We start from the raw sequence: 72,089 nt of genomic DNA on the forward strand, positions 1-72,089 counted from the left end.
ACTATGCCCTTTAGGACAATATTCCTTTGTATGCTGCCTAGGGTTCCATCATTTCTACACATGCTGTATGACACCCCCTAGCAAGCTTTTAATTATCTTGCACGTCACTATGCACCTTGTATAGAGCACCCACTTTCCCCGCACACCCACATGCACCATCCGGCAGTCCTTAAAAGATCTCCGATAAAGTGACCCTTCGGGGGACCCGTTGGGAATTGCAGCGCCGGCCCAACGAGGAGCACCTGCCCGATGATGAAGCATGACATCCTCCGGGGTGTGTGAGGGCAACAAGTAAAAGGACATGTTCTTCCCACTTCACTAGTGGGTTCACGCACAATACCTGGGGTCTTATCTTTTTCTGTATCTTTCTCTCATTTGATAGGTTTGGGTGACTATTTGCACCCGACCACAGGAACAGTGTTCTTTTGTTGTTATTACTAGTGGGGAACCTTCACGCAGGAGGTGGCTTGTGCGCATTCCAGGACATGAGGGACAGCTACGATTTAGTAGTTCAGCAGTTTGTAAAGAATAACACAATGCAACATGCCACACTCAAGACGGGGTAGAGGATTAGGATCACTCAGAACCAGCTAAATCCACACCCCTACAGGGTTTCCTTTCTCTTGGCACTGTTGTTGTCCTTTATAATCTACTTAATGCACAAGATTACTCCGTTAACACTGACAACAGAGGTAAATGGGAAACTGATCTGGTAACTGAGGAACGAACAATGAAAGGAAATCACAGCAGAGGTTAAAAAAGTTAACACAGAAATCGAAATTCCAATTCACACAATTTAATTGTTTACACGAGAAATGCCTCATCCAAGAAGCATCCTCTTAATGCCCCAGATGTCAACAGGCTGGTGAGGGGGGTTTCATCAAATGGTGTGGGAGTGCACTGTGTTGCTCTGTATGTGGAAGACAGTGTTGGAAGCGATCTTGAAGCTAGAGAAGCGACACTTACCCTTTACACCAAGATGTGTCTTTTGGGCATTATGCGGAGACCTAAAAAGGACAAACTACCATGCAGATTTATAGACTTGGCTCTCATCCTCTTCAAGCAGCACGCATTGCGATGACATGCAAAGCCTGTGCAGCACTAGATGTCAGACTTTGAGTGCAAAACTTGCAACAATGGACCAAAGCGGAAATGGATTTGATCACACTGACCCAACAAAGTTGGGAAGGGGACCAATTGGTCTAATCTGGGATGTGTATGTAAAAAAAATAGACGCAACAAATGACACCTGACCATCCTAGCCAAACACGTGCTAAGTAATTGGCGAGGAGGCCTTGAGTAAACTTCACACATGGAAACTGGAAAGAACTTGAATGATCCTTCCCCGCCCACAGAGTCAGATCGGACATGTAAGGATATACGCAGAATTTACTGTGGGCTGCTACTGCAACATGTCACCCGGTGAATTAAATTACACTGGAGGTCAACTATAGAAGGAGACTGCTAATTCAGGAGGTCTTCCACACATTTGCTTTTAATAATGATCAGTAGCTAACCAGTGTTAAGTCAATAAGTTGGTCCCTCTGCTCCATTTCGCCACCTGAGAACGCCGATGAGATCCCTACCAGAATATTCACGCTTTCCTTTGCTTGTATCAGTATTGACCGATTGTCAATAACAGTAATGTAATATTTTTATTGCAAAATGCACATTCAGCGTTGACATGCACACAAAGTTGCTTTAGTGTTATAAACTAATAGGCATTTAAAAAAAAAAAAGTATTTTTAAAGATTGCCATAATTACAGCAAAATTTAAAAAATCACGTACAACATTAGTCATGTTTAGGTTAGAAATTATGCAAGATCTCCAATCACTATATAAATTCATGCAACTAAAATTCAAAATACAATCAATTATACAGCACATTGGTTCAAATTAAGCTCTTATGCTGCAGAAGGGTAGATGTTAGAGTCCTACACTATCGCACACTTCAGTAGAAAAAAAGAAAGGTAGAAATCTTAAAGCGGGTCTACATCTTTCAACGCCCATTTTCCTTAAAATCGGAATTAAAAACATGCAAGAAAAGACCCCATAGAATTTACAAAAGTGTAGAAGGGAACTAAAGTCTGAGGTGAATGTGCATCACAAGGGCAATTAAGTATCACCGTCAGGTCATGTTGGCTTAAGGGAAAACAAAGTTGCCATCTTATAGAACCAAATCTGAACCTACTAAGGAGCAATCGCTCCCAAGAGAGTATTACTAGGTCTGGATATGTTTCGAAGTCTAGAGAAGTTTGAATCATTTAAATATTCTTTATTGGAAGGCCTTTTAAGTTCCACCTCGTTTCTCCCATAACACCGTGCTTCCAAAAAGAACATTTTCAGCCAAGTTTTATCTATTGGCATTATTTCGGGTGAGTTTAAAAATACCAAAGGTCATCGCAGGTTCTTAATGACAGAATTTATATAGGAAAGGAATTGGATTCTTAAGCCATAATCACATGCTAAGCAATCCTACAATATGGCTTTAAGGAGACATTTATAACACCAAATGGAACACCATGATGACAAAGGTGCTAATTTAATTCTATCCTCTACGTAAAAAGGCTACGCTCTTTAGATATTGCATAGTGTGTACTGCTAGGAGGTAGTCCCAAAGGGAGTCAACATTCAGTTTTCTTCAACCTGTAAACTGCTCACATCCCAGTAACCTCAAATTCATGCGCATAAGTGAGAACAGGAACACAATTCCTATTATAAATTTCCTTTTGAGGTTCGATTGGTTTGTTACCAATATTTGCTGCCAAGCTAAATACAAAAAAAACACTGATTGTGAGAAGTGTTTCACAAAACACAACCATCGGGCCCACCAGCTTACCGAGTCAAAGGTCACTCCCCCAAGGAAGAACATGCAGCCGCCTCTCAATTAGTTCCCTTAATATAAAAACCACAGTCCTCATAGTTTTGGAACCACAAGCCATGGGATAGATTTGATAGGTTACTTCCAAGATTGAATTGTTCCACAAAATGAATCATGGCGTCATCAACAGATAATAAATCAGGTATGGGTTTATTCTTGACAACTGGCATGTCCTGCCCTTTCTCTTTAAGCCTGGCATCAAGATCATTAATTTAAAGCAAAAATAAAATCAGTGTCAAGACACACCCCTGCTGCACACCACCCGCTAACTCAAAAAAACTGGTGCATTCTCCCCACATCTAACCAAAGTAGATACGCCATGATACTGGGCACCTGGAAAATCCATCGAACTACCTGTGCAGGGCATTGGCATATAAAAGTCTGAGGTTAAATAGGAACTCAGTTCATGCTTGTGAAGTTCTTACATCAGGTGCTTCAATGCGTGATGAGTTAGCCTCTCTCAAGCACTTCAGGAACGGATCAGGCAGCCTACTCATCTTCCCACAAGTGGAGGTTCACACCATACCAGGGGCGACTAAGGAGGACAATTATGGCCTCGATTGCCAAGAACATAGATTCCAGGCCTAGTTTGATGGTGAGCAGCGAGTCCTGCTTGGGTGCAGGTCAGGCTGCAGTGACTTTTTAGCCACAGTATGCGTATTAGGGCAGATTAAGCTATTTGGCAGAAGCAAATATAGGCCCCGGCTGGGCTGACGGTCCCCATAGGAGTTGTATTTCCAATAGTTGCATATGCAACTACCGCTGAGCCAATGCAAGCAATAGCAGCTCCAGTCAGGCCTACATATTCACCATTGCAAATGCAGCCCAAGGGAGACGAGGCAGCCAGTTGCAGCCCCGATTAGGGTGATATAGTAATCATGACAGATGCAGCCCAGACTGGGCTGATGCAAGCAGTTACAGTCGTCCGGTCAACGCAGTGACGAATGCTTGAAGCAGCTCCTGCCAGGAACTTTTTCTGAGAGGCAAGGTCACCCTCTGCAGCTCGGATCACTCCTGGGCGTTCTCTTCTCCAGTAGTGTCAGCCAGACTTATTCCCGCACTCAGCAGGCTTCTAGGCACAAGGCAAGCCCTCATCTCCTTCAGCAGCCAAGGCCACTCACCTCTGGCAGGCTGGCTTTTAGGCAGATACCAACACTGTTCATACAGCCTTCCTTCGAACACTGTGTGGAGCACTCCCTTCCTTGGTCATAATGATCGTGAAACTGAAACAAAGTTGGGTAATTTGGTCCCAATTTTTAAACACATTTTCTATACAGGGCATGTGGATCGAACTATTAAACAAAAACAACAATTCCAATTGGGGTGGTATTCTTTTCAAATGTACTTCGCAGCCTGCTCCCCAGACACAGTGTTTGTGTATAGGCACGTTCTCACAGAAGGTTCCGTGGCAGTGTCCAGACTGGAACACCCACAACACAAGCAAAATGAGGTTTCTGCACCTGACTGTCATCAGCCTCGCTGATACTGTAAAAGGGTTGACAAAAGGGCAAGCCTGACCTAGAAACTTCCGCACCTTGTACAAGAGAAACTGTAGCCCCACTCCTCACCTCCACCATCAATCAAATGGTAATGCTCAGAAGAACTAATCAGCAGGCCCTCGCCAACAAAATCCTCAAGGAATTACTAAAGATAGCCCTGTCTCCATCTTCCTCACTTCAGGATCTAGCTCTCCATCCTGCAGCCATAGGAACAGAGGCATTGCATTTCCACAGTCTGTGGGAAACTACCACCATCCTCCAGGCTTGTATTTGTATTTTTGTAGTTGTAACTGCATTTACATAGCGCTTACTACCCCTCACAAGGCACTGAAGTGCTTTCCTCCAAGTAGCACAATCCTCCGGAACAAAAGCTCAATGGTAAATTCAGAGGTTTTAGGGATTAGTCTAGTGCTTAAGGATCCCATTCCAGACATTAACCCCAGTGTCTGTGTGAGGGATTAAATTGAGAGGGCTAAGGAGTGATCAAAAGTAGGGGCAGGGGTGGCTGATTTCATGCATGTGGAAGGGGAGATTAGGAGATGAGCTAGTGGAGATAAGGTACTGCTAGATTGGAGGGTAGGACTTTCAAAGGACAGACTGATCTTTGAGAGAAGGTGTGGGCAGTTTGCAGAAAAACAAAACATATATTAAGTCTTAGAACAAGCTGTACACGGGGCGAGCAGGCACATTGCGCTATTCCCATGCACAGATATCCAATATGGATCCCATTGGCTCCAGTGCTCAGACTCACTCAGTCCTACTACTGCATTTTGTTTTTGCAAGAATAAAATGGGTTTAATGTTACTATGTGTTTTAGAAGTATTAAATTCTCTTTTTGGAATGAGCAAAGGACAACTTTCCCTGGACAAGCACTGTTTTCCTGGTCAGTAGAGACGTCCTCTTATGAGGAGCTGGGAATGCCCATATGGATCCCCAATTCCCTACCTACTTATTCAAAATAATGTTTTACCTCCCTCTCTTTAATGACTTCTGAATCAAACAAACAGCATTCATCATCTGTGTTAAACTCGTACAAGACCACCAATCAGTACAAAGTCTGGTTGAGGGCCAGACGAACACACCCATTTCGGAACCGTTTAAAAATCTAATCTCCACAAAAGATGCATGCTTCCATGTTGAAAAATTATCCACTGTGCCCAACAATCTTATGGAAATACAATTAACAACATCAGTTTACGCCTTACACTTGAGCCTGTGCTGCAATTAAAAACATAACGTCTCTCACTGCCATGGGCGGTGCCTTTATTGATCCAGGAAGTCACTGCTGGGATGATCCATTAGCCAATGTTTTGTTGGTGCAGACATGCCTTCACTTGGCACCGGTTGACAGCATTGCTCCAATCCAGTCTATCACCAAGAGGAAACTTCAAAGAGGAGGAATCTTCAGGAATAAGGTCTACTTAGAAACTGGGGTGCCCACTGAATCCTAAAAGGTGAAATCCACGTGTGGCAGTCTTTATTCTCACCGCCATGGTGGTGGAGGGCATTACATCGGCCACCCTGACACAAAGAAGGCAGCCACATTTGGAGTTCATTGTCAGCCCAGCAGGTGATCGGTTTTCTGACAGGAGCCGCTGATGTCAATGAAAGTTTGTTGCGTGGCAGCTGTCTTAGGCGGTTGCACCAAACATTAATTTTCTGAAGAAAACTACCAACGTGAGTTTGTTTCTGAAAAACAAACAACTAATGGCCCAGAGATTTCTCCCACAGCGTGACGGAATTTTTTTTTCTCCTGATCGTGACCGTCAAGTTTTACCTAGAGGTGTCCGACAGAAAACAAAAGGGCAGTGAACCGACTTCTTTAAATAAGGTCTGTCTCTGATGACCTTACTCCGGCAGCTCCTACGTCTTTTATTTTTTTTATTTTTTTTTTTTTTTAATGGTAGAGACCACCGCCATCGGAAAACGGACAACCCGCCACCTAAATCAAAATGGGAAGAGGATGATGGTTTGGCAGGCAGGGTACTCTCCACACCCTGTCTGCCAAACTCTAAATCAGACACTCCGTCCGGTTTTAAGGTTATCTATGTAATGGTATAGGACATAATACAGCATAACTGCCTTCGAAAAGTAACAAGGCTGTCAGAATGCAAACCTGCGACACATCCAGGTTGTGGCAAACAGCACTCTGAGCTACCCAGCATGAGAGTTCCCACTTTTATATTCTAACAAAACTGACAGCTCTACTAACTTCAGTCCTAAATGTGGCTTCTAGAAGGGAGAGTACCTGCTCACCTGGAATGAACATCCTGTGATTCTCTAAAGTTTCTTGCCAGGGACATCTTACAGATATCTTCAGCGCAACCAAAATTCAATTGCAATTATTCCCAATAGTGTCTTGTTAAGGGTAGAGATGCCATATAATTCTGTGCCTTAGAACTTCATCATAATATCTTGCTTGTGACTGCTAAAGTACAAATACAAAGAAAGAATTTTCCTACAGTTTGGAAGGAGAAAACGGAGTACTATGTGAAACACAAAAAAATGAGGATTAAAAAGAACCAAGTTCAAGCTCCTCCACAGAGTTTATTATACAGGTGTTGCTAGAATGGGAGTTTTAGGCTCCCCTCAGTGTCCTCAGGGATGTGGGCAAGTGGGCACATACTTACACCAGTGATGGGAATGTACAAGTATACGGCAGTATTGGAGGAAAGTGAACGCACAAATGTGGGAAGTTTGCGGGAAAAGTATGGAGGTCACCCCACCCCGACTTTGCCTTTTGAACGTATGGGAAGCGACTAACCTGACGGCTAAGGAAAGGATCTGGGTTTCCCTTGGGAATGTTGTTGCGAAACGTAATATAGCCAGAACTTGGAAGGGCGACACGATACCCAAACTACATGATTGGGAAGCAGATATGGACTGGTGTATGCAGACGGAGCGGGTGGTCTATGACGGGAGGGGCTGCCCCCAGAAGTGGACCAAAATCTGGGGTGACTGGAACAAAGCGAGGGGAAGGCTGTGTGAGCAGTTTCTCGATCCCTCTATACAAGATCACATGACTCCGCGATCTCATTGGTCAAGATGTTATAATGGATGTTTTGTAACGTGATGGAGATGTTGGACTACAAGGATAGTTCAATGCAGTTATGGTACTTATGGACTATGTCACTTTATTTTATGCTGTCATATGTTTGTTTTGTCAGTAAGAAGATTTATTTAAAGAAAAAACAAGTTTAAGAACTTTCAGAATTTGAGAAGCTCACTAATAGATTGCAGATTGAGGGGAGAGAGTTCTACAATGTTGGAGCCACTGGAAATCTCGGTCGTTCAAATGAGGACATTGAAAAGAAGCCAACTATTAGACATAGAAAAAGCACCATGGCCGATATTATAGACTTTGCCAAAGCCTTACCAAAAATGTATCTACTGATCAGACAAATGGTTTTAAAGATTACATCAGATTGGGAGCAAGTAATATTGACAAAAGTGGTTGCGCGAGACAACGTAGAGATCTCCAAACTCATTCTTTCAGCATAGTTTCGATTTACTAGTAATCACTGAAAAACAAATCTGGGTAAACACAAAATTACCAAAATCCAGACATGTGCAAATTAAAGCAAATACTGTGACATTTACTCTCGATGGTACGAAAACTGCAAAATGGCAACATCTACAGGAAGATGCAGAATAGGATGACAGCAAACACGGAGGTTAAAGATTTAATTTATTGCTGAAACTGACGCCCATGTTCCTTTAACAGCACTAGACAGCACCCTAGTAATGTGGGTCAAAATACTTCTAGCCGCACATTAATGTCTTTGTAATGTTAAGTCATTATTTACAAAGTCGATTAACGCTAACAAGTGGCCAATTCTTCTGAAAAGTGGTCAGTATCCTCGAATTCTGAAAACACAACTGAAGAATTGCAATCATACTAATTTAATTAAACTGCGGCTGGTCACTGAATGTATGAGTTTTTGCCCATCCAACCTAGGAGACCGATTGTTCCAACAACTCAACACTTTCAGGGCTTAGCCATTTAGCTTGATATCTACAAAGAGCAGCGGGTCAACATGAAAAAGTCTGCTTTCCTGGATAACAAAACACAACAGAGGAAAGCCACTTGACATGCATCATATATAGAGGATCAATATAATTTTAACCCGCCAAAAATATTGAAAGAACACCTGAAATAAAACACAAGCACTTGTAGAATAAATTAGGCCCAATCGAAGCAGTCTGCTTATCTAAAGCTTGCGTCCAAAAATCGTGAGCTACACTGAATACTAAGTACCTATACCTGGGTGTTCAGAAGAGGGCTTACTTGTACACTGTCGGGGTCATAAGAAGAAAGTCCTTCGGCAACTATACTAATATGCTTCGCTCCTGATATGTATGTTAGATTACAGTACTTTTAAAAAGAGGAAGTTTCATCTGTTCGCAGGAACAAGCTGTTTTTAATCACATATGCCAATGCTGGTTGTCAAAGAAGAGTTTTTGAATATAGACATTGAAACATAAATTGCTCTCATCCAGCTGAAAGAAGTATCTTCGACCATATTACATTAATGCTCCTGGCCCACATGGACTCTGATCATTTGGAGGCGTACTCTGCATGAGAAGATTTGTGGTCAGAATGGGAAAAAAGTGTTATTCCCTTCTTGACAACTTACACAAACGAGACTACACAATCAAGAAAGCAGATGGAGTTGCCAACATATCTGCATTCAAGGTGGAAAGGAAACAAATAGCAACATTTAACATTTTCATCTGGTTGTCTTTATTATAAAAACCGTATCACATTTAGCAATGTGCCCAACAGTTAAGTGTGTGTTAATGTAATCTTGGTCTATGAACTAAACATTTTTCTTCCACCAATCTCCAAATGTTTAATCAAAGCCCTATCCTTAAACACACTAGTAAAAAATACTTTAAGCCTGGTTTCTCGAGGTCGGTGCAAAATTGTTCAGCGGCAGTGTGAATTAATCAGGATAGTCTTTTAGGACTTGTTAAAACGGTCATTACATTTCTATTCTCACTCGTAATCTAGATCCAAGAAGGCCTTGTGCTGCAGTAATGCAGGAGAATGGAATGTATCCCACTACAAAATAGGGAACATAATGTAGCATTACTGCCAGTGTGTGACAAGCTGATGTAGATTATGGAAATCTAATTGCAACAAAGTACAAATCATTGTAACAACTGTTAGGAGTAAAGCCGGTGTTGCTTGAAATGAGAAAGTCCTTATAAACCAACTCGGTATTCTTCACGTTGAACGAGATGAACATGTGAAGATTGACATCCAGTAAAATTCATTTACAAGAACACATCCCGACAATTCTGCCCCGCACTTTAATACGGAGAGGATCATAAAATGACATCAGTAGTGCAGATCAGCACACTGACTTGCAATACAAGTGTTCACGCTTTCAATAATATTTTATCCAATATTTGAGGCTTGCAGTTTGGAAGAGACACGAATTCCGCAAGTTAAGTCATCTGGGGATAATTAAGTGGGCTGATTTAGAACCAGGTTTGTCCTTTTCCCTGAGTTTCAGGATGTTCTGTTATGGTGTCGCTTCAGTTCTTCTTAGTCTTTGGCGTATCGTACTTCCTCTTGCTGGAGTACCAAAGCAATAATGGGATTCCGATGGACGGTAGAGTCATGACCCCAAAGGCAGACCAGTCCAGCTATGTATGTGAAAGAGAAAAATAATTGGTTAACTAGGCTTTTAGACTTAAATTCAATTACAAAACAGGGAAATGTAAATCCGGAATTTTGATGACATTTTAAATATGTAAGCTCACCAGGATTCAACCGTTCCTACCACAACACATACACATAAAATTAAAGATGCTTCCAAAATGGTGCTAAAGCTAGTTTTGCTCAGCGAATGTATTTTTTATTCCACATCACAACTGTAATCTAAAGTCTTCTTAACCTCTTCCATGCTCATGACGTCTCCCAGCCGTCATGAGTCACGATGGGCGTGTGCGGACGACGGCCGGGAGACGTCATGACCACGCCCACGACTGGAATGTCCAGCACTTCGGCAGCGCTGCGGCGGAATTTGCGCCGCAGCGAAGAGGTTAACAAGAAACAGTTGAACTTTATTGAACAAAAAAGAAAGTAGATAGGATCTTCGATAGAAACAGCTTTACAATACATGATCTAGCACAAGGTTCCCTCACATAACCAACAAGCATTGGCATAGCCAATAGGTTTCGCCTTCGGGACCTTATAAGTGTTTAGCCATGCAACAGTTGATGTTGTTGCACCAAGGATATTGTGCTGCATAACCAAGTACTTATAAGGTCCCAAAAGCGAGACCTATTGGCTATGCCAATGATTGTTTTTTCATGCCACTGGTGACAGCCCTGTTATACAATTCGTGTTTGTTTTGCTTAATTTAAGACTGTTTTATGCACATCAAATGCAGCATAAATGTACCTAGCTGTGTTTTGAATATCACCTGGGTAGAGCACCGGCACTTGGAGATTGTGTCTGGTATCTTAGGTATTCCAGCTGCTGAACTTGCCATCGGGGCCAGTAAGTGCTATGTTGTAACCGGTCCAAAAAGCCTTCAGTAACTGCTTGAAAAATGTCCTGGTAAATGCCAAAATGCAATACCTCTGCATGGTCTGTTGTGGTAACCACTGTTTTTCCACAATAATTTAAACAGGAATTAAGACCTAGATAATCCACTCATTTGCCTCACTTTGAAAATTTAATGGGGCCCCGTCCAAAGGTTTACCATGGCATAAGAATGCTCTTCGGTCTGCTTGTGCTTTTCAAACATGCTGCATTCTTCAAATAGATAATACTTTAATAGAGGGCAAAGCTGTTTTGAGAGAAAACAACCTTCAGCAGCACAGATTTACTGTTACAGAAGTGTTGTGCTGTAGTTATCTGTGCCCTGAAGCGCATACCATGTGCTGAGCACCCCTTCTCCCTCCAGACTGTACTGCGTGCTTGACAGATATTGATGAGCATGAAAATAAAAACAGCAGGCACTGGCATGCTTCATATTCAGGCACGTGTTGATTGGATATGACGGGATGGATATGACGGGATGACGGGACACCACGGTGGTTCATTTGCCCGCTCTGGAATGCAGGAATAGTGATTCTCAAGCTGGTGGTCGATTAGTTGATTAAGACATTCAAGGTGGAATATTGAGTCGCCTTTTCTCTTGTCTGGGGAATGGTGATCTGGTAATCCATGAACTTGCCACTTGGATAACGCAAAACTTATTGTCTCATATGTATAATATTAATTTTAAGGAGTGAATGGTGATTATACAACCGCATTAACTGGTTTTCTTCCTAAGGTTTCCCTGTACTGCACAATGGGTTATCCGGGCCAGTTGCTGATAGACAACCCTTATGTTCTATTGTTTAGCTGTTCATTTGCCATCTGAACGTTGACTAAAATGAAGTGTATGTGGTTGCTTGTGAGTGAAACGCCCTTCTGTTGAGTTACTTCGATGTTTAGGGAATGCTGCGTGTATGATCAGACTTGTGATTTTATGCATTTTGTGGCTGAAATGTGTGTAGCATGTATGAGTACAGTGGTGTGGTACTTCACCTGGGTTAGAGTGCCAGTGCTGTGTTGCCTACGTCTTTTACATCTGATGGTTGCTTCTCTGCAAACAAGGTTGGGAACATGACGTGGTTCAACTTGAATGCAATGCGCAAACGGCATCAGCAAACAAGCAACAAAAAGATGCGCGGCCGCGAGACGCGCTCTGTGGTGGGGGAGGAGCATTGAAGCTGAGCAGGCAAGACGGAGGCGCAAAAGTGAAAGCAGGCTGGCGAGTGGTGTGCGATGTGCGTACACCATGACGAGAGAGGAAAGTCATATGGCGCCTCTGCTCGTCATTGTGCGCGTAACCGCACGCCAGTGGCCAGCCAGCTTTGGTAGGACTTTAAAAGCCCACATACAAAATGTCTCGCTGACAGCGCATGCGTGTTGGCTCAGCGAGACCTAAAAAGCCCTGCTTAACAACATCCAGTGCGTGATCAATTCGTTCAGTTTCGGAAGATGCAATACAACCTCTCTCTACTAAAAAAAAAAGCAGTTCACCACTTAAGGAAAACCAAGACATTTTCAATTGCTCCAAGTGCACTCCTATTATTGCAATTCCATCTCAGAAAATTATATTTTTTTGTTGGCTGTGAAGTACTTTGTTTTGTTTATGGTCAAGATTCAAAACCGCCAGTATGCTGGGATCCCACAACTGTGCAAACTCTCAAAGTATAGAGATGTATTTTTTTTGCTACTGATGGATACACTACAAGAAAGTGGTCATTCTTTATTATCCATTTCTAGGCAAACTTCTTAAGTGTGGCAAAAATAGTTATCCCAAAGCAAATTTTACTTTTAGGAACCTTTTTCCCCACTATCTGTGTTCCCTTCCCGTTTTATTTTATTTATTATTATTATTTTGTTTTATTTTTTTAAGGTGGGGAGACATGCCCCCTGCCCCACTTTTTTCAGTCCAAACCCCTCTAACCTTCTCTTCATTTGTCTTTTGTCATTTAAAAAACATGCTGCTCAGGAAAATTTCTGCCACGGTGACTTCAACTTTGTATATGAGGGGCATCTTGGAATGCAGGTTTAGCAAACCTCTTGTTCCTCTTCCACTACACTTTCAGTACACATCCTATAAATAGCATATTTCGATTTCAGAGAGCTGCAAAACTTGGCACTTTTATCCCTTTTAAGGACGACTTTCAGTTTCCTATAGTAGATGGCATCTTTAAATGTGAAATATATTTTCCCTGTTAGGGGCCAAAACGAAAAAATCTGTGAGGGGCTGTGTAACTTATCTACACTAGCTCTGTACCTAATAAAATTTGACAAATATTCCATTTAACCCATTTATCAATAATGAGGAGTATTTCATTAACTCCTAATGCATTATTTTTTAATTACAATCTTAGATATTAAAACGTTGCATACCCTGTTTAATCACACAGGTGGAGGCTACAGGGTCCCAAAATTATTCATTTCCTTTATGGTAAAAGCGTGTATGATCACAATGAGTCTCTTAATGTGATTTTAAAAACTTGGCGGGAATGGCGCCACAGTGGAACAGATTGAGACAGCACAACTATTTACGGCAGGATATACCCAAGGTGTAAACTGAGAAGGTACTGAATCTCCAGGACGAGAGACAAGTAACATCCCAGTAGCTAATCTATGACAAACTGATATGTCCAAGAAGTCAACAACAAAAAACAAATCAGTTTTGAGAGGCACAGAAGATATCTGGCAAAGTAATTAAAAAACAGTATAAGTATCCACCAAAGAAATACTTACAAAATGGGGGGAAAAACGCCGGTCAAATTCCCTTTGAGCCAGAATGCCACCTTGCCCTGGAGCGCTGGTGTATCCCACCTGCATGCAGATCAAAGCAAAGTTAAAAACACAAGACATGGTGCTTTGCTCTTGGTTCTCTGTTAAAGTATGCCACTTTGCAAGCAATGAAAACCACTGCCATCCAACTTGCCAAACACTGCAGGTTTGACATCTAAACACCACCAGGCAGTGTAAGTAACCCTCTCCTAACACTTCATCACCTACCACCACTTGACTGCACGCACACACTATTATATTTCTAGGTATGCACTTGTCCATTTCTCTTCTATTGCCAAACATTACCTGCTCCCATGTGTCTGAGCTTCCTTTCCGCATGCGTAAGTAGGGACACCTTCAAAGAGCCCCTTCAATGCCGGTGACTGAAGAAAAGCTTTCCGGGATACTCCCACCTTTCAAATTGCCATATTCCAGCCAACACAATCACGTTCACGTCCATCAATGAATTAAGTGCAAGGGTAACTTAAGCAGGTTTCACAAGTTTTACCGACAAGGGGCAATCTCAGGAAAGGATTTGTAAAATAAAGGCATATATCGCACTCGGCAATCACTCCTCAACTTCCCCAGGATTGCTCAACACCTGTCGGGTGATCATTATCTAAGCTTGTTTAGGACATGGTCGGTCTGTACACCTGAGAGTTATGCTAACAGCACGCTGGGATTATTGGTTTGCCAGATTAGCTGTGAGTGCTGGGAAGGCTTCAGGTTACTTGTAAGTGACACTCCAGGGTTAAGTCTGAACTAAACCCCGGGGGGGGGGGGGGGGGGGGTGTAGGCGGTCGAGAGGAGGGTTGTCCCATTAGGTTACATACACAGTCATTGTGGCAAAAAATGGAAAGGTCAAATCAAAATGTAAGTGCACAACTTCCCTCCAACATTTTAACCTCTACCCCACGCCACTACAGAAAATCACCTTTAGCATGTCAAACAATAATACAGTTCACCCATATTGCCCCAAACATCACTCGCTATGCCACAAGTACCACCGCATCAAGTATTGAAGGCACAAAGCACACAACATGAAATTAGAGCCCCAAAATAAGGCACTAGGATATCGATATACCCCATTCCCTACACTGTAGATCACCGATCTCCACTCACTGTCACTGGCTGACTGAATTGACAGCTGCTCCTTCTCTATGGAAGCGAGGCAAGAGCACACATTAAAATGAATAATAATTTTAAAAAAGAACATTAAAGCTACCCCTGCTACAAATGTCATGCCCTGGCAGGACGACTACACTCCACTAAAAAAAAAAAAAAACAAATGCAGGACAGCCTACAGGTTAGCAGTGTAAAAATTCCATGGACATGACATGGTAAACTTTGCTAGGGCAAAAAAAAAAAAAAAAAAAAAAAGAAATAGCCCTTACAGCAGAACTCATCCAATCTTCGAGTTCTAGACCTACTGCACAAATGGTAGCCGAAGACATAAAAGTACACCCACACTTCCTCCCCTCCCACGATTCCCATTACGCCTAAACACCGTGCTTTGCCCACGTGTTATGGTGAGGACACTACATGGTATTCCCTTCCATACAGCTAGCCATGTACATAGTCTATGTATACTCACCACAGACTGTGCTCCTTCCTGAGCTACATATGTGAGAGTGGCAGAGGTGAAATTGAAGTATCCAGCTTTGAGAGGCCTCAGGACAACAGTGTGGGTAACATTGCTCGCTCTAGGAGGGAAATGAGTTAAGGAACCATTGAAAGAAACACCAGCAACATTTTGCAAAGGCAAACGTCGCTATGACAGATGTGTCTTTTCCGATACTTGTCGGTTGTCTATGTGTGCTCTAGTAAAGAGAGCAAAAGACAATTGATGGACGGAATGCAGAATAAATCAAAACATTCACCCCCAGTCAAGAGATCTGGGTTAAATCCATCATTCTTTTGCCGACCATGCCACCCCTGTTTAGACCTGGCTATATGCAAATCAGTCTTGTCCCTGTGCCTCATTGGAACAGTCCAGCCCGAACTGCCAAGCCAGGTCCTCCCGGGCCAGGCAGTTCGGGCTGGATTGTTCCCATTGGGTGCAGGGTCAAGACTGATTTGCATTTGGCTGGATCCAAACTGGAATAGCATGGTGAGCACAAAACGATGGATTAAGGGCCAGATCTCTGTACTGGGGTGAATGTATGACATTGTTCTGCATTCTGTCCATCAACTGTTGTTTTTGCATTTGTCACCCTGAATGGGACGGGTATCCCAGACGTGGGTCCCTTGCTCTCCATGCCACTGGAGTCAAGCTATCCTGGCTGATGAGGGGTGAAATGCCTAGAACCGGTCCTAGGGTTCTTGTTTCCAGTCCAGGGAGGAACTGGCCTGGCAGTTCGGGCTGGACTATTCCCATTGGATGCAGGGTCAAGACTGATTTGCATATGGCTGGGTCCAAACTGGAATGGCATGGGAGCAAAAAAACGATGGATTTAGGCCCAGATCTCTGTACTGGGGTGAATGTATGACGTTGTTCTGCATTTTGTCCATCAATTGTTCTTTTTGCACTAGTAAAGAGAGACGGGGGTAAATCAACAAGAATAAAATAAATTCAAATCCATCTTAGAGCCAATCCTAGCTCTGCAATTAAGGGCCCACTTGCCATACCACCAGGCCATAGAAAACTTGTGTGCACTGGGACCCATGTCATAAACGTCAGAGGCTTAGCTGGTCGCCTACTGGTGCGAAGGCAGGCAGACAGCCGCCAGATTCACAGTAGCAATGCCACAGCCATGTAGTTAGTAGCCAGGTAGACTTCATTGGCTGGATCGAGGAAGACTAACAGTTCCCTGCTCCAAGGCATACATAGGGGACACTTACTCGATCCTAATATCTTTTTATGCAAAAGGCGATTCTCAGAAGAGAAAATGTGTACCTACCTAACAGAGCTAAAATATAAGAGGTCTCTTGGATTTCAATTAAAAAAAAGTGTTCAACAACGAAATTACTAACACTGCTACATTAAGGTATCACCTCACTAGTCAAACACTGGTGTGGCATGGTCCACATACAATAACTGAAGTGCTAAATCTGGTGCAAACAGAAAACCTGCAACTCGAAAATGTAGTTTATGTTCCACAAAACAAAGTGCAATTGTATCTAGCGCAACTCCTCAGACATGCTAGTTCACACAAAAAGGACATGACATATGGAGTCAAGAGGCACAAGGATACGGTGCAATCCGGTCCCATTTCACAGTGAGCATTCCAGAGACAATGCCAAAGTCTTCTGGCGGGAAAGAGTCATCAGACAGATCCACATCAAGGGCAGCGCTGAAAAGGCAAAAGAAAATAACAGTTAAAAAAAAATAATAATAAAGACAAGAATGACCACCAAGCAGGGATACAATTCATTAATCAACAAAGATAAGAGCTATAGAAGTGAGCTTCAGCTGTTCTGTAGCCAGTACACATTAGTAAATGAAGTTTCTCCGCAGAATAATTGTAAACACCAAGAAAAATAGCAGAGGAGCTTATGAACAAGCGGGAAAGTCACCCACCCAAAACCCTTTCAAAAAGAGACTGAACTGTTGTTAAAGGGCATATTTTCCCTCAACAAAACAATTAGGTATATCAAATTGGTAGTGCTTACATAACAAGCGGGTCTGCGACATAGGGCATTATACCATGCCACCGAGTTTCTGAATTACTTTTATTCCATTCACAATTTATCACGTGGTTCATTCGTGTTAAATGTCACATGCACATCATAACACAGGAGCAGTTATAGCAAAAAATGTATATAAAACGAACTTTTTTGCGCAATAATGCAAACTAAGGATAACTATTTCAAGGAAAAATAAGAACTACTAACTACCAGAGACCAAACCGGCATGACAGAAAAAGTACGTTGTAGATATGCAAGTCTTGTAAATCTAAATTCTTACACTACCTGCCACCATGTAAGCCCCCTCGCAGCACCCGACTACACACCACATCAACATTACATGTTGCCCCACGACACAATCAAGTGGGTGCCAGTTGCCACCATTCCTGCTCCAGCCCACCCTTCGCCCGACAAATGACAGCTTAGCTGGACAACCACCAGGCTCTTTGGAAGACGACGCAGAACGTGGAAGATGACGCAGAACAAGGGAGACCTACAAGGTCTAGCCAAGGCACCTCTGGCAGCAGATCACAATGTAGCCCCACCCAAGAGATCTAGAAAAGGAGCACCGTCTATAAGGAAGGTTACCATCCACTCCAAGGAATGGCAGAAGACACCTTTTACACACCATCACCCACTGAGTGAAATGGTAAGTTTATGCTGCCGTCTGCCTTAGAAAAGCAGCACTTTAACAAAAGGGGAGGTCCACGTTAGCCTTGGGATGGAGAGAAGCTCTGCTGACGAGGCTTTAATGAAGCGACTCTGGGACAGGAAGGAACAAACCCTAAGGCACAATGACATACATAAAGGGAAGCATACACAGAGAGTGAGACAGGGCTAGATTACCAGCTAAGCGGGGAAAGGGCATACACATGGGAACATGTCATGCAAACTGGCATTGATGCAGCAAGAAAAGCAGATGTGAGAATAATGGTCAGTAAAACACCATTTCAAGCACTAGAACAGGAAAGCATAATTCAATGTACGAGACACTTACAAACAGATGGGGACAGAAAATTAATGCATATGAAGACAGAAAAGCACATGAATGGAAAAGACTGATCAATACGACGCAAGGTGTCGAACACAAAAGCAATGCCAACCTTGCATGCATCGGCAGAGCAGTATGAAAACAGGCAAATCGCCTCAAAGGGCATGGAAAGACTGGCATGGCATAGGATAAGAAAAACATGAAAAATGAGGAGGAAGCCGCAACCAGCCAGGAAGGATCAGAGCCATGAACACAGAGCAGCAAAACAAACAGGAACAGGCAAGCAATCAGTTAAAAACAATGCTTTTATCTTTGCAGCCCACAATGATCACCTCCATTAATAAGCAGCAAGAAGACATGCAGTTTGCAGTTAATGCGCTTTGCAAAAAAGTCTAACTTAACTAATATAAAATCTTAACATGTTAATACAAATCAATGGGCTGGCTCCCATTATGTGACTGATCGGTCACCACAACTGTCAGCGAATAATGAGCGTCTACAGACACCAACATGTTAGTTTAGTTGTCCAAAGGCCCAATGACTTTTTTCTTTTCTCTGTACTGGTTAACCAATGACCCGGCAAAGCCTACGGACAGCTACCTGCAACCCAACATCGCAGTGTCCCATCTTGTCCCACTTTGGCGTCAATGGGCTTACGTTCTCAATTAGAGACCACACAGGAACTTTGGTAGCCAACAATGGTCCACCTCGCCTTCAATGTTCTACGGATCCACATTTGTGGACAGGACTGGGGACGCGCTGTCCCAACATTATCGGCTTTATGGTTGGATTTTCTTTTTTTGGGGGGCCTTGGTGACGGGGGGGGGGTGTAAAGTGGAGAGGGAGCAGAAAGCAGGGGGCGAATAAAGGCAAGTTAATGGGTCCTCACCATTACTATGGTGATTACTACGCTCTCAAGGAACGTTAGAGGCATGAATACCCCTCAAAACGCAATCTGATCTGGAAATAGCTTACAGATGAACACTACGATATAATAGCACTGCATGAGATCAACCCCAAGAGATCCGAAGATCATAGACTAAAACACAGCTCGTACCCGTTGATATATAAATCCTCAGCCTCTACAAAACATAACTGAGTAGCCCTCCTCTTTCACTCTTCTCTAAAGTTTCAACCAGAAGACTATAAAACTGACAAGGTGGTGAGGGGGGTACTAGTAAAGGGCCGCATCAGGGGGAAGCCATGTACAATTGCGTCAGTCTATGCCCCCAACACTAACCATACGCAAAAGAAACAACTGATGGATGGAATGCTGAACAATGCAAACATTCACCCCCAGTCACAAGGATGTGGGTTTAATCCATCATTTTTTTGCTCACCACAACACCCCAGTTTGGACCCAGTCATATGCAAATCATCCTTGACCCTGTTCCTTATGGGAACAGTCCAGACCGAACTGCCAAGCCAGGTCCTCCCTGGACTGCAAACAAGCATATAGAGACCGGTGTTGATCCACTGGATTCGAGCTAGCCTGGCTGATGAAGGGTGATGCCCTGAAACTGGTCCCAGGATGCATCACCCTTCATCAGCCAGGCTAGCTCGAATCCAGTGGAGCAACACCGGTCTCAGGATGCTAGTTTCCAGTCCAGGGAGGACCTGGCTTAGCAGTTCGGTCTGGACTGTTCCCATGAGGCACAGGGTCAAGACTGATTTGCATATGTCTTGGTCTAAACTGGGTTGGCATGGTGAGCAAAAGAACAATGGATTTAACCCAGATCTATTGACTAGGGGGGTGAATGTTTGATTTGCTCTGCATTCCGGCCATCATCGGTGTGTCTTTTGCTTTCTCGACCTAAGTGCGCAGGGTATGCCCTGACGTAGGTCCCGGGCTCACTTTGCCACTTGATTCAAGCTAGCCTGGCTGATGAGGGGTGATGCCCCGAAACCGGTCCTAGGATGCTTGTTACCGGTCCAGGGAGGACCTGGCTTGGCAGTTCGGGCCGGACTGCTCCCATGAGGCACAGGGTCAAGACTGATTTCCATATGGCTGGGTCTAAGCTGGGGTGGCATGGTGAGCAAAAGAACAATTGATTTAACCCAGATCTATTGACTGAGGGTGAATGCTCGATTTGCTCTGCATTCAGTCCATATCTGTGTTTTTTTCCCCAACACTAACCAGGAGGCATTCATAAATCTCACAATGTGCATGTTGCGGGGACATTGCTGAGGGAGACACAATCTTGATGGGGGGGACTGACCTCACTTGGCACTCCGGGACCGTCACCACACACCCACACAGATCCCCTACGGAAAGCTTCCCAAAAACCTGAAACAAGCAATTCAAGAAATTGGTCTTACAGTTACCTGGAGGGAGGCACACCCAGAGGACAAAGATTACACTTTCTTCTTCCACATCCACAATACCTACTCTAGACTGGACTACGTATTTATGAGTCAAGCTTCAAGTAATCAAGTCAGAGATGCCACCATACACCCCATTCTGATTTACCACGTTCCAGTCTTATTAGCGTGGAACAACCCTGCACCCAAATTTAGAAGATGGCTCTTCCCCAACGCACAGGCCCTTGACAAAATACTTCAAGATGCACTAAGAACAACCATCAGGGAACATTCTCAATTAAACGACCCTCAAGACATCTCACTGGCTAACAATTGGCACGCGTTCAATGCAGTTGTGAGGGGTCAATGTTGGACTTTGATGGCCACCCTTAAACAGAGCCACAGAACAGTTGACCCTAGAAGGGGGAACGGAGAACCCTAGAACACACCCATTAACCTAACCCCACACTAGCCCTTCACAGAAACTGAAACTAAATGTGATTTATTATAATAGGGCAGAACTGACACTACTACGCCCTAAGCAGACATCGTACGTTAAAGGCAACAAGGTAGGGTCGCACCTAGCACGACAACTAAGAATTAAGAGAGAGAAGGACTATATTGGAGACATACAAGAGCCCCCAGATGCGGGAAGACCTAGGAAAAGCTTGAATATTCAGAGACTTCTATAGTACACTTTACTTAGCTGACCAGCCCAACATAAAGGCACAATCTGATTACCTTAGCGCTGTGGCTCCACAAGTCACCCCAACTCAGAATGAAGAACTGGGAGAACCTATAACTTACGAGGTACGTTAGGCATTAAGGGGGCTGGAGCTACACAAATCTCCAGGCCAGACAGCCTGACACAATTTTACAAAACTTTCAGCGCAGAATGAATCCCTCATTTGACTGCCCTTTTTAAAATCACATCACAGACTCCAAGCAGGTGACACATACCAAGCGTGAAGCACTTATAACAGTGATCCCTAAACAAGGGAAAGATCCACAATAATGAGGTTCTTATCGCCCCATAGCACTCCTCAATTTAGATGCTTAACTATATTCTAAAATACTGGCCACACAATTAGAGAATTTGATGCCGGGACTGCCCCATCCGTACCAATAAGGCTTCATCAAGGGCAGACAAACGCATGACAATGTGCACAGAGTAATACACTTAATAGAGAAGAATACTTAAAATCAGATCCCTGCAGTATTGCTCTGCTTAGACGCCGAGGTGTTTGATCGGATGGACTAGCCCTTCCTTTTCCAGGCCCTTCAGAGGTTTGGTTTCTGTGAAGCATCTATAAATATGATACGGGCTAACTTCACCGCTCCAAGTGCTAGAATACTGATCAATGGGGTGAGTGTGGATCCCTTCTTATTGAATAGGGGGACTAGACAGGGGTGCCCGCTATCCCCACTCCTCTTAGCGCTTAGTATTGAATCTTTGGACACAAAGATAAGAGAGAACCAGACGATCAGGGGTATCGACTTTGGTCCAGATGAACGCAAGATCTCACAGTTCGCCGATGACATCCTATTGACACTTACTAACACGCAGCGATACCGGATATCACTTGGGGAGGAGCTGAGAGGTTTCGAAGAGGTGGCTGGTCTCCGCATTAACCTACCCAAATCCTCTCTCCTTAACCTGCCATTATCAGACGCGGAGATGGGAGCCCTTGGGGCTACAACCCCATTTCAGTGGGCCAAGAAAGAACTAACATACCTAGGTATAAAATTGACCCTCAGGATCTGAGGGCTATTTTCAGCTAACTATCCACCTCTTGCGTCACTCACAAGTCAATCTGAAGAGATGGGCGCCGCTATACATGTCCTGGATTGGTAGAAAACACGCCATCAAGATGGTACTACTTCCGAACTTTTTACACCCGTTTCAGAATTTGCCCATCGACCTAGAGAGAGATTTCCTACAGGGAGTCTATACACTCCTTAAAAAATGTATTTGGCAAAATAAAAGACATTGTCTCCCCTTTAACCCCCTACTGAAAAAAACAGACAAGAGGGACTGGCACTGCCTGACCTGGTCCTCTATTATAAGGCAGCCCAGCTCAGAGTTACTCAGAATGGTTCCAACGCGAGTCAGACAAACACTGGCTTCACATGGACAGGGCAATCACAGGCAGGGTAATATGGGATGACCTTTGGAAGCCGAAATCGGACCGCCCTACTAATGCTTACATAAGCACCCCCACTAGAAAAACCCTTAAAACCTGGGACGACGTACTGAGACGGAGCATGGACCACTTTACACTCGCCGTTCACCCCCATACACCAAAACCCAGCTTTCCCACCAGCACTAAAGTCGGGGCCCTTTGACGCATGGAAGGAGGGGGGATGCCTAACCATATCAGACATTTTTCATAACTGGGACATATTAACTTTTGAGCGTTGTCAACGAGGCTTCCACCTTCCTAACACAGAATACTTCCACTACCTTCAGCTAGGCCACTGGGTCATGCAACCTGAGATTAGAGAAGGGACAACCAGGGAACTTATGTCACTAGAACGCTAAGGGATAGAGACCATCAAGGGGGCCATATATTTTCTTTACTCCCTCCTACTACACACACTACCCTCAAAGCGCCCGAGCCACCTCGAATTCTGGGAACGCACATTAGGTCATGACACTACAGACACACAATGAAAGGCCTTATGGAAAGATATATGGCGGCACAATCACGCTCTAGGGCAACGCGAAGCCCACCATAGGATACTTTACGACTTATCTATACCCCACCAAATTAAAAACGATATTTCCTAACACATCAGATATATGCTGGCAAGGGTGCGGGCTCCTGGGCGACTTTTGCCACATATGGGGGGACAGCCCAAAAGTCCGTCCCTTCTGGGCGAAAATCCTAGCCCAAATTAAAGAGGTTCTGGGGTACTCCATTCCTGACATCCCCGATGTTGTGCTCCTAGGCTTACGAGACCCAAGCATGAAATATCAAACAACACAAGACCAACCCATAATGTCACTCTGCCTAGGGGCGGCCAAGACCGCAATTGCTGATGCCTGGAAGAAGCAGCCCAGGCCATGACACAATGGCATGCACATTTGTGGCAAGGGGTCATTATGAAGCGAATGAGACATCTTTAAAGACGAATTAAAATTTTTTTTGAATATGCCTGGGGCCCCTTGATCAGCTACCTATCTAGAGGTCTCCCACTGACCACCTGCCCCTCAAGGGGGAAGAGCATTGCACCTCTTACAGTTCTAACCACCGACACCATCTCCACTAGAATACACTCCAGAGATTTGTCTGCAACCCCACGTCGCTCATGTCTCCTGATAGGCCAAGTTAATTGGTTTCTTAGGTTTTGCTCTGGTTTCTTTTTCTCCTTTTCTTTTTTTCCTCCAATAAATGTTATGCATTGCTGAAAGGTTTGTTCATTGGATCTTGGCTCACAGGAAGGGGGAGGGATGTTGAAAATATTTTTTATAACCACTCTGGTAATACTTGAATATGTATTTAAGGTAGAGAATACTTGACAAACACTGTACAAGGATATAGATACCCAATGGCTATAAAAGTGGACAGTGATTGAATGTATTACCATGCTTAATGATTTGAAAAATCAATAAAAACAAGTTTGACAAATAAAATCTAGCCCGGAAGGTACTCCATCTATTGAGCAATGCACGTGACAAGCAATTTCAGTGTGAACCCATAGAGCCCCAGGGCTCTGGAAACCTAGGGACTACCCTGAGTAAGACAGCACCTAGCCATTCAGCAACCATCATGCATATTAATCGTCAAGAGACTTAAAGCTTCTCATCTTACTCCTCTCTACTCCTCGTCCTCTCCACCAACCTTACTTTGCAATAAAGACAAATGTGGCCAAATCTTGATCACATCTACTTCTTGAAGGCGAGTACTATCTCTTTGCATTTCTTCCCAAAAAAATTCAATAAATGTTTTTAACGCAAACAAAATAACTCTTTCAAGGCTTTCAAAACTCGAGTCCTATCTCAGTAATTTTTAGGTCTCGGCTCGAAGGCTGCGCTTGCGCAGTCTTGCTCCGAGATTTAATGTTAGGAGTGGGGCTTTAACCGGCCCCTTTTTTTTACCTCTTCTCCATTGGCTGGTCTCTGAAATACTGGTCAGCTATTGGAGAAGAGCATTGTCTCTCCAAACAAGCCCCGTCTTTTTCGGATTCGGTGGCGTGTTTTTTACTTTCTTTCTCTCCTCTGGAATGTAAACATTCCAGCCAATGGCAAGAGGAGAGAAAAAAAAAAAAACACGCCCCCGAATCCGAAAACGCCGCTGCTTTTCTCCGAGGCATTTCTGCTTGACATCGGAGAAAGGCGGTGGCGTTAATGGCGTCCTCTACCCCTGCTCTCGGCTCCCGTGTTCGGCTGCTGCTCTGGTCTCCTCCCCCCTGTCCTCTCAGGCTGGCCCAGCGTGGGGCTCCCGGGGGCCTTTTGTGCGCGGTAATTGGTTAAAGATATATGGCAGCTTCGATTACTGTAATTACCGTCAGAGGCCCCTTATGTTGTTCGTTCCTTGGAGGATTCAACTCCTGGTTTTTCTGATCTTCAGCTCCGTTCAAAGAGCATTGAGGCGTAAAGAACAAGGGCACTGAGGCGTTAGAAGAGCTTGTAAACCGCAATGGCTTTGTGACGCCAAAGGGTTATACACACAGTCAGGGCATTGTGACGTCACAGGAGCGTGAGAACCAACAGAACAGGCTTTGTGACGACAAGTGGTTATGTAAATAATCAGGGCACTGTGACATCAGAGGAGCGTGTAAACCATAAGGACGCCAACCGGCTATTAAACAACCAGGGCATTGTGACGTCACAGGAGCATGAAAACCAACAGAGCAGGCTTTGCGACGACAAGTGGTTATGTAAACAACCTGGGCATTGTGACGTCAGAGAGGTATGTAAACAGCCAGGGCATTGTGACATCAGACGAGCGTGTAAACCACCAGGGCACTGTGATGCCTGCGGGTTATTAAATAACCAGGGCAGTGTGAGGTCAGAGGAGCGTGTAAATCACCAGAGCAAACGTCAGAGATGGGATTTACGGCGTCTTCGCTCCGATATCAGAAATGTACTGATATGGGTGTAATTCAGTTGTAAAAATATCACAAAACATGAGCGTGTCTGACACAAGAGAACGAAAGTGCGTCCCCGCACAAGAAAGGATGCAGGCGGATGACCCGAGGCATGGTGAGAGGGTGGGGGCGGGGTTAAGGCATATAATGAGTACTCCCCGTGGTTCCGAAATTGAACATCTACCCTTCTTCCGTCAATGCCTTAAATCCGAGTTGAAGCCCTCGATTTAAAGATGACATTTAGAGGGCGACAGCTCGACAGAATGGGCGTTCCTCACACCAGCCCCCCCCCCCGTGTTTTCGTCTCTTCAGATGAGCTTGGCTGTTCACTCCTCGCTTCGAGAGTTGTTTTGTCGACAAGCTCTCATGTGATTTGTCAGCCAGATGCGTTTCCCCCTCACCGCAGGGACAGCGACGGAAAATGTTAATGCGATTTGCATTGTTTTATCAGTCGATTTGATTCCGGCAACAAACGGAGGCGCGAGGCCCCAGCGACGGATTGATGGATGATCTAAGAAAAGCCGTGTTGTGTGATCCGCCTGTCACGAGCCATTTATCTCCCTCGTTAAAAACGCGCTTATTGACAGAGCAACCGCCGCCGCCGGTGGGTCCAGCAGCCGAATATATACTGCATCGCCTCCAATAACGCCACCTTGTTACTTAAAGGGGCAATTCTCGTTCCCCGGATCTGCAATTCCAACAAGCACTACCGACAGGCATTCTAGAATGTTTCTTCGATGACGTTGGCTTGGGTGCAAGACCTACTGTGGCCGTGACGTCATTCATCGAATGGCCCCTATACTATAGATTGTGCACTAGCAGGCCGCGTACTGACGACTACTGGAGTGAACGGACCTCGTTTTTGTTTCTTTTTTGCAGTTTTGTACAGAGCAACTTCAACCCAAAGGTATTGGAGTCCTTTACAAGAGCACCAGTTGTACTATTACATAAGGACACATTAATTTTTAGGTATCGGCTCGAAGGCTGCGTGTGGCTCTATGGGTGGCTCCATTTGTGTGTGGGTTGCTCTATGTGAGTGGCTCTGTGTGGGTGGCTGTGTGTGTGGGTGGCTTTGGGTGTGTGGCTCTGTGTGTGGGTGCAAATGCAATAGGTCTCGCATTTGAGAGTGATTAAGCTATTGACACTGTAAATAATGCAGTTTCTTTAAATGTTTTAAAAACAAAAACAAACAAAAATAATGTCATGAGCAATGCCAATAGCTTTAACTTTAACAATGCCGAGACCATTGCATTTTAAATGCTTGTTTAACATGGCTCTCAACTAAAAGAGGATCTGCATTTTGGGAAGGACAAGGATGTGATTAAGGGAAACTAAGATGAAATATGAAACCTGTGTGTCTCTGTCAATGTAAGAAATGTGGTTTTCTTCACCGCTTTGAGTAAATGTCTGCTTTGCAATTTTCAAATTAGCACTCAAATCACCCGTAATAGCCTCCAAATACAACCATTTGGAGAGAAAAGAAAGAAAAAAAAATCAAAAGCTATTAAAGCGAAAGCAATTTTTTTTTCTTCTATTGATATACTAGGATCTGTACATGTCTGTGCACTTTAGTTGCAGGTCCTTGGAAATACGTGCCATTTGTTCCACTTGAGAGCAGTTCCAATAGCGATAATTACCACTGGATGAATTTAAAGAGTGAATGCTAGTTTACCTCACGATCAATGCATTTTGAGAAACACAAATCAAGACTTGTACTTGTAGCGGTTTAGGTTGCTTAAAGAAATGCCCCAACTCACCTGGAGCCCACGTTGTAAATGTTGTACTGCAGGGTCAGATCTTTGCCTTCCACGGCATACCTGTTCAAGAGCGTCTTGGAGGCAAGCAGCCGGGCTCCCTCTTCACAGTGGACAAAAGCAAGGGTGGCCACCAGAGTGACGAATAAGACCTTCATCTGCAAGTAAAGAGGAATTTTTAATGTTGTAACAGCAAAAATGGCAAGCTGGTTTTAACAAATCCTATTCGATAAGACAGCAAACTATTAGAGGACAGAAGCAAGCAACATCCTTTACTGACTGAAATGTGTAGTAAATCCATGTAACCAAAGCAAAAGGGGTAAAAAAGGGAGTGGAAATCCAGTAGTTGGGTAACAATTACCCAATTTTGAATTGAAGTCATTGAAAAGGAACCATCAGTTGAAAGACTTAGCACCAACTCCACACAGGAGATGTTATGAAACTATATTTGCCGAAATCAACGACCACAATCAGATTAAAGGCAATTATGAATAGACATACAACTTGCTTGTGGAGACGGGGAAAATTTCAATCGCAAAATAGAATAGGCATTAAAAAAGATGCTTCCCAGATTGCTCTGGCGATGTCACCATTTCTGCACCGATGTTGTGACGTTAGGAATCAGGGGAACCCTGTTGATGGCCATAAACAGATATCGTACATACTTTGACTCAAACTGAAAAGACTTTGTTAAAGGACTAAACATCAGCACGAGCTTCTAGAAGTACTTTCTTGTCACAGGTGGTGATTGAGCGGTGCATTTAAAAACCCAATGGTTTCAAAAAGTATTTTCACAGTGTACATCATATTATCTAACGGTCTTAACTAAATAAAAAGTTTAAAATGGATAAGGAAGAATAAAATGGGGAGAACGCCCTCCACAGAAAGTGACAAACTGTACCCAAAATATCATTACGCCCCCCCCCCCCCCCCCGATTTCTGTAACGGGATAAATACTTAATTGCAACATCAAAGTTAGATTAAAATGTAGCAATTTTGTAACTGTAAGGTGATTTATGTAAATAAGCAAAAGGAAAATAACGCTATTTTGCCAATATTAAGAGCCTATCACAACAATCAGGCGCACAACACAAGCCCAAGCCATGTAGTTGGCTCAGCTCTGCAAAATTACATCAACATGTTTTTATAAAGCACGAAATTGCCAAGGCGTCTTGGCGATAAGCGTTGCTGCTGGAGACTACTAAGGTAAATCTACTGATAATGTAAAGAGAAAAGCCAGATCTTTAACAATTTTCTGAAAAAATATATACTGGATTGAGATCTCAAAACAATAGGTAAGAAATTTCACAACTTGCAGATCAAAAAAGAAAAACTTCATCTCTTGATTGGAGACCTCTACTAAATTTAGCAGTGCTAGATCTTAAAATACGATTCGGCACTTGCCAAGAGAAGGACTGCTGAAAATATGCAAGACCTCCAGTGTACAAGGCCTTGTGAACAATACAGAGGGCTTTAAATGTAACCCTCTCGGTCACTGGTATCCAATGGAGGTCACGAATGCCCTTGGAGATCGAGCTGAACCTGGGGATTTTAAGAATTAAGCGAGCAGCAACATTCTTAAGTTTCACCTGGTACATTTTGGTATGCCTAGATGAAGGGCATTGCAATACTTTACTCTAGATAGAACCAACAATAACAGTCTTCTACAAGTCTACCGGAATAAAAGAAAACACCTTCCTCAGGATCCTAAGGAGATGGAAGCAGGAAGATGTGAGCTCATTTGTATGATCTGAAAAGCAAAGCTTTTCACAATATTTCAACTTAAATATTCCATCCAGATTTACGCAAACTAGTCAAAGCCACACAATCATTAAATATGCCCTCAAGATTAAAGACCACCACAGTGGAGCTTGGCGGCTGCGCAGAATAGGAAATCTATGCAAGCGGAGTTCTTTGGTGCAAAAACACAATCCTCAACACAGATCAATAACAATAATCTAGTAGACGACTATCCAATACAGTTCATTACTAAATAATATATTGTTTAATTCTAGCACTGCTGAACATTACCCAATAGGATGCACATCTAAATGGTATTATTAGGCAACTAAATACAAGGCCAACAGATCAGTTTGACTCCAAAAAATCTTAAAACGCATAGGAAGCCCATATCAAGAAATTACAACTGGGCGATTGAATGGTAGAAATGGGCTATACTAGATCAGTTTCCCAAACATCTGTCACCAGAAGAATTATCGAATCCCATCTCAAAATATCAGTTAGGTAAGCATCGGCTTCAAACGCTCTTAACCTAAAAATAAGTCTTCAATATATTAAAACGGTAATATGGCGTTTGTGGTATTGACCACATTGGAAAGAAAAGGAAAAAACACATCCTTTTTATGGAAAACAGAAAGGCATTTCAAAATTGTTACCACAATTTCTTTGCATGACCTTTACTGCCTCGTAATTAGTTTATCGGAGTTACTGTGCCCGTATATCGATATATATATGCAATTTTAATTTGAATAAATTGTAAAAATTGTGATAAGGAATCGCCGACCGCAAAGAAACCGGACACGTCAGTACCTTAACCAACAGTAGAGGGCAGTGTTGGGCCGGCTAAGGAAACCTAATCGGAGGTGGTTAGCTGACGTGTCCTAATATGAAGATTCAATATAACTATCAATCTAAGACGAGTAGGACAAGCCATCTGAAATCAAAGTAAACTTTTAAACCTGCGGAGTAAGGACTACGCCAGCCTCCAAAATTGGAAACGTCTTTTTTAAAACGGAGAAGGATCGCAATTGTGAACGGCCACACCTGAAAGTCCAAGTATAAGCGGAAAAAAATGCAACCTGGGGAATGTGAAACAAGTGCGAGAAATCAGTGTGTAATGTTTCTGACCCAGGCTTCCTACTTTGACACGCTGCCTACTCTTGGAGCGTGGTTCCGTCACCAAGTTTACAAACTCATCAGTAGTAAGGTTATCAATACTAGATATTTCAATTTTCAAAAGAAGTACACTATGTTACACATCATAGTGAGCAATTATACGATTCAATACATTAACAAGATAGGTTCATGCTACAGTTTCACATGATTGTTTTAAACCGAGCTCTCCCTCCATGTCCGAAGTTGGTTATAGCCTGATCAGCCCCAAAGCCCTTGATGACGTGTACCTAGCGCCTAACACAACCCCATCGGTGAGCGCACTGTGTAAGGACTCCACACATAAAATTACGTGCACATCAGCCACCTCGTTTCTGATCATCACAAGCCTCAAGAGTATGAAGCCTCTACAATCACTGCATCCTAAACCCTCCACCCATGCATTACCTAGACCAACATACCTCCTCCCCCATTCATCTATCTGCTCTACCACAGTCACCAAGTATCCCGTGAAAGTGTCTCACGGCCACCAAGTCCCTTTGTAACATCAAAACAAGCCCTCCTTGCTCCAGACCACTTTTTGCTGACGTGTCGTTTTAAGCCATGCGAACGTCGCCCCCAACTCCTTTGCTTATTCTGTCCATAACAAGAGGGCTGTACTCCCTTAAGCACTGTGCTCTGAAATGACACAAGGCACTTAGTGCTTCAATAATACGGTGCCTCACCTTAACGACGTCTGGCACTGTCCACAACATGAACAGGAGGAAAGGACGAGTGCGCGTGCGCGTGAGTGAATAGCCCTGCCTGGAGGAAGTCCCGCCTACAGGAAACACAAAAGAAAAAGACTGGTGGGTCGCTCACTAATCGTAGTTCGCTAGGTTGCGAACTGATATGGCTGCCATCTTGAATCTGCAACTTTTTCATAACACCGAAAGAAACCTTATTATAAAATTAAGATTTTTAAGGGTATTTAAAGTTATTGATGTGAAATCGAGCCTGTGTAATAAACACGAAGCTTTATCAATTTGAATACAAAACCTTCAAAAGTACACTTATCTGGTTCCTGTTTTTTCATGGATGGGGTATTTGCTATATAAACATTACTTGCATCATAATTTCTGGATAAGAGATTATATTATTCTAAAATATATACCAGTCTTTGTATTATGCATTATTTGTAATATGTATATATTGTATTGTGATTGAATTTTATAGAGCTTGCTTAGTGATAATAGGATAAATGAGTGCAGTTGCAGCACCAAATTACGCTTTGGACTAGGGGTGGAGTGGGGGTGGGATCAGGGACGGGGCTAGCAATGCCAGGCATTTATTCGGATCTGTATTTCTAATGCATTCCATTGCACGCTGATGCAGCAAAAGTTCACATTGATGTCAGTATATAAATTCATATCTGCCAAAGGATATCTGTGGTCTTCTCGACCTTGTAGTTCTTCTCTCTTGCTCAGGGGTACTCACAAACTTTCTCTCGGGGGCCAAATTTAGAGTGCGGTTTGTGGCCGAGGGCCGCACCGGTGGGGGCGGGGTCAGTGGGGGATGGGGCGGGGCTAGAAAAAAAAACTGTGACCATGAGCTTGAACACAGGCCCCTGCAGCGGATGCCTTCGTCCACTGAGCCACCAGACCCGGCATGCACATCTCTCTCTCTCTCTCTCTCTCTCTCTCTCTCTCTCTCTCTCGCTCTCTCTCTCTCGCGTTCTCTCTCTATCTCTCTCTCCCTGTCTGTCCCTGCGTCTGTCTGTCCTTGCGTCTGTCTGTCCCTGCGTCTGTCTGTTCCTGCCTCTATCTGTCTGTCCCTGCCTCTATCTGTCTGTCCCTGCCTCTATCTGTCTGTCCCTGCCTCTCTCTGTCTGTCCCTGCCTCTCTCTGTCTGTCCCTGCCTCTATCTGTCTGTCCCTGCCTCTATCTGTCCCTGCCTCTCTGTCTCTATCTGTGGCACCCATGGAAAAATGCGTAGTCTGTTGGTGCAGGTGGTTCCTGTTGCGCTCATTTATTAATCACTGTATTACCATACATGCCAACATTTCAGAAGAGCAAAGTGGGAGATTCTTTTAAAAACAAAATCGTGAGAATGGGGCCTTGAATCGGGTTACTGTCATGTATGGGCTTTGGAAGTGTGCTGCTGCAGGAACGGACATTTGAAACGCAAATTCACGTTTTGTTCATACCTTTCAGAAGCATGGAGCGCAATGGCAGGCAGAGAGAGGGTAATGCAAGTGTTGTGCACTCACTGGCCTGGCAGGTTGCTGGAAGTGCATATACCACCCACCCCCCACCTTTGTGGCAGCCCAGGCACACACACAGCCGCCCCCAGTACTTCACAGGTCTTTAAAAGACCATTCACTTGCTAACAAGCCTTTGTTGTATTTCACCTCTTAGCGCCCCCGCAGCTCCACTCTTACTATCGCTGGAATTGCTGGCCCCCTCTCGGAGTCCGGGCTGCTGCAACTGCGGTGTTTGCTGACACTTTTAAAAAGAAAAGAACACAGGTATATTGTCTGCAAGCTCCGCGGGCCGCCAAGGAAGTCTTGCCGGGCCGCTGGCGGCCCGCGGGCCGTACTATGAGTACCCCTGCTCTAGCTCATCCCTGACTCATACCTGCCCACTTGCAAAATTATTTCACAGTGTGAAAAGGGGGCGGGGCATGGTGGTGGCACACTCTAAGTGCACATGACTGTTTGGCCTGCCGTCTTGGACCGGCCAAACAGTCATGCGCACTTTGCATGTTCCCCACCAGGCGGCATTGCACAGCCTGGTGGGGAACATGTCCGAGCTCCCTGTCCTGGCCTGAGCGCCGAACCACGGTGCTCAAACCAATCACAACGTTGCATTGCAGCATTGTGATAGGCTAAGGGGAGGGAGCCTGTGTGTTTCCTGCTTCCGCCGAAGCTGAGAAGAAGGTGGCGTGAGAAGGGACCGAAGCTGAGGAGAGACGGCAGCCGTCAGAGGGTCAGTGATTTAAAAAAAAAATAATTGCCCTCCCTGCTCGCCACCCCTGTTCCCCGCCAGCCGCCACTGTCTGTAACACAGAGTTAATAAGATTACATCTGATCCGCCAGTGAGATATTTTGATGCATTTGGAATGTTTTATCTGCAGACTACCATAGTGTGTTTCCCATACACTTAACCTATATTACTGTGTTAAAGAACACACACTGTTTATGAATAGAAACACCAAGCCAGACAGGTTTGTGAAATGTAGAGCTTCTTATCAAATAAGGATTGATCCAACGTGAAGCAGTTTACATTTAAGATGAAGCTTTATGCAAGTTTTATGAAGACACCACTGGAGTGCATCCTTCCTCCTTGAAGTCCAAACGGAATATATCTGTTAAGTCCGTTCATCCTTCAAGGAGGAGGTTGGATGTGCGAGAATGCTTATTTTAAGAAATGCATGTTTAAACATCAATTGTATAGCATGGGCGCATAACAGAACTTGCGCGCATGCCAAGAAACAGAATGTTAACAACAGCATGAGAGCTCGTGGAAGCACGAGCTAAACTCTAAACATAATATGGTACAAAATAGAAAGTATGTACAGTATATTACAGTTTGCCAAAGTGAAAACGCTCATTACATTTACGATTACAAACGTTCCATTTCCTTACTTAGGGTCCGATTACTACGGCGGTGGAACCACCACTGACAGCCCGTCGGTGGCGGTCCCAACGCCATCATAATATTGTTTTCCGCCCGCCACATTAGGATGGCAGGCAGATGGGTGGCGGTCGGAGAGACCGACTGCCACGGATCCAACAGGCTCCAAGGGAACTTTAATCCCTACAATGGTGGCAGTGCCTGCCAGGCACCCCCATAGGAATCATGATGTCCCACCCCTCTGGCCATTTCCTGGCGGTTTACCCGCTATGAGAAGGCTGGCAGAAAGGGACAATGGGGGCCCGTAGCGGGCCCTCATTCCTCCTGACCCTCAACTTTGGATTTTGGGGGGCAGCTATGGTGCCCCCCCCAACATATCCCTGCACCATGTGGCAGGCACCGCCTATTTTTTGTACTGCGGCATGTGCTGCAGCTCGCAGCACCCGCTGCAATACACGTTGCGACCGCCTTGAAGGCAGTTGCATTGTAATTCTCCTTGCGGGACCTCCGACAGTAAGTCAGGCAACCTCCATCATAATGAGGACCTTAGTGGTTTGCTGGCATTGCAAGTGAGTAATGTGATCCATTTTTTTCCCCGTTAATACAACACTTTTGCTCCCTTTCGAAGTACTATCCTGGAGGAAGTTTGAGCTCACTGGCTCCCCTCCATGCACCTGCGCCCCAGTAACCCTGAGAAAGTGCCAGACATGGGGGCTCTGGCTGCTGCTGTATACCAGTTTTGAGAGCCTTGCCTCTGACCATCGCAAAGATTTACCTCAGAGATACCAGTCTTGCCGTGGGTTTGTTACATGCCTCTGCGGAGAAGTAAACAGCGTTAGACTCAGTCATTAGGGCGTCTGTTGCACAGTTGCACATGGTGCAGGCTTGTGACTTCTTGTGTGCTTCTGTAGTCTACCTCCATGGTGTGTGTACTTGCACCTCCCCTGCGCAGAGAAATGTTTTACTTTCGAAGGGTTTGCTCAAATCCGACAGGCTGACTCACAAATTAAGTAATGCTCCTGTCATGATACCAGAGTCGCACTGCTGCAGGATCCGGCTGCCCGAGCCCTCTTTGAGCACTTGGATGCCCGCTGCTGTAAATGCAGCTCCAACAGTCACTTTACCTGCTTCACCCTCAGCGCGCAGGAGGTGAAGCCTGCGCAAAAAATTTGTGATCAATGCATATTAACACGGTGATGCAGACCACCACATTAAAATGTGTAAGTCTAATGCCTGATGCGTTGCACTTGGAAGGGCTGCCTAGTGCCACCAAACTCCTTTGTATATTGCAGTACTGTCCTTTATGCTGCATCACTGGCATAAACGGGGACCGGGGTCATAGTCCTTTCACCCCCAAACCACCTTCCCAGGGCATGAGAGAGTCCGCAGACACCAGCTATGATGAGAACAGAAACAGGCTGCACATCTGTACATACATGACAACATTTTGAAATTAAACAAGCATTGGCAAAGCCAATAGGTCCCTACGTGGGACCTATTGGTGTTGTCAATGTTTCTTTTTAATGTTTCACAGCAGCGGGAGATGCTGTGCAACATGGCTTAAAGTAAATAAAAACAAAGCACTAGGGCATGGCCACGTTGCTCAGCAACATCATTAAAAAAACATTGACAACGCCAAGGCGTCTTGCATAGGCTAAACCTATTTGCTTTGCCATTGCTTGGTTTATGCGTTAAGTTTTATACTTAAGTGCTATTTTTTGCTGTTTTGTATAGAGCAAACTCAACCCAAAGGTATTGGAGTGCTTTACATGAGCACCAGTTACATTACAAAAGGACACATTCATTTTACTTTTTTAGGCACAGGTGATTACGTTATTTTCCCCAAATCACGGCATGTTGAGCCAACACCGACACTCGGAACCGGTTCCCCGGCACCAGAGTCAGCAGTTCTGGCCTTAATGCCACATCCTCTCCCATGTGATGCATTGTAGTTTGAAAATATAAAATTAAGTTAAGGAAAGTTTTAAAACTGTAGTATAATATCAACACAAAGGCCATGCTTTAGTTTTGACAAACAGAAGCGTGTATTTACAATAACTCATAACCTGTGTTGATCAGGTTTGCCAAAGTGGTCTCTGGAACAGACTACAGATAAACAAACTTCTATTCCACTTATTAGCAGAGTATTAGGAGCAAACACCAAAGGACAACTAGAGGAGATCTGACCATGCTACGTTCAATGTTCAAATGACCCTGCAAATGCAACAGTGGGAAATCACAGTTTAGAAGTGGAAAAACTCTCTGAGGATAGAGTGTTTGCGAGGATGTGGTACTCACAGGAATGCAGCAATGGCAAAGCAAGAAGTAGAGAATCTGTCAATATCTCCATTTGTTGAATATCAGCATTGCTAACAGAAGAAGTTAATTGCAAAACACCAAAGGAGAGACAGCAGTCTAGGTTGTTCATGTCTTGGTAGTTACACCACCACATTTTCCATCCGTGCAGTAAAAAACTCATGGGTATGAAAATGTGGGCATTTTTATAAGGAAGGGAAGTGCCGGCTTCTTTTACTTTGTTGGCTAATTGAAATAAAAATATAAGATTGTATGTGTGTCACACACCACTTTTGTGTCTTGAGGAACATGGTGAACTGTATAGATACGCACACAACTTCACATTATATTTCAGGACCTGAGGCTCCGATTATGCTTCTTTTCTTTTTACTGCAAAACCACAGCAGCCAAGAAAAAAGTTTTAACATTAACATGAACTACATTTCTCATGAGATTAAAAGGAAAACGAATGGTCCAGAGATCCTGGTTCTGGATATAAATCCCTAAGATGCTAGAGGAACTTAGCTCAAGGCTCTGGACCTTTCCAGCCTCATATTAACATGTAAGAGTGGGGGTGTGAGCATATGTTCCTTCCTTCCAAAGGATCTGTTCTGGTCAGTAGGGTGATTCCTTATTTTGACACAACACAATAATCCTGGTTGGTTTGAGTGGTTTGAGTGAAGATAGTTATTTTTTATTTTCATTCACCACTTGATGCAATCCATTTCACTCTTTTTTAACTTGTCACATAATGAGTTTTTTGAGAAAGAGAACAGCCGACACGTGTTTCGCCCTATATCGCAAGTTGAGCCAGGGCTTTCCCAAGGCTAATCATTCTATTCAGGCGTCATAAGGTCAGACGATAGTTCAGTACATTTCCAATTTTCTCAAGGTAACATATTAAAAACATCCAATTTTGAAAAAGTCCAAGAAAAGTCTCTCGTCGGGTCCCAGGATAAATCCGTGCGGTAAGTTCTGCAGCGAGAACACCGCTCCACTGAGAGGTCGGAGAAGGCGACACTTGATTCGCCCCGGCATTGTTTTGAGTGCACAGTAATACGTTGAGTGAATATCTTCGGGTTTCTACCATTAACCCTTGATTATCCCTGGGAGGAACTAAATAAATAGTTCTGTAAATCTACCACTTCTGTTGCCTGTTCCCCATCGTTCAACCGACATTCCTCCATACTCCAGGATACTACATGAATTAAATGCCCTGTGTTGTACTGACCCCAGAAACGCAGTCCTGAAGAGACCCCGTATCCAGAGAGGGTCGAAACGTCATCGACACTAAAAAAAAGAGAGAGCCTGAATGATATATTATCCATTGTATATAGCTCGTCTTTTTGATGTTTACTAATAACCTGTTTCCCTGCTTTTCATTTTCACGTAGTACTCACTAAGATAGGTTATGGTCACTTCACTGGGTCTCACAAAAACCACTCCTAATGTGCAACTAATGCAAACTTTCTAATTGCTTTATGTATAAGGAAATACATCTGTGGTACAGACTGTAACTGCAGAATAAAATCCACTTACTTCGGCTGAAGTAAGCACTATCTTTAATAATTATTGTGTTGGGCTTTTTTAAAGAATTCTAATACACAAGTTTGTATAGATACTTTGAGGTAAATTGTACTTTGACCCAAATTGGAGGTCATGAATGGATATATTTTTGATTGAGATTAAATCAGAGCAAACTAGCTTAGTTTGCATATCATGTATTGCGTAGATAAATGAGTTCCTTGTTAACCCATTGCATGCTTCTGTCAGCCAACGGCCGTCGCGCGCACTACCTCTGTAGTGCTGCGCACGTCCGTTGGCCGACGCGACCACGCCCACTCATCAAAGGTGCCTCACCGCTTCGGAATTTCCACCGCAGTAAAAGGGTTAATATTGTGTTTTTTTGCTTCACTGCAACCGTCTTCAGGCAGAATGTCCCAGGCCTGATATTCCTGACAAAGTTGCTGAGATCCCGGAGATTGACCCTAGTATGTTGAATTTCCTGAAAATTTTCTAAAGATCCTAAGAAGGGTATTGACCACGCCTGGCGCGGATGCCAAGACAAGCTGCTAGACCTAGCTGGACCCATGGCAAAGATTTTATAGCTGGCCTTCGTGGCCAAAGAAGCTGGCTTCCATGTCGACCCTGATATATTAGCAGGTTGGACCCAGCAAGTTATTTGCTTGTTGGGGAACGCTAAATGTGGTGTGTCATCAGTAAGGCGCAAATCCCTCCTTATTCGCATGGATTCAAACCTAACTGAACTTGTGACGGCTGAAGAGGGACCCTTGGCTGAGGGTCACCTCTTTGGTGATAAGTTTGTGAAGGATGTTTCCAAGTACGTTGGTACCTTTACAACGCTGGATAAAGTCCAGTTGAATATCGAGAGGGTTTTTCAGGCTGGCCTTTTTAATCAGGCCAGGTGAGGCAGGGCCGCTCGCCAGGCCGTTACTGTTATTAAGGCCCTCCCAGAGGTGGATACAGTTGTGGTAGAGGAGATTGGCAAGAATCCACCAGAGGAGGCACATCCTATCCCACCAGGCAATGGTTCTCCCAACAACTCTGCAACAGAGGCATCCTAGAGTGGGGTGTCGTGTTCAATTCTTTCTTCACAATTGGAAGACACTAACTCAAAATTCATGGGTTTCGCAAACCATTCAGGATTTTCAGCTGGAGTTCTATCAAGGTCCTCGTCAAGTGTCACTCCCTCAGCAGTTTCATTTTTCACTACGAGGGTCTGCTTTTATAAACGTAGAAATAGAAGACTTACTGCCGAAGTGTGCGATCGCTTATTGTGACAACAGCACCACGGGCTTCTGCTGAAATGTCTTTTTGGTACAGAAGAGAAGAGGTGGACACAGATTGGTTCTGAATTTGAGAGACTTCAACCATTACAGACATTTTAAGATGGAAGGTATCCATCTTTGGCGGATCTGTTGCAGAAAGGGGAATGGACGGTCCATTTGGAACTCAAGGATGCCAATTTGACTATTCTCATCTTTCCTCCTCACAGACGGTTTCTTCAATTCCGGTGGAGAGGCAGATGGCTGGAATATTTGGTCCTTGCTTTCTAGCTTTCTTCGGTGCCTTGGTGTTTCACTAAGGTGATGAAGCCAGTCATAGCCTATCTCAGAGAACTGGGAATCCTCATTATAGTTTATAGATGACATTCTCATCATGGCTCAGTCCCACACATTGGCCACCCTTCACTTGCAGATAACAATGTCTCTTTTACAGGATTTGAGGTTTGTCATCATCGAAACCAAGTCGGTTCTCTGTCCCTCTCAGACGATAGACTTTCTGAGGAGTGTGACCGATTCTCAGGCGGCACAACTGAGGCTCCCCAACACCAATGTGCAAGACATGAAGAAGGAACTGAGTCAGTCCTTTCTTGCTAGGGGGTCTCCATGCGAGCAATTGCTCACCTGGTCAGAATGTTGGCATACTCCAGCCAAGCCATTTTCCTGGGTCCACTTCATTACCGGGCACACCAGAGGTTGAAAGTTCGACACCTTCAGAATGGCTTGTCTTACACAGATCAGATTCGTCAGACAGAGGAAGTGAAGGAGAAACTCCATTGATAGTTGGGACACATGGATGGCAGGTCCATCTTCAGGTTACAACTGGAAGCCATAATAGAGTTGGATTCCAGCCGTCTGGGCAGGGTAGCAAGTTGTAGAGATGTCTCCACTGGCAGCATATGGTCCCTCCCGGAGTTGTCCCTTCATATCAACTGCCTGGAACAGTTGGTGGGGTCCTTTGTGATCAGGACCCTCTCCCCTAAGAAGTTATCTTCTCAGGATGGACAACATATCAGCAGTGAGGTGCATCAACAAACTGGGGGGTACCAGGTCATCGCTGTTAGTGGAGATAGCCAAAGACTTTTGGCACTATTGCCTGTCACCAAATATCGGTGATAGCGGAGTGCATTCCAGGACAGTCCTACACTGTGGCAGATTGGAACTTCAGGTACCTGACAGATTACCATGATTGGCAGCTCCATCCACATCTGTTTCAATTGGTATAATCGATTTGGGGTCCTTGCATGATAAATCTGTTTGCCTCCAGGCTAAATCGCCAATTGGAGATCTTCTTTAGCTGGAGGCCAGACATGTTGGCAAGGGCGACCGATGCATTTTCGAAGGATTGATCTGCGATGCTGAATTATGGCTTTCCCCCGTTCGTTCTCATTCCCAGGGTGGCAACTCAGATCGTCCGCCAAATGCGGCGGAAGTATTAGTCACTCTTCTTTGGAAGGTGCAGCCTTGGTTGCTGATTCTGTTGGAGCTGACGTGGGGTTGCCTTCTCGTCCTGCCTTGGTTTCAGACGATGCTCCAGATCGCTCACGGAGAACTGCACTCAATGAGAATGCCGGGGCAGCTGTTCCTGAGGTTCTGGAGGCTTTCTGATAACAGTGGAATCTGCCAGGAAGTTCAGATGTGGCTTCAAAGTTCATCCATTGAGCATAGGCCCCCTCCACTAGGAAGAGGTATTCCTCAGCATGGCGATGCTGAATGGGTTTGTGCCTGGAATAGCACATGGATCCCATGGTGGCAGATTTACCCCATGTTGTGAATTTTCTGTCTCACAAGGCTTCAGAAGGTTTGTCTATCATGTCTGGGAATAATATTTGATCCGCTATTTCAGAAGGACATACACAGGTTGATGGCAAGCCGATAGGGATGCATCCAGTCATTCGTAAACCTCTTAAAGGTATCAAGGTGGCTAATCCTCCCAAGGCTAAGTATTCCTTTCTCTGGGATGTATCATTGGTTCTGACTCTTATTGATAGATGTCCAGATATATGTTGTGTGTGGTTCATTGCTTAAAAGCTTATGAAGAAGGAACTCTTGCATTGCGGCCTGACGGTTTGGCACAGTTGCTGCTTGCTTTGCAAACATTTAAAACACTTTCCACTGCCACAATTGCTAGATGGCTGAAGTTAATCATAGCAGAAGCTGGTATTAACACTAATGTATTTGGGATTCATTCTGTTCGAATGGCTATGGCCTCTAAATCTTTTATGTTGGGTTCTACCATTCAAGATATCATAAGATCAGCTGATTGGCCACCTGAGTATACTTTTAAACAGTTTTATTATAAACCTGAGGGTGATAATACTTCTTTGGTTTTCAATAAGCGTTAATCTAGCATAACCAGAGCCTCCGGTCCTAAAATAGAATACAAAATTTGCTAGCATTCGTGCCAAGAATTTTCAGTTCTGTTAAGGACAGGGAGGCGAGGATTATGCCGCCTAATATATCAGTCTTTACTTGATTGTCATGATATTGTTGTTCTTCTTTTGTTGTTTGCCCACCCATATGTAATCTGTGTTATATGGAGATTATGGGCCTTTATTTATTTCCAGGTTCGGACCATAAATCTGAATGATCCTGTTCCAGTCTTCATGACGATGTTGACACTTCGTGTTCCTGTTCTGAGATGGGCTGTTGCTCCTGTGTTGTGGACGGCCGCTGGAATTGACCCTACAGATGCTGTTGTTGTTTGGCACAGTTTTAGTTGATGGACTGCTCGGAGCAAAGAAAGAGGCTCTTAAGATGTTAGTAGCTACTCTTATATGGACTACTGGACCATGATTGGTGATTGTGAGCAGGATATCATAAGATATGTAGTTTATGTTAAAAAGTTTTTCATTTCGCACAGTTATGGGGTTCTCAGAGGTCACCCACGATCTCGGTATGGAAGGAGAATGTGGACTGGCGCATGTTTAGAGAAAAGACGGTGTATGTGGCGAGAGGCAAGCCCAGGAAATGGTCTAAGGTGTGGGGTCTGTGGAATTCTTATCGCGGAGACATCTGCGCCCCTCCTCTGGCGATAGTATTGGATGCTCCTTTGTCCCCCTAGCTGAACATTCCTAATTTGCTATGTCATGAGTATGCTACAGTTTGACTTTTTCTCCACTCCCGGGGCCCACCCCACTCCTCTGTCGCAGACCATTTATGATTACTATATGATGGGGACTTCCCTACCCCGGGGAGCACGTACTGATACTTATAATTCTTATTGCCTTGTTCGAGTGAAATGTTTAAAAGTTTTAAATTAAAAGCTGAAACTGTCTTTATACTGGTATTCGGATACATACTGCTGCCTTCACTCAGAGAGCGGACGGGCTAACGGGATCTTTTGATTGACATGTCTGTATAACGATGAACTAACTTTTCTCGTACTACTTAGCGGCCGGCCCAAGTGGTTGTAGGCCCATGTCTGTAACTCTTTGAAGTCAAATAAAGGTTTCTTATTTAAAAAAATAAAAAAAATAAACGTTTTTCATTGGCTGCAGGTGTTTTGGCAGTAAAAGAAAGAAAAGCATAATCCTCACTTCCGTATCCTTAATAGAACTGAAAATTCATGGAGCAGATGCTACCACATTTTTTATTCAATTAAGGGTGCTGCGATTTTGCATCTCCAATTTTGATTTGACTATGCATTTCGGTGGATTGCTTCTAAATAAATATAGAACAGTATATTTTAGAGAGTGACCTAGGCCCTAGAAACAGATGACAGATACCTGATTAACCCAGTATTTGGAAACAGTGCAACTCAATAATATAATGGCAGCACTTTTTTACTTTCTTCGGATGGCGGGCTCTTTGGGGCACTTTGCATTGTGCGTACTTTAAGTCATCGCTGGCCATGTTTATAATGTGAGGAAACTAACAGGGGTGATGGGAAAATGGACAGGGGTGAGGGGAAAACAGACGGCAGGGTGGTAAGGGGGAAATGGACAGCAGGGGGTGGTGGTAGGTAAACGGTTGGCGGGGATGAGGGGAAAACAGACAGCAGGGAAACAATACAGTGCCATGCACACTATAAGAGTGCATGGCAAATAGTAAAAACAAGAATTGACAAAGCCAATAGGTCTCACCTATAGGCGAGCTATTGGCTTTGGGAATCAGGTGGAGGTGGAGAATGGAAGGACTGGTGGAGGCGCAGAACAGGAGGGTATCTACATTAAGTTCCTTCCTGCTCTTGTGTTAATCATCAATCAACCCCACAAGTGTGGAGCATAGTGTGACTATAGGCAACGCAGTGGCCTTCTTGGACTAGTATCGCGTTATAATGACATTCCTTTGTGTAACAATCAAGGTTTCTGGAAAGTACATTGGGGTATATTATCTAGAAACTGCGTTAAAATTATCGCCACTTTAGCGGCAGAAAACTGCCGCTAAAGCGGCGATAATGGGCTTGATAATATGCCCTTGAGAATTCCCATAGAAGCCCATGTTCTGGGGTCAACATGGGCTTCTATTGGAATTCTCTGAGGCATATTATCAACCCCATTTAGCGGCGATAATTTTAACGCCGTGCTTGATAATGTGCCGCTTTGTTGGGCATTGAACTGAACTCTCCTGCTCAATATCAATGCGTTCTACGTAAAATTAAATGTATAACTCAGAAATAAACATGAATACAGGTTAGGCGAGATTTCTTTTTTAAAATTAACTAATGACTTAAAATGGTACTTCACATCTGGCAAGAAAAATGTTTGCCTGAAACGCCCTTCACTAGCAACAAAGAAGGGTAGAAAAACGCATCTAGTGGTGCGCCAACTGGGTGCCTATAATGAGTGTGAAGCGTTTCTTTGGAGATTACTTACTGTGGGACAAAGGGGAGTTGATGATAGTTGGAGGTGCTGCTCATTTTGTATTTTTGTAACACAAGAAGGGTGCTTAAAATTATTTTGCGATGTTGGCTTCGGGTGGGAGAGTAGGCTGAGCCTTGCCACTGATTGCGGTGCTTTGACTGCTAGACGGCATCTGCTCTTTCTGCCGGGATATGGTGCCACGACCTGTGCAGTTGCCTCAGTTTTACTTCTGGAAATCGAAGGCACCACTACCCCTATCAATTCCAAGAAAATGAGGAGAAGACAAGGGACACTAGCCTGCCAGACTAAACAAGTACTGCCACCTACCAGAGTGGAGGCACTCACTGCATAGGGATGCCACTACTGCAGACCAAAGGTTTTAATGCTAGATAAACTACATTTTTGGACTGCCTGACTAGATTCACTCTCCCAAAACCTGCATAGTACCTGCCACTTTGAATTGTGAGAGATTTAACAGGCAAGAAAAAAAGGATGGATGCAGGTTACAACAGAAAAAAGGCAGGGTGGCCATGGGCATCAACCGAATGAGGGAGGGAGAGTAAGTGGGTGGGGGAAAGCAACAAGACACCAACAGAGGGGGAAAGCAACACCGAAGAGGAAGGTAAGAGAGAGGGAGGGACACTGAGTGGGGAGAAGTGCACAACACAATGGAGCGAGCTGAATAAGACAGACTCGGATAGAGTGCTGAAACAAAAAAGAAAGTAGAACCTAAAAGAAAAGGCATTCGAGGGACACAAGTACTGCGTCCATGCTCCAGGCAAGCGACAAACACACAAAAAAAGAAGGAAAGCTTTGAGCGACTGACCAATAAATAGCAAGGAAATGAAAGTGAGAGTGAAGACAACCAATGGTACTCAATGGGTGGGCTCCAAACCCACTGATAGAGAACAAAAATGTCTGAAAGAGACAGCACATGCACTGTCTAGGCGAGACCTAACAAAGTACCTGGAGCAGCACACGGCCAGTGGAAGGATACTAGGCATGTGCTGGGTCCATGCTCCATAGTGCGGACAGTTGCCTGGAAAACACTGCAGGATGAGGTTAGTAGCTGGCAGGGAAAGGGAGGATTGAGCAGGAAGAAGCAAGGAAAATGGAGTGAAGTGGAAGCCAACCAATGGGAAGTATCTGTAAGTAATGGGAGCGTTCTAAGCCCATTTTTAAGCTTTTTTTTAAAAAAAACTGGGGTTAGTTCTAGTTAACACAGAGCAGCACTTTTGTGTTTATTGCTACATTGACTTCAATCGGAGACTGCGGTTCTCCAAAAGAGGCTCATAAATAATACTGGAAGAAGATGGAATAATGGGGTAGTGAGTGAGGAAGCAAATGGAACCCAGACCCCAAAATAAAGGGAAGAAGGGTTGAGGGAAGGAGGGTTTGATCAAGAACACATATATAAATGAGATGGATGGAGAAGAAGATGGATGAATGCAGAGATGGACGGATGAGAGAAGGATAGATAGATGACAGGCAGATCGAGAGAAGAATGGATGGAAAAAAGAGTGCATGGATGCAGAGTGGATAGTTTAATGAAGAGAAGGTTAGATGACAGATTTAAAGAAAAAAGAAATGGATTGATGGATGGAGAGAAGGATAAATGGATGGATGAAAGATAGGACAGGAAGATGTGTGGTTAAGTGAGAGAAGGATGGATCACAAAGATGAAAATAAAGATGACAAGAAGGAAGGAATGATAGATGGATGGATCAATGGACAAACAGATACAAGGAAAGACCAAAGTCAAAATCAAGAGGAAAGAAAAATAGAAAAAGATCAATAGCGCACAAGGGAAGCTTGGAAAGAAGGAAAAGGAAGGGAGGACATTTCATAATTTCCTGGCAGTGGGAGCATTCTTGTGAATGACTATTGGGTTCTCTCACCTTCTTCACTCGCTGACTGCTATTTGGAGTAGGATTCAAACTGAGGGTATTTTATCATCTGACTCTACCCATGAGAAAGTGCGGCACAGAAAACATGGAGGGCTGAGGAGCATGATGGTCGATGGAGGCAAGACTACCAGAGTCTTGTGGTAACAAACAGGGGCCCATGGGCATGTTTTATTCCATGGGTTTAATTCACTTGAAATGTCCTTACATTGGCCCTCCACATCCTCAACTGCCTGGATGGCAAAGCCCTGTTTGTTTCTCCACCCTAAGAGTATGCGCCAAGGCACTTTGCTAATGCAGTGGAACTAAACGTCTCTCGCATGGGCCTCTCTAGGATCAGAACAAATGCAGGCAGCCCCCACTACTTGCTGTTATAGGTGCTGGAAGTAGGGGTGCTACAGCACCCCCAGAAATAATCATGCTGGAGTTTACAAGGAAAAAGAGCAATAAAGATGCCTTCTATTGTGTGTGTATCCTGTCACATTTGCTGTTCATTCAAAGCCAAAGGTCAAATGTCAGTCTATATCTTCTGACAAATTGCTGCTTATTCAGAAACTGGAGTGTACTTTCATTTCTCTGACTGCAATGTCAGAGGGTTTTGTAAAAGTGATCTAGGTGACATTCCTGGTGGGGTACAGGAAATGGAAGGAAAGCTGTGTCACGTCAGTTTTTTTCTAACACACAACTTTTAAATATTGGGAAATGAACTACACACATTTCAAATTATATCAGTGATTAGGAAAGCCAAATAAAGCCATTTTCTGTAATTCTGAGGAGTGATGGAAGCAAAGATTTTAATAGGATCAACAGAAATCAACACACTCTACTTGGTGATGTGCAAATGATAAATATTCACTGATCCCGATTTCCACATATTTGTTTTGGTGGTATATATTTTTACCAGTAAAACTGGGTATCCATTCCAATTTAGTGTCCATTTCAAGGTAAAATGTGCTGTCTGGTAAATGACAGTGCTCTATCTCACCAGTGCTCCAAAATGCTCCACTGGCTACATACCCCACCCTTACCACTCTCCTGCTGAATGGCCATGGCCCATTTGCTACACTTGTTCTTTTTTGTATGTCGCTTGGATCTTTCACAACCCCTCTGACCTCTGTGATATAACATTAATGACAGCACCCCCAGTCGGAAAATGGTTCCAGTACCACTGCTCTCTGTGCAAACTGAGGAATCTCACTAGCCAGATGTATCTTGCCTTGTACTCAAGTACCTCCCTAGCCAGAAGTACTCAAGGATGAGAAGAGACGCTGTCTCGCAAACCAACTAGTGGAGTAGCCAGTGCGTTGGATGCCCTACTGCAAGGAAGGAACTGGGCCTCCTGGCTTCGGTTTGATCTGTGAAATACAGCAATATTCAGAGCTCAGTGGACCCCTCAGGACTCTGAGGTCCAGTACCACTGCACCTCCTGTACCAATGGGAAGCGACATCCCTGATCCCAACTTTCACACCTCACTTTCTCAGCACTACCTTCCAGGTGCATCGCCTCCTGCAACAACTGACCAAAACCAGACCTCCTCTGGAGGCTGTGTCCTGCCTTCTGCTGATTCATGACTTGTGGAAAAAGTATTTAGCAGGTATACACTGGAGATAATACTCATACCTCACCGAGGTGCTCACACAGTATAGATTATTATGTTTCATTTGTTTTTACAAATGGAACTTTGTTTATAGTTTTATGTTCAGCATGGACTTCAATGTATTGCCCTGGGCAAATCACCTAAAATCACTGCATGTCTAATAAAAGTGTTTATATCTGAATCAGGCTAATGTAATTTGGTGTTAAACGATCATGTAAAGCATGGAGGAGATTACAGGATTTGCCCAGAATCAAAGGATATTGAGCCGTTGCTGGGAACCTGGCTTCTCTATTTTCATAGTCGGTAGCTCTGGTTAAAGGAATCTCTTCACATAGCTGGCCCAGTAGTCTGCCAGTGTTTTAAAGGCATCTACTCAGAGCCTTGTACTGATAACCAAAAGTGTCTTTGATGTTGGGGATGACTCCAAAGTAGTTTTCTGAAGCGCACAAGGATCCCTTTCAACCCAGTCCTGTCTGCCAGGCTATCTGTGGGGGATAATCAGTCCTTTGTGTGAGGACAGGACACAGACTACTCAGATGTATGTGTGACCTACTTCTACCCCTTACTACTCAGGAAGGCTATCAGAGCACAGATGAATGCAGATGAGTCCTCTGTCACACCCAGCCCTTTCTGTGTTTGTGGCTGTCTAGAGGGAATGCACAAAGTGTAGCTGTAGCCCAGCCCAGACGTATATTGGAGGCTGGCTGCAGGCACACAGAGCAAAGTTAAGAGCAGAGAAATGTCCACTTTCTAAAAGTGACATTACTAAAATGGTAATGTCAAATTCAACTTTACCATTAAAGAGGATTCAACATCACCATTCCAAAGATATGAAACATGATGAAACTATTTGTGTCTGATCAGGAATTACAGCTTAAAAAGTGTTTTAAGGAATCCCGAATGCTAGACTATGAGAGAAGAAGGCCTCAAAGTAGTGAAAAACTAATTTAGCTGTTTGTCACTACCTGGACAAGTAAAACTTACAAGTGAATGTCCTGCCTTTTAGTTACACAGCACCCTGCCCACGGGGCTACCTAGGGTTTCCCTTAGGGCTGACTTATGTGTGATAAAAGAGGAGTTTAGGGCTTGACCACTGGTTTTAAATGCCAAGTGAAAGTGGCAGTAAACTGCGCGCACACACACACCCTGCAATGGCAGGCCTGAGACAGGTTTGAAAGGCTACTTGTATGGGTGGCACAACCAGTGCTGCAGGGCCATTAGTAGCATTTAGATTACAGGCCCCTTACAAGGGATTTACAGATAAATTAAATATGCTAATCAAGTATACAGCAATGCCAACATGTTTAGGTGAGAAGCGTATGCACTTCAGCACTGGTCAGCAGGGGTAAAGTGCTCAGAGTCCAAAGACCAACGGAAAGATTCAACAAAAAGTGGAGGTAAGTAGGCAAAAAGTTGGGGGACGACCACCCTAAGGATGACAGGCCTAACAACTGTTAACCTAGTTATGAATTATTGTGTTTTGTTGGTTATGGGATTACTGTTGTGCTTTGAAGGAACTTTAAGAATTTCATACAGTTTCTGATGGTGCATTAAGTTAATAGGTGTTAGATGTGATTATTGGGAAAAATGAGTTACATAAATAATGTAGACGGTCCCACCAAGTGTCACGCAACATGGGTTAATGCATTTCATTACATTTTCTCGCATTACAGCACTCAAATACCATGTCATGCGTTTCTATCTCCTGTCTGTCTAGTGCCTCGAGCAGCAAATCTTGACACCGTCAGCACTCAAATTATAGGCAATGCGGTCTGTCCTTCAGTTCTCCCAGTTCCAGGTACCCAAGGGCTGTGAGAATACCCAAAGTTGAGATGGGAGTGAGAGATTGCTGTGCACATTGTCAGACGTCTGGGTCCAGCTTGTATTAATTCCAGTCTTGTGGCACGGATGCCATACAACATCCTCTTAATACCCTCTGTGCTGTGATAGGCCCCCACTGCCAGAGATAGCTGAGCTGGGGACCAACAGTGAGGCTGTCCAGTAACGTCCGCTACCAAATGGGGGTGGTGGGGCGGGAGGGGGAATAAAAAAAACAAAATCACTAACCTGGGTTTGGCCGAAAGCCGCCTCTTCTCTGTCCTCTTCTCTTCTCTGGCAGCAGGAAGCACACAGCCTCCCAGAATATCCTAGCCAATCATGACGCTTCGTGTCAGCAGCGCTGTGATTGGTCTGAGCGCTGTGGTTCAGTGCTGCAGACAGGGGCTGGTAGTCTGTGAATGTTCTCCACCCAGCTGTGCAATGCAGCCTGGTGGAGAACATGCTAAGTGCGCATGAGTGTTTGACCAGCCCAAAACGGCTGGCCAAACAGCGATGGCCGCTCCATTAGAGCGGAGGGGCACCGCCCCCCCAGCAAATAAAATGATAATAAAATGAGTTTTAAACCCATTTTCTTTTTCATTTTAATCCCCCGGACCCGCCCGCGGGACTCTGACGAGTCTTGGGGGTGGGTCTAGGGGATAGCACTGCTGGTGGGGGAGTGGTGGGCACTACCTTCACTGTGCATGAGGGTTTGGCCAGCCGTCTCAGGCCAGCCAAACCATCATGTGCAGTGAGGCTCTCTCCAGCCCCCGCTGTTTTGCTGGGACTGGAGAGAGCAGGCACAGGCTCCCAGTCTGCCTGGGAGCGCAAGTTGCTGGCGCTCAGGCCAATGCTGATGCTGCTTTCATGCAGCGTCAGGATTGGCCGCAGTGCAGTCTGGGAGCCTGTGTCAAGATGCAGGAAGAGTGAGATGCGGCGGGAGACGGCAACAGCGTTAAGGCACTTTTAAAATGTATTTATGTCCCCTTACCCCCCCCCCCCACACCTCCCTCCTCTGGCCCAGCACGCCCGCCACTTTGGCAGGAGACGAGTTGTTACTGCGGCCAAACTGGCATGCGCACTTCAAAAGTGCCTACCACTCCTCACCAGCTCTGAACAGCCCAGCCATGCCCCGCCCCCAACCAACTGAGCTATCACTGTAAAATAGTATGATAATAATGTTGCGTTATAATCATTTTATTTTTGTTTTGAACTGCTCAGTGATCAGTGGTCCAACGCTTCTCCGCCTTCGCGGAGGATCCGTTACTGAGCCCGTCCCCACAAAACAACATACACCCAGCTCAGAGTAGTACAGCTAGGAAAGGGCGAGCCACACAGCGACAGAGAAGGCATGCCTCTTGTGAGAATTACCTGAATTAAAACGTAAGCAGTATATTTAATAATTGTCAAACAATGATAGCTTCTTGAAGTGATGGCAAGACCACTTGGAGGCCTCATTCTTCAGCAATTGAATAATGCCAGCTCATTAAGACTAGAGCTTCATTTCAGTTTTAGCATCCACCCTTGTCATGTACAAGAGAGGCAGCTAGGGCTGGTGAGAGCATGGCAAAGAGCGTCCAACAAATATTGCAGCCTGGCTCTTGTTTGTGGCGAGCATATATATGTGTTGTATATAATGTTTATAATTTTGTTAGATTATTTGTCGGAAAAGAAGCTGTGCACTTGCACTTAGCATATTTGTCCCATCACGGGCAGAAGTGCCCTTCCTACAAATGTATCTATCAATGGAACTCCAGTTTACCAAATATGGACATTGATTTAATTTAGTTGTTCTTTCTCAGAGTCATATTAATGGAAAGCATAAGACTTTAAATGTGGTGCCCTCTAAACAAGCAGCAACATGGTAACCTTTCATTTGAAGAGGGCTAGTATGTCTGCAGTGGATATGCAGAGCTCTTAAATTTCCCAGGTCCATTTTTCAGTTCTAGATCCAATCCAGATGGTTACTTTGGATTCTGGGACTTGTAGTCCTGATGTTAAGCAAGACTACAATTCTCAGAATGCAAAACAAAAGCTTGGGGTGGCTGAGCTACTCACATAGGGCTTGAGGAACTTCAGTTCTTTTTATAGGATTTCACTTCAAGAAACATCGGGTTTGAAATAGCAATGTGAAGTTTGTTGGGAGAAACAGGATTTTGCACTGGGCATGAGTGTGATATTAGTTTGGTGAAGACGGGTGCTGCATTTCATGTCAAATAAGTGTAAACTGACCCTGTGTCCCAGACATCTCCAATGGAAATACAGGGGACATTGTGTCTCCGAGCTTGAAGAGTCTAACAACACTTTAAAAGCCCAAGAAATCCTACAACGCTCAGACTGCATGCACCCTATGAAGAACCGGGGTTTAACCCAGCGGCATCAAGGGCACGCCTAAGATCTTCGAGTTCACCTGTCTTGGTATACAGAGACACGGAATACTTCTGGATGGCATCAGAGACCAAGTTTATTAGCTGCAGCTAGTAACAGTGATCCTAGAAATACATCACGGTGTAAATTCTCAGGAGACTGCTCATTTTACTAAGGCGAGATGTCTCCTTTTATACCCAATATTCACATTATAAATGTACACCCACTGCACAAAATTCTAGCCAATAAGGTACATTTTCAAACAAAGTGTCACATAACAAAAACTCAATTTACAGTATCCCAACCCAAAAGTTAATTAGTAGGAATGTCCCAAATTCAATCTCCACAAGCCGGACAAACCTATAATTGAAAGCATAACCCATGTAATGAAGAAACATAAAAAAAGAAACGCTAACAGATGCTGAACAAGATAAGGCATGTGCAAGGAAACTAAAAGTTAACGATGTCCTGAACATTGATTGGCAATCTCAGACAAAGATCGATCAGGGAAATTGGCTTTGCGGGGTCAGTTTCAGGTGCAGAGGTCAGTTTCTTACAGTTCATTTCAGAGTCAAAAAGAAACCTAGTTAATGTATACATGAACTAAGAAGGCCAGGCCACTTTATTCGCAAGGCTACCTTCACAGGCCTACCTGAGGGCAACACAAAATGGTGGCACAGAACAGAATGGAGTCAGACTCGAGAATTACAGAACCTCAGACCCTCCTTTTGCCATTACGTAGGCAATAACCTAAGACTCATGTTAATCTGAATCTAGGTCTATGTCGATATTCATTAGGTCATCAAGGTGTTGCTGTAGCATCATCTTATTATTCTCTACTTCTCTCGGGTCAGGTCTCCGAACACACATAGTAGCACAAAGACTACAAATGGCGGGACCACACTGGATGCAAAGACAACAAGAGAAAAGGATGGTTAAAACCATACCAAGGAATGTCAAAATCTTCCATCCCCATTTGGACAGCAGTCCCCAAAACCATCCCGTCAATGACCAGTCTCCTTCGTCTACATGGATAGACTCAGAGATTTTATACAACCTAGAGATGGCTTGGTACACTGTAGGGGCATTATCTGGTATGTAAACACAGCAACTGGATCTAATCAATTTACATACTCCTCCTCGATCTGCAAGTATGATGTCTAATACCATACGGTTCTGCAAAGTCATAAGGCGGTCCGCTTGAAGCTCAGCTGTAACATTACTAAGAGCACCTGCTGTCTCATTAATAGTAGCTTCAACAACGCGGACAAGCTGTCGAATATGCCTACTATTGATCATAGGACCCCAAAAGGGCAAGAAGCCCTTGAAGAAATCTCCTACTTCGTGTGCTGCGGTATCTTCCTTATTGAAGACACCTCTACCATATCTCGTTCTATGATAGTCTGAAACAGTAGTGTATGTAGGGGGAAGTAGAAACGCCACATAACACGTTCCTGAAAAATCAGGAGGCAACCATGTGTAGGCTCTGTCATGACAAACAAAATATGTGCCTTTAGCTGGCACAAACGGTGGAGAAGTCCGAGATGAATAGACATAGGTTTGAGCACACACACTCTTACCTAGCTGAGCTTTCGGATTCCAACCATTACCTTGAAAACAAAAGTGGCCTCGGTGGGGTACAATCCAAATAGGGGGAGACCTTTTTCATCTCTCCTTCTCTGTCAAACTGGTACTATATCCAGTCACGTTCCAACCAACGTAAGCCTGCACCTCATCCTTAGGGATAGCATTATATGCATCAATATCTCGGATCATAGCTACTATTCCCCTTATTAAGGCACTATTGCTCGAGTTATCTTTAAGGGAACGTAAGGGGCGTACCTCCTTTGCATAGATAAACATGGTCTGAAAAGCCCACACAGACCCATTAAAAGAAAAAGGCAAAACCAAATATGGCATACCTTTATCTGTTGTATGAGGCATAAGACCACAAACCCAACAGTTAGTGGTATTTACTACTAACTGATGCTGATGCAACAACTGTATAAACGAGTTGTTGACAAATTCTGATCTCCTTGTCTGTTCATGTTCAGGCAACGTATAAAACTGGTGCAAAGAAACAGTAGTGAAAGAAAGCATTCGTTGGGAGGTGGGTGCAGATGTCTGTTGTGTTGCATAGACAGTCCAACCCACACAAGCTAATGTGATACATAAAAACATCAAAAAGCACAATATTATAAAACATTTGCTATGTATCAATGTACAAAATCTTGTCTTAAGATCTATTCTCTCAACATCTCTTTCAGTTACAACAGACTCCATCCTCTAACGTGCTGCTCGCGGCAATTTTCCTTCTTCACTCAAGTGTGCGTCCAGGCGTCCTAGACGTCCCTAGAACCGCAGACCTTTCGTCAATACGCGGGCCACCCCTTAAGTTCTTATACCGCGACCCTGCAGCTGAACCCGGGTGGTGGTTCGAAAAAGAAAAAGAAAAATAGTCTCTTGTCTGAAAGAGAGTAATTCACAAAAAAATTCTAATTTTATTTGTCCTTTTTAGACCTTAAGTTGTAGCGTTCTTTACCAGGCACAGTTTGATCCTGAAACAGTGTCTCTGGGTGCGTAGTATCAAGTCTCAAACACGGCAGCACAGCTTCTTGCAAGACTTTATCATCCGCACGTTCTGACTGAGTCCATTCCAGATGTGCATCGCTAAAAGGTACAAATCTCGGAACCCTTTCACTCTCGGAATCGGCAACACCTTCCCAGACCCACTTTTCGTACGGTAAGGGCAAAGGTATCTTCTTACAATGGGAAATTCTTGGTTAGAACCCAGTCGCCAGGTTGAATCGTGTGGCCTGCGTCTACAGAAACTGAAGGCAAAGTGTCATGGACCTGTTGGTGAAGAACACGCAATTTAGCAGTCAAATCATGTAAGTAGTAAACCAACATAGGGTACTCGATATCACTGTACTTCTTAGGCCTCGGCACACCCCAGACATTCGCCGGGCGTCCAAAAACAATCTCGTATGGGCTAAGTCCCACGCGAGAATGTACTGTCGTTCTCATGGACAAAAGTGCCAATGGTAAGGCATCGGGCCATGTAAGACCAGAGCTCGCTTGCACCTTGGCCAACTTCAGCTTTAGAGTGCCATTATAGCACTCGACCAGGCCTGCTGACTGGGGGTGATCCGCAGCGTGATATTTCTGTTAAATACCCAGACCCGCACATACTTTCTTCATAATCTGACCCACGAATTCACTTCCATTATTACTCCATACCATCCTCGGCAAGCCATATCTGGGAAATAATTCTTTAAGCAAAACCTTGGCTGTAGACAAGGCAGTATTATCCTTTATGGGGTAGGCCTCTATCCATCTGGAAAAGGCACAAACAACCACAAGGACATACTTCAAGTTATTGCATCTTTCCATATGAATATAGTCTATCTGCAGCACCTCGAACGGATACGTTGGAGGAGCAAAATGACCCGCTGGAGTTGGGGTTCCCTTTCCAGGATTATGCATCAAGCAAATCATGCAGTGTTTAACCAAATTCTCAGCACACTTAGGAATTCCACCATTCTGCCATACCGGAGCCAACAACTTACATATCCCTTTTGAACTAATGTGAGCCAACCCATGAGCCATAGTAACCACCGGAAGCACATATGCATCCGGCAACAACCATCGCTGGTGCTCTGACAACTCAACCCAACAGCCTGTTGAATCCAACATTCCCGTACTCTCTCTCCACATACTCAATTCTTTCTCAGTAGCTTCTGCCTGAATCATCTTTACACTTTCTGTTGTATCTTCACACATTCCTCCTTCCACAACCCATCTGGCAGGACCTGCAACATACATCCAGCTCGTCTTTCGCCGTTTCACTCGCTACTTCATCTGCAAACGCATTCCCTTGACCCACATCATCCGTAACCTTCTTATGCGCACTACACTTCACTATCGCAATTTGGGTCGGCAAAGTAAGTGATTCAAGAAGTTTACTCACTAATTGTCCATGCTGAATTTTCATACCATGGGAAGTAAGAAATCCTCTCTCTTTCCACAAGCGACCAAAACTGTGAGCCACGCCAAATGCGTATTGGCTATCAATATAAACATTCACTCTCTTTCCTTTTGACAACACACACGCTCTAGTCAATGCTATCAACTCCGCTGCTTGCGCTGAATTCTGTGCAATACGTGCTGTTTCAACAATCGTGTGCAAAGTTGTGACAGCATATGCTGCAGTCGTCTCTCCATTCGGAAGCTTAAAGCACGAACCATCTACCCATAGGGTACCATCAGTATTCGAAAGAGTAGTATCTTTCAGATCAACTCTACCCTTCGTTTCCTCCTCTGTCCAGAGAAAACAGTCATGCTGTTCCTGAGCATCTGTCTCTACAAAAATCGGCAACAATGTAGCTGGATTCAATGTGTTGCACCGCTTGATGTGCACATGGCTAGCCAAAAGCGTCAACTCATAACCCGACAAACGTGCACTGGTAAGATGTTGAGTCTTCGTTCTATTCAATAGGGTATCCACTGCATGTGGGACCATCACAATCAATGTATTATCCAATACCAAACCAGCAGACTGTCGGATAGAAACAGCCGCTGCCGCTGTAGCTCTTAGACAACTAGGCAACGCCCTAGCTACTGGATCTAAAGTAGCTGAAAAATACGCACATGGGCGCTGCTTGTCTCCAAATTGTTGCGTCAACACTGACAACGCACAACATTCTCTCTCGTGTACATAAAGTGTAAAAGGTTTACTGTAGTCGGGGGTACCCAACACCGGAGCAGAACACAATGCATCACGCAATTCGGAAAAACTCTTCTGACATTCGTCAGACCAAGGAAGAGGGTGTGGTGTGTCCTTAAGAGTAAGTGCCAACAAAGGTTTCGCTAGCAAAGAAAAATTCGGAATCCACTGTCTACTATACGAGGTGATACCTAAGAAGGCACGCACCTCTCTCTGTGTGCATGGCACAGTCATTTGGGCAATCGCTTGAATATGCTCTGGGGTCAATCGCCTTCCCTCCTTCGACAAGAGATGACCTAAGTAGGTCACTTCTTGGCGGCAATACTGCAACTTCGAAGGTGACACTTTATGATGAAGGTCAGACAGGTGTCGCAACAAAGAAAGAGTAACTTCTTTACAAATCTCTTCATCATCAGCAGCAACCAACAGATCATCAACATACTGGATAAGAGTAACACCAGAAGGCAATGCAAGAGTATCAAGCTGAGTTTTCAAAGCCTGACTGTAAATGGAGGGACTCTCACAATAACCTTGAGGAGCGCGCTTAAACCGAAAACTGCGGCCTCCTAAAGAGAAGCCAAAAATATCCCTACTTGTCTCAGCAATCAGAATACTGAAGAAAGCGTTCTTCAGATCAATAACAGAAAACCAAGCAGCTGAGGCAGGGATCATAGTCAATAAAGCAGTAATGTCCGGGACAACAGGAAACTGTGGCACAACGATCTTATTGACCTCTCGAAGGTCGATCACAAACCGATACACAGGTGGCTGAGAAGAGTCAGTACGCTTAAGGACAGGCAGAACAGGACTGTTGCACACATTACCTCTCGTTTCTTCATCCACACCTTTCTCAACCAAATCATAGATAATCGGTAAAAGAGCTCTTTCGCCATCACTGGAAATTTTGTACTGGGGAATGCGAGGTAATTTAGCATTCAACTTAAGGGTAACAACATTGGGTGGAATCTGCAAGAGACCAACATCATTGGGACCTGAAGCCCAAAGTGTATCAGGGAGAGAACGCAGTTCCAGTGGAAGGCGATCCTTAGACAGATACATCGGGGAAATCACTTTCTTACCCACCGTAAGATGTACTCCCGAAGGAGAACAATGTAATGTCTCATGCAATCTTTTCAACAAGTCCAAACCCAACAGATTCTCGCCACAGCCCGTCTTTAGAATAAGGGGAGCCTCCAATTCACAAGGACCAATAGAAAGGGGCAAAGGACATGAAACCGGATTACGAACTGGGGCGCCAGAAAATCCTACTGAAACATTGGTCAAGCCAGACAAAGGTGCGTCGGGGAGTTTAGAGTGCATGATAGAACTCTTTGCTGCACCAGTATCCAAAAGAAAAGGTTCTGCCACACCTGATGTAATCACCTCAACATAAAGTCCACTCTGGTCTACTGGAACTGACACTACTCCCTCCCTTTGTCCATGGCTGTCCTAACTATCATTAAAACCAGCACTCTCACTTCCAACATAATAATCATCAGTGTAGTACTGAGCGGACTGGATGCTCGGAACATTCTGTCGGTCAAAATAATTCATAGAATTCTGAGGGGAAAAGGAACATTCATTCTGGGGAAACGTACCACGTCCCCTACCCCTAGGTACTTGTTGGAAACCACCACGACCTCTCAGACCAGACATACCATTCGCACGCTGTAGCAAGATCGGGCAACTATTCTTGAAGTGACCTTCTTCTTTACAATAAGCACACTGATTAGGGCCTAGCGGGAGTCGCGAAGCAAAAGACTCAGGCTTCTGCAACAGTTTCTGAAACTGTGGGGGCTGCTGAAACAGGGAAGGTTGCTGAAACTGACGCTGATTAGGGCGAGGCGGATAAGCCTGCTGCAGAAGAACTTTCGTTTTTAATTCTCTAGTCTTCTTCTCTACTTTATCCTTCTCATCTTTATCTCTATTCTCATAGTATTGTGCAGTAGCCAATATCTGAGCCGAAGAAGAAACAGCCCATGAATTCTCAGAGTCCTTTAACTTATTAGAAAGTTCAGGAAGTAAATTAAAAACAAACTTATCTACAAACAACCTCTGACCACCTTCTGTACTCATATCCTGACCACTATGATGAATGAATGTTTCCTCAAATCTAGTGAAGAAATCAGACACACTCTCGTCTTTCTTTTGTTTGCATGCTGCTAACTTGTCCCAATTCACCCGCAGAGGAGGCATCATAGTTTTCATTAAATTAATAATCCTACCAGGTAGTTCTGCAACTAAGGGTTCAGGTTTGGCACCTCCTACCTGCCGACCATCTGCAGCAGTAATATTAACCCACGTATCTCCTAACTCTGGCGCGTGATCCTCGTGACGGATCTTTGCCCACAAAGTTTGAGGAACTACATTACCCATCAACATATCTATGTCAGCTAAATTCATAACACACGCCTCAACTGTCTGAGACAACTCCTTATAATAACCAACAGATCATCAACATACTGGATAAGAGTAACACCAGAAGGCAATGCAAGAGTATCAAGCTGAGTTTTCAAAGCCTGACTGTAAATGGAGGGACTCTCACAATAACCTTGAGGAGCGCGCTTAAACCGGAAACTGCGGCCTCCTAAAGAGAAGCCAAAAATATCCCTACTTTCCTCAGCAATCAGAATACTGAAGAAAGCGTTCTTCAGATCAATAACAGAAAACCAAGCAGCTGAGGCAGGGATCATAGTCAATAAAGCAGTAATGTCCGGGACAACAGGAAACTGTGGCACAACGATCTTATTGACCTCTCGAAGGTCGATCACAAACCGATACACAGGTGGCTGAGAAGAGTCAGTACGCTTAAGGACAGGCAGAACAGGACTGTTGCACACATTACCTCTCGTTTCTTCATCCACACCTTTCTCAACCAAATCATAGATAATCGCTAAAAGAGCTCTTTCGCCATCACTGGAAATTTTGTACTGGGGAATGCGAGGTAATTTAGCATTCAACTTAAGGGTAACAACATTGGGTGGAATCTGCAAGAGACCAACATCATTGGGACCTGAAGCCCAAAGTGTATCAGGGAGAGAACGCAGTTCCAGTGGAAAGCGATCCTTAGACAGATACATCGGGGAAATCACTTTCTTACCCACCGTAAGATGTACTCCCGAAGGAGAACAATGTAATGTCGCATGCAATCTTTTCAACAAGTCCAAACGCAACAGATTCTCGCCACAGCCCGTCTTTAGAATAAGGGGAGCCTCCAATTCACAAGGACCAATAGAAAGGGGCAAAGGACATGAAACCGGATTACGAACTGGGGCGCCAGAAAATCCTACTGAAACATTGGTCAAGCCAGACAAAGGTGCGTCGGGGAGTTTAGAGTGCATGATAGAACTCTTTGCTGCACCAGTATCCAAAAGAAAAGGTTCTGCCACACCTGATGTAATCACCTCAACATAAAGTCCACTCTGGTCTACTGGAACTGACATTACTCCCTCCCTTTGTCCATGGCTGTCCTAACTATCATTAAAACCAGCACTCTCACTTCCAACATAATAATCATCAGTGTAGTACTGAGCGGACTGGATGCTCGGAACATTCTGTCGGTCAAAATAATTCATAGAATTCTGAGGGGAAAAGGAACATTCATTCTGGGGAAACGTACCACGTCCCCTACCCCTAGGTACTTGTTGGAAACCACCACGACCTCTCAGACCAGACATACCATTCGCACGCTGTAGCAAGATCGGGCAACTATTCTTGAAGTGACCTTCTTCTTTACAATAAGCACACTGATTAGGGCCTAGAGGGAGTCGCGAAGCAAAAGACTCAGGCTTCTGCAACAGTTTCTGAAACTGTGGGGGTTGCTGAAACAGGGAAGGTTGCTGAAACTGACGCTGATTAGGGCGAGGCGGATAAGCCTGCTGCAGAAGAACTTTCGTTTTTAATTCTCTAGTCTTCTTTTCTACTTTATCCTTCTCATCTTTATCTCTATTCTCATAGTATTGTGCAGTAGTCAATATCTGAGCCGAAGAAGAAACAGCCCATGAATTCTCAGAGTCCTTTAACTTATTAGAAAGTTCAGGAAGTAAATTAAAAACAAACTTATCTACAAACAACCTCTGACCACCTTCTGTACTCATATCCTGACCACTATGATGAATGAATGTTTCCTCAAATCTAGTGAAGAAATCAGACACACTCTCATCTTTCTTTTGTTTGCATGCTGCTAACTTGTCCCAATTCACCCGCAGAGGAGGCATCATAGTTTTCATTAAATTAATAATCCTACCAGGTAGTTCTGCAACTAAGGGTTCAGGTTTGGCACCTCCTACCTGCCGACCATCTGCAGCAGTAACATTAACCCACGTATCTCCTAACTCTGGCGCGTGATCCTCGTGACGGATCTTTGGCCACAAAGGTTGAGGAACTACATTACCCATCAACATATCTATGTCAGCTAAATTCATAACACACGCCTCAACTGTCTGAGACAACTCCTTATAATAACCATCAGGATTTTTACGGGGGTCAGGCAAAGTCTGCTTAAAAGCCAGGACCTCAGCTCTCTTCCAAGGGACATGCACCCACACTCGCTGAAAATGAGCCGGTGCAGCTGCAATACCATGAGCGGCATCAGCCACAACTGCCTCTCTCCATACAGGGGGAACCTCCCTCATAGGATACTGCTTCACTTTTCTCCTAATAGAAGGGTCAGGTTCGAACAATGACTGAGGTGGAAGTCGAGACCTAAAAGTGAGTAGTGTCTCTACCGCTTCCTCAACATCGGAAGCCACTATCGTCCCTTTAGCAAATTCAGACTGAACATTAAGCAATTCCAGTGGAATTGAACCCAACTCATTATCTTCCCACTCCTGACGAAGGAAGGTACACATGACATCAAAAACATACCTTTGTTTTGGTGCTTCCCACTGTAGGAAGATATCCATAACCACTTGTGGACTGTACTTGAAAGTATTCGAAACCCATCTACGAGCAAGGAGATCTAACACTGCCCGCTCTTCGGGACCAGGGAGCTTACTACATCTCTGCTTACATGCAGAAACAGGGGTCATATTCAGTGACCCAAAGAAAGGAGACAAAAGACTAGTGACAGTCTCAGTCATTCGTTGCCGAGCAGAAGGAGAAGAAGTTGACATGAGGACAGGAGACAAAGTGTTTTGAGGTGACAGAGACGTAGGGACAGAAATAAGAGAAGTTGAAGATAAAGGAGTGTAAGGCAAAGGAGTTTGAGGCAAGGCTGGTGGCAAGGCTGGCGGCCCTGGAGGGGGCTGCGCCGGGGGAGGAAGAACCACCTGTGAAGCAACGGGTGGCTGAACTACAACAGGGGTGCAACAACTGGAGGTAACCGATATATTCCTTTCCTTCCTATCTCTCTTAGCTTGCTTAATTTCTCGCTGTTTGGCTTCCTTACGCCAAAGGCGGAAAGAGTCAAACAACGCCGGCCGGGCTTTCTTCTTTAATAGTGCAACTTCTAGGTTATCTAAAACATCTGATTCAAAACTACCATGTTGGGGCCATCATAAAACACCATCTTTCCTTGTATAACGGACCCATACTTCATTAAAGGTAATGGGACCTACACCATGCTTTGAATAGAGCTCATAATTTGGAGTTCCAACCGGAGGTATCGGACACGGGTCCTCCAATCGGGAATCCCTATTACAACTACAACAAAACCATTTCCTAAATTTGCTAAAACCAGGCATCTTTTAGCTCACTAGTCTTGCTTCAAACTTCAAGGGGTTATCAAAAATGATACACTCGCAAATATATGAACCCCCCGGCTTCGACTATTGCAATGGCCGAATCAAAACCAAGAAACAAAACAAAGTCGTGGGAGCGACCCACTTATACTTAAGCAAAATGTCTGTCACGCCACCATAAGACCGTCTAACGTCTCGCCTTACAAATCATCACAAGAGGGTCCAAGACAGGGCGACAGTCAGGGCAGCAGTCCTTCGCTACCATCGGAAAGGGGAAGCCTCACAGAAAAAAACCTTCGGTCCACGTCGACATGCAGGGGTCGATGAAGTGGCGGCCGTCCCCCAGAATTTCCTCACGGGGCTCCTCACAATCTTCGGGCTTGGACCAGTACCGCTGAAGTCGCCCCATGTTGGGCGCCAGTTGAAGAACCGGGGTTTAACCCAGCGGCATCAGGGGCATGCCTAAGATCTTCGAGTTCACCTTTCTTGGTATACAGAGACACGGAATACTTCTGGATGGCATCAGAGACCAAGTTTATTAGCTGCAGATAGTAACAGTGATCCTAGAAATACATCACAGTGTAAATTCTCAGGAGACTGCTCATTTTACTAAGGCGAGATGTCTCCTTTTATACCCAATATTCACATTATAAATGTACTCCCACTGCACAAAATTCTAGCCAATAAGGTACATTTTCAAACAAAGTGTCACATAACAAAAACTCAATTTACAGTATCCCAACCCAAAAGTTAATTATTAGGAATGTCCAAAATTCAATCTCCACAAGCCGGACAAACCTATAATTGAAAGCATAACCCATGTAATGAAGAAACATAAAAAAAGAAACGGTAACAGATGCAGAACAAGATAAGGCATGTGTAAGGAAACTAAAAGTTAACGATGTCCTGAACATTGATTGGCAATCTCAGACAAAGATCGATCAGGGAAATTGGCTTTGCGGGGTCAGTTTCAGGTGCAGAGGTCAGTTTCTTACAGTTCATTTCAGAGTCAAAAAGAAACCTAGTTAATGTATACATGAACTAAGAAGGCCAGGCCACTTTATTCGCCAGGCTACCTTCACAGGCCTACGTGAGGGCAACACAAAATGGTGGCACAGAACAAAATAGAGTCAGACTCGAGAATTACAGAACCTCACCTAGGTTCCAAGTGGCAGGAAGGTGCATGCCGACTGACTGGGCCTGCATACAGCTACATAATGCAGCTTGTTATTTCCAACGCTGGGCTCAAATGTATCTCATTACATGGAATTAACTGCCTTGTTGTTCTCACAATAAAGTGTCACACACATCACGCATAAGCCATTGAAATGTCACACTTGCACAGTATAAAAAGATGAAAGTGTCACGCATAGGCACACTGAAATTTTGACAGCTAGCTAGAGGAGGCTCGAGGATCACAAGGAGCGGTTACACATAGAAGATTTGGTGTGTTTTTGAGACTGGAATAAGTACATAGGCTAGAAAAGGTTAGAAACTGCAGGAAAGGTTACTCAGAAGAACAGTTTATGATCTGGAAGGAGAGCTAGAGTTAGTTTACTGAAGTATAGTAGAGAGTAAGGCAGGCGGGCATGTGACACAGTAGGGTGCACTCACTGTCACTAAGGCAAGCAGACCATAGAGCATATCGAGATTATTATTCAAAGTTGAAACAGGAGGCTCTCAGCAAGATGGCGTCCACTGTTGTAGTGAATGCAGCAGGCACAAAATAGTCAAAAAGGAAATTCCTCCGCCTGTATGCTAATATATATGGTGCTACACAGTCACTGGTAAATTGGGGCAGCCCAACTCTCCTGGCCTTCCAAATTATGGTATAGACAACATAATATACTGAAAAATCACATCCATTTATTTTGTTTTATCAAAATGGTAGAACACATGATTAGATAAATATCAAAATTCTAAGCGCATCCTACGTCACACACACACGACCTCTCAATCAACATAAACCAGACACATACCCAAACAGACTCTTACATACTACCAATTCATCATTCAATATGCAACAAAACAACATTTAAAAAAAAACAAAAATGATTACAAAACCCTCCGGCAAAATAGGGGGATACAAAAATTCAAAGGTATCATTAGATAGAATCCATAACAGCATCAGAGGATCCCATGATCAGTTGGTCATACAGTTCATAATCCAATTTCTTCTCAAAAAGATAGATGGGAACAAGGAAAATAAAATCAATTCCAGCGCTGACGCGCGTTCCGGTGTCTAGCCCGGCTGTGGGTCACACCTTCTTCATGGCTCACGGGTCATGTGTGATACGCAAGGAGTGATGCGCCTGGAAACAGGTGGAAAACAGATTACCACAGGATCGTGCAAAGCGAGAAAACACGAGAACTAGAGCTCCACACTTGGACCCAAGGATAGGGAACAGCTGGGTTCTCAAATCAATTCAACCGTCTCGACAGAGGAATTCCAGACTTGCTAAGAGGAGAGTCAAGAGGTACAGAAAAGTCCAAAAACCGGACCTTGAAGTTCTTGCTGGTTAAAGGCCCGGGGCGGGCACTACGGTGTAGTTAGGATGTAAGTGACAGATTGGATACACCTGGTTGGGGTATTACAGCAGCGGTAAAGACCGCCTACACAGATAGGTGCCAACAGCCGACAGATCAACGGGATCTTCTCGACATCGAAAACACAGCTGGGGCACACTAATAGCTCCCTGGGAGAGAAAATGAGCTCATAGAGGATCGCGCTCTGAGGTGGCAAAACTCTGCGGTGACTGCTCTCCCTGTGGTGGCGGCCGCCTGCTACATGGTGCCATCTGCTGTATTCCTCTGGTTCCTGGGCCAGCGAGCCATTCTTCAGTCTGGCCTGGGGCATCTCCAAGGCCACTAAGGCTGCTGCTTTCCTGGTCCTCATAGTAGCACTGCTGGCCTCGCTCATCAGGAGGGTGGGTGGGAGAAGAGGGGGCTCCCATGGCACAACACTCACCCAGCAGCGTTGACACAGTGGGCTCCAGCGCTGCGTCCATGCCTGCCTCCCACACAGGGCTTGGCTGGACTGGACTAAGCGGGTGTCAGGCTTTTCCCCAGGAGGTTGAAAGGGTGGGGGCTTGTTTTGCAGTGGAGGGGGGGCCGGTTTTGTTACCGGGGACCGATTTCACACTAGTGCTGAAATATCGGCCCAGTAACAAAAGCAGCAGTGCTTCAAACATTGCAAACTCAGGGGGATGGTCAGACAAAATCTCCAGGGCTGTTTTGGGTTCCCAGTCCAGCCCTGCTCCTACAGCTTGACCTCCTCAACCATGGCAGGCAACGCAGAGGCAGCACAGGCGGCTATGGTGGTGCAGCCTGCGTTGCCTTAAGCAACAAGGGGAATATTGCAGGCAAGGAGTAGGCGAACAGAAAGTCTGTCGCTGAGAGTCTCATTAGCCAAGGAAAGGCTAATGCACAAAAGAGTTCACATGTCAATTGCACTGGACTAACACTCAGAATACCTCCATTACTTCTTCCAGCATCATACTCCCTCATAATTTGGAAGAAGCTATTGGTGTATCCACAAAACCTGCTGAATACGGCATCCTGATAGTCTCTCTGAGCGAAGTGTCTCCTGAGGCAAGCGAAGGAGACTGCCTTCCTCAGTCGCAGCAGCTACAACCTTGGCTGTTAGCACCAAGACACCTTAGGGTAAACGTGCACTTTAAAAATTTCACTAGCATAACATAGCAGAACAGCCAACCTCCCTCTGTGCTTCACCAGGCCCTGCAAGCCTTGTAGGTGATTATCTGCAGAAAGAAAGCACAAATAATACACTTACAATGGGTATGAATGATCATAATGTCTCTAGCTTGAGCGAGGTCAACACTGAAATACTCTAACATCACCTTCAGCTGTGTTATAGCAGGCTGTAAATGCACCTTTACATCTACACCCCTTAAAGATCAATTTAATTCAGATGCTGTCTTCCCTTCCCTGCTCTCCCCCTGCCACATCAGATGAGCCAGTGACAGTTTGAGTAAAGATGAGCCTAATATCTAAAACTGCCAGAATGTACTTCTGGATGGTCCTTGGGAGCTGCATATCAAGTCCCTAGTCTCTCTGAGATGAAACTGCACTCACAAACAAGGGGACAAGGCTGGAAAGATTGAATTCGATGCCAATGCTCAAAATCTTGCTTTTGACACAAGGGAGGACTTTTTGTTCGCCTTAGAGGTTTAATATCTTAGCTCTGATGCACATTCCGAGCCGGAAGCAGATAGAGCAGCATCGACCCACTTCATGGTTCCAAAAGGGACATTGTGGGACCGCTCTTCATGGCCCGGGACTATAGGGGCCAGAATCACTTAAGGCAGTGAGGCCACTAGCCCGCACTTTCAGCACCCCAGAATGCTCTTAAAGGAGGGACGCTTGGCCCGCTGCGCGGGACATTGTGAGACCGCTCTTCACGGCTCTGGACTAAAGGGGCCAGAATCTCTTGCAGCAGTGAGACCGCTAGCCCCCAATTTCAGTGTACCTGCAGGTGCCTAAAGGAGGGACAATTGCCCCACTGCGTGGGACATTGTGAGACCGCTCTTCACGGCTCGGGACTACAGGGCCAGAATCTCTTGTGACAGTGAGGCCACTAGTCCACATTTTCAGCACCAGCAGGTGCTTAAAGGAGGGAAACTTGCCCCCCTCAATGGGATGAGCCCGGGCTAGGCCCGGGCAAGGACCAGGCCAAGAGCGGGCCCATCTGACGCCGTCCTTGGCTGAACGAGGCTGGGCTGGGACACCCCACTTGGCTACTTACTTCTAGAGGTACTGCACCGTGATGTTTTGCCTCAACTGTCAGATTATAAGGAGCTGTATTCTGGTTTTTTATAGAAGCACTAGTGTTTGCATATAGTATCCCCAAACCTTTACCCAGTGTGCCTTGGCTGTTTGGATCATTTAAGATGTCGAAGAGAAAGCTAGCCAACAGCATGGAGGTGGTGGCTGCAAAAAAACTGGCACTTTGGATGGGTATATTGAGAGACCCAAGGAAACAGATGACAGCAGGCCTGCCACTGAAGACCTGCATGAGCAGTGTAAACTGCTAAAACTCCACTTTGCCCACACCTTGAGTGGCAATGTCGCTGCGCTATTTTTAATATATGCCCGTCACCCCTAAGGTTGGCCCACTGAATCCAGGAAGCAGGGTGAATCATATTAAAGGTATGGAAATATCAGCGCAAGCTTATATGTCCCTATAGTGGGCCAGTTCTATTAAGGGCTACTATTAGTGACCAGGGGGGTCATAGGATAAAATGGGCTGGCACCTGGACACACCCTGGTTGCCAGTTTCATTATGGACCCACTGAAAGGTGTCAGTTTTGGTATCAAATAACTTGTCTCTTCAAACGTGACCTTTTCCCAAGGTAGGATTTAATGTAGCATGCACCTAGGTGACTACCTTAAAGGTTGCCCACCTGGTTACCCAACTTTTCCTGTGCCCTGGCTGAACAGCCTTGCAGCTGCTGCTACCAAGACAGTAATCTGAACCCTGCCAGGAGGTGTGAACACTCTCAGGAATCAGATATAAACGGCTGCCTGGGAGGGAAGGGTTACTTCCCACCTCTGATAGGATGGCTAGTGGAGTGGCACATCAAGGGGGTGAACTTCAAAGTCTATACCCAGCTCTGACATGCAAATGGCCTTTCCCCCAGTGAAGATAAAACAAACCCCCTTCCCTAGGCACATTTGCAACAAGGACAGGAGGTAAAATTAGATAGTCAGGAGGTGTACACCGTCAGAAGGCTAGCCACACCCCTAGGGTGGGCTACCTGGTCTGTACAGCCGAGGAAGGTTTCTGCCATTTTTAAAAGTGGCAGAATAGAGGCTTCTGGGTAGAAAACGTGCCACATTCTACAGAAAGTGGTCACCTTATGGGGTGGATTAGCCACTGGGGCTAATATCCCATTGGCTACTAGCCTCCACACCCGTCATTCCCCTAAAGCTAGGATTTAAGGGGCTGCCCTGGCACCAGAACTTCCGATCTGATCGACTTGCAACCAAAGGACAAAGAAGAGATTTCAAGACCTGCACGAAGAAAAGGCACCAAAGACAGCATTTGTGGCATCCACACAGCAAATGCACAACTACGACTTGTCCTGGACCAGAGACACATTCCAAAGGAAAGAGGAAACCCTCTATAAGCCAAAGGCAACTCCAGAACTCCCTTGGACTAGAGGTACTAGTCCCCTGCAGCCTGCAAGCAAGAGTCGCACCAAGATCCAAAGAATCACTGGCCATCTGGCCCGCCGAGGAAATCGCGCACAATTAAATGGTCTAGTGCACTGTATAAATGTAGTCCTGACCTCCAGCAAGTTTCAGGTGGCTACCAGTTTCCCCCGGAATCCAGGACATCAACGTAATCAAAGGCTGAGCTTACTGCTGCCAAGGCTTGTTGGTGGCCAGCCAGGTTACCGCTACCTTTGTTCACTGTTGTGCCTCGAGGGAACCCTGCAGCATCTTCAAACTGATGCCTTTGTGGCCCCATTGTCGAGTTTTTACACCCACTTCCTCACCAGCACCGTCTAAGCTGGAAAAAACGCAACCCACTTCAGCACCAGGGATAGCAAAGACTACTCTTCACCCGGATCCTACGAGCCACGTAAGAAATCAGCTGACTGTCCGAGCCCGGTCCTGGGACCCGCCTCAGCTTCATCCTCAGTGGTTTCCACTGAACCTGACCTGCAAGTGACCGATTGTCACTAGTCCATTTCCCCATTGATCGCAACATTAACATTTTTCAGGAGTGTAATGAACTGATTTATTTTTCCTTTAAAAATATCTTAACTCTGGTTATATTCATCTGATTGTGTTAGTTTTACTGTCTAATTTTATGTAAAAATGTGATTTAATTTTATAAATTGGTGTCATATTTCTTACAAGTTGTGCCAATTACTCATTGACCATGTTGGTAATTTGAAATGCTTAACACAAGTTCCTCTAGTAAAGCCTGACTGCTCTGTACCACACCGCCACAACTAAACTAGGGATTTATTAGTCTGAATCCAAAGGACCAATTTGGGGTACCATGGGATTATTACATAGAGAAGCCTATCCAGACTCATTGCATAATAGTCCCACTTTCCTACATGCATAGACAGTGTCCTTAAAAGCACTGCATGGTATTTCTGAAAGGGAAAATGAAATGCTAGAAGAAGACCAGTATGATCCCAGAGAAGTACCAATGCACACTGAAGTAAGGACAGCTCAAAATGCTGTGCAAGGGAATTGGAGAAAAAAAGTTATAGAATCTTCTAATGGATTAATGATCAAATGTACTGAATTTTTACATTAAGAAACCTTGCAACTCCCAAACGTAATCAAAAAGAGTCATACGGATGGAGTGTAGAAAAGTGCCCCTTTTTGACATGATCAGTCCCACTTTTTGCTTGGTATTTGATGCAATTTTTACTGAAGTGCCCTGGGTTCCTGCTAACAAAATCCCAAGTGACAGTGCTCTTTCCCTAAAACAAGGTAACTTCTCAATTGTTTCCCAATTGGCAAGACATTGATCACCTCCGTAAGTCCCTAGTAAATACTACCGTTGGTACCTAGGGCATGTGTACTAAAGACTGTCCGCAAGGGCTGCAGCATGTATTGTGCCACCCTAAGGGACCCACCACCAATATCATGCAGACTGCCATTGCAGGCTGCGTCAAATGGTGTAAACAAATGTGAAAACACGACATGGCACACAGATAGCATTATGGCAGGGTGCATTCCATTATATGTGAGGACATATCTGCATGAGCAGATATGACCCTGTGCTGTCTAGTTCAATTACTAGATAGTACTAGTGAACAGGGGAGCCATCTTAAGTATATGTACTGAGCACTGGTAATTATGAGTTCCCCAGGTACATGATGGTTTTACTGAAACCTATGATGTTTGGTATCAAAACACCTTGTCTTGATAAATCCATACTGATTCCAGTAGTGTCCCCTGAAACCTTACTAGTCTTATAGTGTGCTGGCTGAGTGGATCCATCCAGCCTGCCACCACAAACGCTTTTCTGACCCCCTGCAGGTGAGAGCCCATGCTCTCAGGAGGTCAGGAATAATGCCTGCTCTGGCAGGAGGGGTTATCACCTCCTCCAGCAGGATGGCTAGTGAATCTGTATACAAGGTCAGAGGCTTCACAGCCTCTGCAGCCTTTGATATGTGTCCCAGCTTCCCCCCAAACCTGGGAGAGGCCACCCCCTGCTCTGAGGAATATTTTGGCACCAGGACAGGTAGGCAATTAGCTATGCAAGTAGGCATGTTGCACCACCAGGATATTCACACCAGTAAGATGGGCTGCCCGATGTGCTCCATGAAGGAAGGGTTCCACCATCTTGATTTTGGTGGAATTAGGAACTCTGGGACAAGGTGAAGCTCATTCCCCACAGGACGTGCTCATATAGGGGATGTAGTGACCCCAAGGGTAAGTGGCCCATTGACTACTACCCTTCACTCCCCTTAATGCCCCTTAATTCAGTATTTAGGTGGAACCCGGACACCAGGAGCTCAGATTCAGCTGACTACAGAAGAAGAAGGGCAAAGAAGACCCAAAAAAGGGGTAACTGTAGGCTCTCTGTGGTCTATGGCGCCAAACCCTGCCTGCTCCTGTCCGACAATTACAACAACCCGACGCACCCTGCAGCTGTGCATCCTCCAAAAGCTTGGAGGGATGCCAGCACTTCGCCAAACAGCCAGTGTCTCCCTTGAAGTGGAGAAGCCTCTTCTCTGCAACCTGCAGACAACGACCACAGTGTCCGGTTCACCGTTCTACTGAACACCGAGTCCACCGATGCAGCAGCCATCCAGAAGGAGGTCACCATGCTTCAGGATATCACATCCGTATCCCCACCAAGATTGGAGATGCTAGGGCCCCCAGGAGCCGCCGTGCACCAATACCAGGTGAACTGGACCCCTTGCAGCAACCAAGGCTTGTTTGTACTTCAATCCATACTCCAACATCACCAAGACCGACCAGCTAACTAGGGACATCAGTATCAAAGAGGCCAGCATCAAGAGTGGCCCAGCTGTCCTGTTTTGTTCCCTTCTCTAGGTTGACACCAAAAGTGGAAGCCTCTAACACAAGCGACCTGCTGGCCAAAACACCTCTACATTTGAGTCCCACAGCCGGAGTCCGAGTCTACTCATAGTGTCCCTGAGACCCTCAAGAGTGGAGTCCACCTTTGGGTTCTGCCGGACTGTTCCCCCAGTCAGCTCTCCTTGCAGCCTCTTTCATGCAGGAACTTTTCCAATTGACTACAGCGTGTAGCGCTCGAGGCTACCACCGCTGGAAGCACCTCTGCACCCGGACCCCTAAGGACAGGTAAAACTGTACTCTTGGTGCTTTCTTGGACCTTGGCCCCTACTCATCTTAAATCCAGAAGATCAGTCCTGCAAGATGTTTGCAAGTTTCCCTATACAGTGAATGTTTCTCACATAGGATAACACTACCACATTGGAGGATCATGCCTCAAATCTGACAGCTGTCATTATCTACTGTTTCTATTGTAAAATATTGATAATGTGTAACATACTTACCCAATTACAAACTTCTTGGTGTTAAAAATGCTACAAAAATATATGCAATTTTTCTAAATTGTTTTCGAGTTACTTCTTGAGTGTGTGTCTCATTTATTGACTCTGTGTGTACAACAAAAGCTAAATACTACCCTCTGATAATCCTAAACTGCTCACCCACGCTACCACAAAAGAGAGCATTTGGGATTATTAATGTAAGTCTATAAACCAATAAGAGTGGTGTGGACTTTTTACATGGTGGACCTTGTTTTGATACACTACATAAAAAGTCAGCTTTCTACATGGAGCAACCGGCCCAAATGCCTGCCCCCAAGGACTAGTTTAATTGGGCGTGGGGGGGACCCCGGAAAGGACAGTGAACTAGCACCTTGTGCACTCTCTCATTAGAAAAAAAAGGGCAACAAGACATCAGAGGGTGTGAAGGACCAGAGTCAATTTTCCATGTAGGCATCTGCATTTTGTCCCTCCACATTTTCAGGAAGGCCCACCACGTGGAAGTTGCTATTGCAAGAGCACCCCTCCACTCAAGTCTATGGTAGCTTAACAAGGTCTTGTAATGATTGAATGCTCTTACGAGTGGCCGCCGACACTGACTGGAGATCAGCCAATTTG

General features: G+C 44.7%; 1 protein-coding gene across 2 annotated transcripts; it reads right to left on the minus strand.

The window, feature by feature from the left end:
- Nucleotides 1-9,101: 9,101 nt before the first annotated feature.
- SSR2 (signal sequence receptor subunit 2) lies at nucleotides 9,102-31,173 on the minus strand. 2 transcript variants are annotated; one of them, XM_085639047.1, is made up of 6 exons: nucleotides 31,052-31,173; nucleotides 27,477-27,631; nucleotides 16,901-16,999; nucleotides 15,301-15,409; nucleotides 13,671-13,748; nucleotides 9,102-10,036 (listed from the first exon to the last, which is right to left on the minus strand). In XM_085639047.1, the coding sequence occupies exons 1-6, from the start codon at nucleotides 31,079-31,081 to the stop codon at nucleotides 9,926-9,928; spliced, it is 582 nt and encodes a 193-aa protein (XP_085495173.1). In that variant the 5' UTR covers nucleotides 31,082-31,173; the 3' UTR covers nucleotides 9,102-9,925. The 2 variants fall into 2 exon arrangements, with proteins under 2 accessions (XP_085495173.1, XP_085495174.1); XM_085639048.1 differs by having other exon boundaries at nucleotides 30,788-31,054.
- Between the last annotated feature and the right edge of the window lie 40,916 nt (nucleotides 31,174-72,089).

This window comes from Triturus cristatus, chromosome 12 (assembly GCF_964204655.1).
Source record: "Triturus cristatus chromosome 12, aTriCri1.1, whole genome shotgun sequence".
Lineage (NCBI taxonomy): Eukaryota > Metazoa > Chordata > Amphibia > Caudata > Salamandridae > Triturus > Triturus cristatus.

What these genes read in the sequence shown, in the direction of transcription:
- SSR2 (XM_085639047.1), bottom strand. Translation starts at nt 31,081, where the DNA reads ATGTTGTGGACAGTGCCAGACGTCGTTAAG. An exon ending in CAGTGCCAGACGTCGTTAAG is followed by an intron (nt 27,632 to 31,051) that starts GTGAGGCACCGT and finishes CTTTACTTGCAG; the next exon opens with ATGAAGGTCTTATTCGTCAC. An exon ending in AGGAAGGAGCACAGTCTGTG is followed by an intron (nt 13,749 to 15,300) that starts GTGAGTATACAT and finishes ATCTGCATGCAG; the next exon opens with GTGGGATACACCAGCGCTCC.